We start from the raw sequence: 72,089 nt of genomic DNA on the forward strand, positions 1-72,089 counted from the left end.
TGGATCTTGTTTTGGGGCTTCAATTACATTATTGATAGGGGTATCAGCACTAGAGACCATAATCTTGATAAGACCCATCCCCTTTGATGACTGCAAACCAAGCAACGGTGTGACCATCTGGTCGACAATGACAAAATTCAGTTCATGCTTACTACCATTATGTTCCACTTTCAACCTTGCAAAACCAAGTGCCTTTCGCTTCGAGAGATCATGCATAACCAGTGTAATGTCCTTGGGGACAATTTTAGCTTTGCTGTGATCGTTTGTTGCCCTGATGTAATCCTGCAGTGGCAAAATATTTGCAGTGGAACCTGTATCAATTTGAAATGTCACTGATGCTGAATCATTGACAGTTAGTGAAACGAGAGCTTGATCTTGACCACTGATGCTATGAATGTAAAATTCTTCTTCGACCATGTGAACTTTCGCACCTTCTGAGTTGCCATGACACTTGACTGCAAAATGACCTTGTTTACCACACTTCTTACATTTCTGACCAGAGGCCGGGCACAATTTCCTTTCCAGTGCATGTTTACCACCACAAAACAAACACTCTTTCAGCTTGGGAGGTCCCTTGTTTGGCGACGGAAGCTTGGGAGGCGGCGTTTTCCGGCGCTTGTTTTTAAACGGAGGTTTGTGACTCACTCGATTAATATCTTCGTGTCCTGAAGATTCTTCTGAAATTTCGGTCGCTCGCTCGTGAGTAACTTGACTTGCCTTGATAGTTTCGATGGCTTTATCGAGATCGAGGTCTCGCTTTCCAAGAAGCTTTTCACGAACTCTATCATCCTTCACACCGAGAATTAAGCGGTCTCGAACCAGCGATTCTCGTAACGCGCCAAAACCACATGATTCTGAAAGCTTCATCAATGCAGTTATGTAATTATCAAGCGACTCACTGGACAATTGCTCACGTTTGAAGAAAACATATCTTTCATAGGTTTCGTTCCGTGCAGGGACACAACGCTCTTCGAACTTTTCAAGAACCTTATCAATCTTTAGAGCGTCCGAAGCATTAGCCCATTGGAAGGTGTCGTACATGTCCATTCCTTCTTTACCGATCACATTCAACAGCGAAGCCACTCGAACTTCTTCTTGTTTCTTGTGAATGCCAGCCGCTAGCTCGTAAAACTTCCATTCACGTCGAAACGATTTCCAATTTTCTCCTTGATGCAAACGGTCGGTAAGATTCAGCGGCGAGGGAATTTTCGCTGTAGTACTGACAGCAGCCATGATACTTGTAATGCCACGTGCAACGAACCAAAGCAAACTCGAACGCAAACTATAGACTTCACAACAGCCTACCAATCGCGGACGAAGCGCTGGACTTGAAGACTTCGAAGCTACGAAGTTATTCTGAACAGTTGGGTTAAAATCCCGCGTCTGACACCATGTTACGATCAACGTAAAGACGCCGAGTCCAAGCTAACACAACAACTTTTAATGGCTGACGAACAAGACCACGCGAGAGCGAGGCGCGGTTACATAACAATCTTAGTCACGTGCAAAACTTAATTATGCAAACTTATTCAATATCACAACATACAGGTTACGCCGATGATGTCCTTTCGCTTTGCTATCTGTGTTATTAAATTGGCAGTTCAAGTTGAAATTCCCTAATAATTTATCGCTTAATATAAACCTGAATGTTGTAGAGACTCATTGGCACAAGATTTGAATAAAGAGCTGTCATATTTCACCAATAAAGCTGCTAAATCCACTCGAGAAAAACATCTTCTTGCATGATCTTTCTTGCTGCGAACTTCGCTACTTAGTAACCTGGCATGATGCAAGCACGTGTAGTTATCAGTTACCAGTACCTCACCGAGGTAGCTTGGTTACCAAGCTCCCCAAGCAAGCACTTTGTTTTTATCGAGTCGATTCGAACGATTTTTGATGTTTCTTGGTGTTTTGCTTGTCTTCTAAAGCCGCTGCTATCTCTCAACAATTAGAAAGGTTCGCTTGAAATAAGTGTGTTTGATTTTATAAGCCTGTTTCAAAAATTATGGGCAAAATGCCTGCATTAACACGTGTTGTTACAAAATGTAAAACGCTCGAGTAAGTACGATAATAAACATAACATCGAAACTTGCTGTGATTTTTTCATCAAGTATCTCTACCTGAAAGGAAATTCTAAGAAACACAAGGTTAATTTTCCAAGAAAATTCTTACCCAGAAATGTAAAAAACTTAGGGCATAACTACAGAATACAGGGCCACTATTGAAGACGGAAAGCTCCCTTAGGGCATAACTACAGAATACAGGGCCACTATTGAAGACGGAAAAATCTGGTGGCTCGTTTGGCTCGGTAGTCACTGCCGAGCCAAACGAGCCACTAAATCTTTACACCGAATACTTCCACTGCCGAGCCAAACGAGCCAAACGAGCCACTAAATCTACACACAGGAGACTTTGACTGCCGAGCCAAACGAGCCAAACGAGCCACTAAATCTACACACCGAAGACTTAGCGCACAATGCAATAACGCACAATACAATAATTTCTCGTTCTTTCATCCACTGCCGAGCCAAAGGAGCCACAAAATATACACGATCTTTTCACCCACTGCCGAGCCAAACGAGCCACAAAATACACTGTCTTCAAAAGTGGCCCTGCATTCTGTAGTTGCTCCAAACTTAGTTTCTGGCCTCAAAAATAGGGGGTCGACTTAAACACAGGGTCGACTTATACACGGGTAAATACGGTAAGTGCATTCACTCCCAGCGGGGAAACTTTAAACCATTTTTTCCCTGCCTTTGGAACTTCTGTTTTGATAGCGAGGTAAAACGGCGAATCATCATCCATCATTTTCAGTGGTCTTTGTTGTTTATAGGCCAAATGGGTGGTGACAGGACAGGGCTCGGGATTATCGAGGTTTTCAAACATCTTTGGCCTGATTTCTCTGACATTTTTGGTGTTTTCGCCCATGCGAAGGTGGGCAGATCCACCTTCCATGGAAGAAATGGAGTACCTGTAATTGTTGTCAATTATGCAATTTGTGACCAGGATTTGTTTTCAAATGTATCAAATTTTGTCGTACTGTAAGTCAACCATGTTCAATATCGGATCATAGCTCGATAATCACCTCAAAAAATATTAACATAGCTATTGGTGAACCTGAATCCTCAATTGAGAATAATCCACTGCCGCGTCTTCCAATGCAGTTCTTTTGTTTAAAAGTGTCTTCCTCAGATAGATAAAAGCTATATTTGCAAAAACAAAAGTAATCTCGCATGCAAATGCAATTGCAACGACTTGCAAATTACTATATTGAGCCACCTTAATGCAGGTTCTTATAACTGGGGTTTTATGTGCAATTTTAAAAATGGATACATCATCTTGTTTGTTCTGCCCTTATCTTTAAAATGTGATACCATCTTCATTTTAACAGGGTACATTGTAGCTGGACAATCTTTCGGTTCTGCAAGGTTTATTCTCGGCTGATTTTCAGTTACAAGCTGTGGTCTTAGCGTATCTGAGGGTGAATTCCAGGTTACAAGGTAGCTCTATTTATTGGAATCGCTAAACTTAATTACTTTTCCGCTGGATTAAGTGCTATTCATACACAAAAAATAGGTGTTTACAGCTGTCCCATCTTTCGAGAGCAAAGGAAACTGAAATGATATAATGTTTTCTTTGCTCGTGAAAACTTAAAAATTTGTCAAGTAGAAAATATCTTAACAAGTGATTCCAAAACAGAAAAACAACTCGCTAGATCAAAAGCTAATAACTCAATCAAGTTTTTGATGGAAAAGATTCTTGTTTACTGTTGAGGAACTATGTGAAATTTAAACCAAAAGTAGTTTAGCTGCAAACTAGGAAACTTGAAGGTGTCAACTCTTGCAAGTGGACTTAGTTTTTAATTAATGAGTTCGGTGAAACTAATCAATATGCGAGTTCAAACAGCAAAAGTGTGAACGGTTCCTTGTTCTAATTAAGCGGTTTGTTTTGGCGAAACTTCCTTTTTCTCAATCTCACAGATGAAAACACCTTCTATGGAAAGAAACTAGTTATCCCAATAATAAGTAAGCTAATTCCTTATAATACTTATTTTCCTCATTTACAGTTCTTTCTAGATTTCTCTATTTCCGAGGTTCCAAGATTAACAATACATAACCATTTTATTAAGCTAAAGATAAAGTAAGGCCGATGCAAGGACTTTATTAACCAGCTAGATGGGTTTACTTATTATAGACAAGTTTTACTGGAAGTTAAAACTATGACAGAAGCAAGGAGGTTTCTAATAATTTATACGAATAAAACAGAAAACTCAGTCAAATTTAAACCTATAAACTGTTACTTTCACAACGTGTGCTATTGTTATCGTTTTGTTTTGATTTTACTCCAACAATTATTCATTAACTATTATGTTCATTATCAAGTTGACATTTTGCATGCTGTGATTGTTTGTACTTATCGCTGTTACATAACCTTTTGAAATCGATAACAATTGTACGCCGCTATCCACGCTGTCAGTTGCTACAGATATTCGCTAGCTATCCATCGGCTATCAGCTAACTAGAATTGCTATCAGTCTCAGGACCTAGATCAAAGTAAGTCAATTGTTATATTTTCTGTCTATCTATCTTGTTGAGTTTGCGTAGATTCTTTAGGATAAGATTTCGTAGTTGATTAATGTATTGTACTCCGTTAGTGATTAAGTTTTAGTTAGTGTTAGCTTACATAAGTTTTTTTGGCATTGTGCTTTCTAGTTCAAACCACAAGCACAATCACAATCACTAACGTCAGATTCGCTCCAACATGTGAAATCTTAGTTGATTCACCGTTATTGTGGAATAAACATTGATTACATTGATCGCAAAACAGTTTATTCTTGCTTGGTTTCTCTGGAATCCTATTGTGCGTTCGTATTCACGTTCCTATGTCTTCCTTATTTATCTACACATGGCTTCACTAACCATTGGAAAGTCACATAAATGACAAATAGAAGGTAGTTGTGCGTTCGCACCTAGCTGATCAATACAATCCTTGCCTTTCCTCAAATGAATAAATAATCTGGTCTTTGAGTAGTTTTGCGGAATCCACCTGAAGCGTATATGTGTATGGACACATGTTATATATATATATATATATATATATATATATATATATATATATATATATGTTCCACCTACAGTATTTAGTAAGCATAAAAATTTAAGTCCCAAAACTTCAGCGTAAAATCCGACCAGAGAAAATCGTGAAAAGGAAAACGTGAGATTTCAGATAACTTGCTTAGATGTTATGTTTACGAATACAATTTACTACAAATTGATAAGTGAAACCGAGGAAAAGACCCTTATTTACTTGATTAACTACAGTTATCTCCTGGAATTATGAGCCCTTTATCAACGGGATGACTCCATTGTTTCCCTTGTCAGACACTACACTAAAGTTCATAGGTGGAGGCAAAAGGAACCCGGTTACGAGTCATTTATTCTTGTCAATTCTCTAATTGGAGTATTTGTGTGTTTGGCTTAGAAAGCTACTTCTAATGTCATTATTGCGGTCCTTTCACCTTACACCTCGCTTAGCTTGAGCTAAAATATCGGAGAGATTAAATATTTACATTTTCGTGAAATATCCAAAACGAGAAAATCTTTCTTATGTGTTTTTTTGTTTTTAATTTTTTTGTTTGGTTTTGGTTTTTAATTATTTTTGCTCGTGGCTTTCACATCAATAGCAAAAAGAGCGAAAACGTACGCTACCAATAAAGCTAAATACACATGCCTATTATTCGGCGTGAGGTAAGTTGGTAAGAGATAAACGTTTATTTGTTTGTCTCATGATGGAGTCACAGTGGTGCAATAGTTTTGGTCATCATCAGGTGATGAGGTCGATTGTTTGTGTGTTGCTTTTTGTAGCATGTTTGTTCATTGTCATTACACATGTCATCGCGGCAGTCATTATTATTCTGATTATAAGGTATTGTTTTCTCATAAGTCCGCTTTATCGATCAGCAGTTGTGCTCTTTGACCGTAGGTTTCCATGCTTCAGGAATGTTGAATTCATTGTCACTATTGTTGTTTTCAAATTTAAGTCATGCAGGGATTGCCTCTTTGACCCTACTTTTATACCAGTGGGGATCAAGGTCACAATATCCCAAATATTTAACTTTCTTCCAAGTAGGAATTTGCCTTCCTCGTTGACATGCTCCGAAACTGCGGAAGTTTGTGTATGAGCAGGCAGTATGTCTCTGTTAAGTGTTCATACCATCAACCCAAACACCTCGCAACAAAGCCATCAGTTATATCCAAAAAAGAACCATTTATCGCCAGTATTTCCTTCAAAAGGATAGCCTCCTTCGAACTAACCGGTGCAGGAATTTAAATCTACCTGTACTACGGTTCTACCCTACATTAAATCTGTTTCATAGGCTCACAGGCACCGTTTAAAATCTGAAACAAAAAACTTAAAGAAGCCCTAGAAACAACTAATCAAGATGGTGTCATTTCTATAACATTCCATTTAAATGTGAAAAGGTATAAATCAGGAACACAGGATGATTGTCACAATAAAGGATAAAAGAAAACAAAGCGACGTACAGCTTGTCTGTACACAAAAATAACTTTCGCAGTTTTGGAACACGCCAACCAAAAGGGGCATCTTCCTGTTTGGAACAAAGTTGGCGTTTTTGAGCGAGATCGTCACTGGTACACATGCAGGTGTAAAGAGGATATCCAACATCTTCATAAGGACAAGAGAGATAGTGGAATCGAAATTGTTAAATCGAGCTGGAGCATCCATACCTACAACCAAAAAGCACAACAGCCGATCGATGACCAAAAGTACCTATGAGGGAACAAGAGCTTATATGTCTAACAATTGGGATGTGCCAATAGAGGCGACCTTATGTTATGTTAGCGACCAATATCTCAAATGAACACAATCGTTAGACAAATGAATAAACGGTCATCATCTCAGAGGGAGAAGACCCGGCTAATAAATATATTTCTTAACTCTATATAATAAGGCCATTTATAGTTCCTATGTTTCACTAAATAGGTTCAATGGTTAAATTAAATCGGCTTAAAATAGCTCGTTCTAAAAAAAGAGTTGTAGGGAAGCCTGTGTTTCTCCTGTCCTCCAGTCATTTTTTAGCTGAGCTCAATCAGGCAGAGCTGAGACCTGTCATAAGGAAAAGACTACTTTTGAATATACGACGTTGGGTTACAATGATAAGTTATAACTTGTTAATTTTAAGCAGAAACTTAAGTTCCGCTTTATGATTGGGCATGCCAGGCACAACTTTCTCAGTGACATGTATAGCTGTGTGAAAACCATGCGTGCTGTACACACCAGGCCTAGGGAGCATAAAGTCAGATGTGTCATGGGGACATGTAGCAAAGATAGAATTTGAATATGTACATGTTATTTGAATTTATGTTGTCTACTAAAGATATAAAATATTAAGAAAAAAGGAACATGTACACGAACAGGCAAATGTCAGGAGTGCATGTGTCCTAATTTCATGCTTGGAGAGCACCACGATTTCTGTGCAAAGGCACAATATAAATTAAATTTAGGCACAGACAAGGCACATGTAAGGCACAGTTTAGGCACGGTTTTGACACAGTTAAGGCGCAGTTTAGAAATGGTTTTGGTACATGTTCGGCATTGTGAACACAGAGAATTAATAAAATGAAGAAACGCCGAACAATTTTTAAGTGGATGTTAAATGGAAAATCGTGGGGTACAGATAGTGTGCTAAAACCGTTCCGGTAAGGAAATTTACCTTTCCTTCGGCGGCCAAGAAGACCTTGTATCATGGCGCTTCCAATGTGTGTTTTTGACTACAATTTACAGACTTGATCTCGTTTTAATGTAGCGTTTCAAGACTTCAGAAAGCAGACAGCAAAATGGTGATGTACAATATTGCTATGAGCTTGGATGGAATTTTAATTTTATAAGGATCGTTAAAGCCATCGAGGGGGAAATTGACTACAAAAGCCTTCGGGCTAAAATTAAACACTAACGCTTCAGCGGGAATAGCAATGTGAACATCCTGCATGCGTGCATGTGCATGGCTTCAAAGTGTGCGAAATTTTGACGCTTTTGAATACATTTGTTAGCTTTATCTTTAATGGAATTAATGTGAAACAAAGTGTCTTTCAATTTTCTTTTATTCGTGTCGCTTAAGTTTGGAATTTTAGGTCTTTGAAGCGAACAAATTTGAAATGCACATGTAGTGTAATGGTATCTTAGGGCCTGTTTATATGGAGGAGAGTTGTCCCTGGTAGGAGGGCTACCCTCTCCCCCGAGCTATCTTTTGCCGAGCGTTTATATGAAAAAGTTGTCCCTTTTGACCGAGCCAAAACTTGGCCCTCTCAGTTCAAAAGACTGGCGAGAGTTGTTTTGAAACATCTATTTTGCCTGCCTTTTTTAAATAAGGAACGCTGAAACATCGACCACGACCATTTTTTTGGACAAATTTACCGCTGAATACGATTTCAATGTATCTGCAATTTTGTTTTGGTCTACTGCAGCGTTTGCGCATGCTCTGTATGTGTCAACTTGTCCCTGGTAGGCGAGGCGAAAATAACCAAACTGTTTATATGGAAAAAAGTTGGCTCGCTCCCCAGGGTCACCCCACCTTCAAAGCGAGTGACCCTCCACCCAGGGTCACCCTGCCCCCCGAGCCAACTTTGCAATTTCTCATATAAACAGTTCGCAGCTATTTATAAAGAAACGTATGAAAAGCTATCTCGCCCGGGGTGGCTCGGTATGGAGGGTAACTCTCCTACCAGGGACAACTCTCCTCCATATAAACAGGCCCTTATACGCATCTTTTACGGGCGACTTACCGTCGCGTTTTAATTGTTTTATAACTTTTACTACAGTACTTCAGAAAATACAAACGAGTATTTTTATTAATAGTAATCATGATAGAAAGCATTTGTTAGTGTTAATTTTGTAGAACAAATTCTGTAGTTTTGCAAGTGGTATATTGTGCTATTCCATGTCGCCATGATTTGCAAAGAATTTTATCCCCTCGAATTACCGCTTTTCTGCTCCACGATAATACCACATTGCTCTTAAATAAATCTCAGTGACAGTTCTACAGAATTAAAACCCACCTTTTTCCAAAGTATTTTGTGATAGTTTTATATTTTGTACCAAGACGTAGAGTTTTTGCCAGTGTTTAAAATGATGCACTAGGGTAAACAAAATTTTGGGTACAGTTTTGGCAGAGTTTATGCACGGTTTGGGCGCATAATAGGCACAGTTTATTAGACACAGTTTTAGTACTGTTTCGGCACAATTTAGGCAAAAGATAGGCACAATTGATTCACAGTTTCTTGTGCATTGGTAAGCAAAAAAACTGAAATTCGTGCATTTGCACCAGGAAGAGCGTTTTTGTGATTTGGAAACGATGGTCTAAGATAAAAAATCTAGATTTATTTTAAAAATGGGTTGTAATAGCTCGGTAATGTTATAACTGCCGAAAAGCCAATTTTATGTACATTTGAAATATGGTGTTTTAAGGAGGCTCGATGTAGTTTTTTTAGCCGAAGGGTGGTTGTTTTGAAAATTAAAATTATCTAGGAAGCCAATGTTTGATTTTTGCCAAAATACACCATAATGATCAAATATGACCAAATTTTAATTTTTTGCCCGTCACTTTGTTACAAAGGTTACCATAGCAACCATTGACGCTTTCTTTTGTTCTCAAACAAGCTTGATTTTTTTCGAAATCTAGATTGACTCTTGGTATTCATTTTTTGATATGTTCAAGTATAGTAGATTTACTACCTGTGCTCAAAATTTTAGGAAAATCTGTAAGAGCGTTTTAGAGTAAATCAAGAATGAAGTTTTTGGCATTTTCTTATAATTTTTTACAATCGGCAGTCAATATATTTTAACAAATTAAAGCAAAAAGTCTTTCGCTTTTAGTTAATGGTCTTTGATGGTGTAAGTATTTATATTTCAGTGAGAGAAACTGTGCTCAAATAATACGAAACAATTTTAAGGCGCCTATTTTATATTAAAACGGTGTTTTTCTGAAAATTTCATTCTTGATTTACTTGAAAACGCTCTCACAGATTTTTCTAAAATTTCGTCAACAGTTAGTCAATCTACTAAACTTTAACATATCAAAAAATAAACACCAAGTGTCAATCTAGATTTCGAGAAAATCAAGCTTGTTTGAGAACAAAAGAAAACGTCAATCGTTGCTATGGTAACCGTTGTGACCAAGTGACGGGTAAAAAAATAAAACTTGGTCATATTTGATCATTATGGTGTATTTTGGCAAAAATCGAACATTGGCTTCCTAGGTAATTTTAATTTTAAAAACAACCACCCTTAGGCTAAAAAAACTACATTGAGCCTCCTTAAAACACAAAGATAAGTGGATAGAAAGGACAAGAGAGTTTAAGAATGCACGTTTTGCTAAAAACGAGCACATCATCTAGCGGGTCGCAAAAGTAATCAGGTGAAAAAAACAGCCCTCGGGGTTTTGTTAGGTACGCTTTTTCCAATATTCAGTATGTACATAAGTTTAAGTTTCTTTCTGGGAAGTTTGAATATTGTTTGCCTTATTACAATCGAGAAATCCTAAATGTGCCTATGTTAGACCCTAAATGAAGCACGATGTAAAAAAAGCCATTTTCGGGAGTGTTTTTTTTCCGCCATTTTTCTTCAAAATACACTTTAACCAGAAAATAAGTCTTTCAGAAGAAATTTCTTTGAAAGTTCTAAGTTGTGTTCAATTCTTAACAAACTCTGGCTTTCAAAAGCTTAACTACAGCATTTTATAGTCGAATTTACAGCTATGATCACCAGTAGCATGCGCCAGGCCTTAACTCCTGAATTTACAAGGCTTGATATGCCACCGGGCACCAAGAGGATTGACTAACTACTCACTGTACAAGTTAAGGAGGAGGGGAAGAAGGGTCATCTTGTAAAATAAGCTTAGGATATACTACTACTCGATGCAAAATACTTTCGATATGTCTAACGAGCATGAGGGGGTATGAGGGTGGTACAAATCTGATATCACGATAATTTAAGGTTTTGTTTTCACTTGGAACAAGAAAAAAGGAAACCGATTTAAACAGCTTAAGCTTGTCAATCATACAATCATGCATAGTGTGAACTTACAGTGACTAATGACTAATTTACGGTGACATCAGGCATTGTGAGAAGCGACTTTAACTCCGTTTGTGTCCCTTGATCAATTTTTTTGCTGCTGCAGTTTAGGCCTTGGCGATTGTCATCCTTTGCCTCCACTGTGTCACCACCAACATCATCATCAACATCACCTTCCTCGTTTTCCTCAAGGGTAATATCAATTGCACCACTGTCTTGAAAGGCAGCCTGAAGTGTAACCATTTCAAAGTCACCTGTTTGCAGCTGTGTTTTAAGGACGTTCGTTCCAGCGATACCACGAATTTCTCCCTGCAAATCGTTTAGAGGGAGGAGCAGAGCCAAGCAACAAGAAAAAGACCACTGTGGATTTTTGCGCCACTCCTTGAGGAAATCGTATAGGAACAAAGCGTACTCAGCTGAAAGCAAACCAAGAATGAAGCGATCTTAAAACGGAAGAACTGGTTTAAATATTGAATGGAAAAACATCTGCTCTTTATTTAGTCAATGAAAATAGTAAATGGATAATCTATCCCTGGAATGAATATTGTGTCAAAAAACTTTGAGCAGTTGCATGTACGTGGCCAATTAAAATTCAATTCAATGGCCAATCAATTAAAACCATGACTGTCTTGAATTATTATAAAATAGCTACAAGAACATTTCTCCTTTTAAGGTTCCAAAAGAACATCCCTTGTTTAAAATTAAGCGAATTTACCGCAAAACATCATTAGTTATTTCAGTGGACAAAACTTGACCAAATGTCTCTGTATGCTTTCAGTTGCAAATGCGAAGAGTGTTTCTGATAGGACATCTCTGGTCAGTTTGTGAGTCGCAGCAAACCGATTTTTATTTGAAAGGAGATGAAAGGACTTCTAGCAAAAGCAAAGTACATCAGGTTTACTGTCTGTCTTACAGCTGTTTATAAGCCAAAAATTTAATATATAGATTTAGCCAAGCCTATAAGCGGAGTTCCACACTTATTTTCTTGTTCTTCGAATTTTTTGAAAATACTCTCATTGAAAATTCTGTTACTATAGGAGATCGCACGATCTCTCGTACAATTCGTGATTAATAGGTCCTCCTGATGTTTTGCAAGTTCTCGGCGAGTGCAATTTGAGAACTTTCAAAACATGACGAGTAGCTATTCATCATGAATTGTACGGGAAGGTCGTGCGATTTTTTTAATTTATAGTATACTCAACAAAATTACACTTCGAAACAGTAAACTTTGATTTCTAAAAGTCTTCGGGCCGACATCGGAAAATCTTCCGAAGAGTTTGGTTCAACTCTTAAAGTCTTCGAATCAACTTCGGAAATAATCGGAAGTGTTCGGGTCAACTTCGGAAATCTTCGCAAGTTTTCGGGTCAACTTGGGAAGTCTTCGGAAGTGTTCGGGTCAACTTCGGAAGACTTCAAAACTCTTCGGAAGACTTTTGGTCACCTTCGGAAAGAAAACTAACTGGTACTCTTAGGGAGTACAATTTGGGATTAATTGCACTGCTCTTGTCTAATCAGAATCCAGTAATATTTTTGAGTGTACTATAATTGTCAAGAACGATCCATAGCCGAAATAAATCGTGAACTACAAATTACAAAATCCTGTCATTACCCTGGGCAAGAAAAGTATGATTTGAGCCCGCGATTCAATGGAAAACTATAACTTGGTCGGCGGCCAACTTCAAAAAAACACATGAACTCGATGAGTTGTACGTCTGACCCCGCGATATGGTCATGTGATACTGGTCAGCAGATACCTTGTTTTGACAGCTGTCAATTGACCATAACATAAATGACCAATATCAAAGATACAAGCGGACGTTAACCTCGACATTCCTTGGGATATGATATGATGACATTCTTCCCCTCCCGGTCGAGTGACTTGTGACTCCCCCTCCCCCCTCCCCTAGAGTCTGTAGGCACGGCGCGCGTATGCTCACTAGATAACCAAATTTTTTCGGCTTCGTGGGTTAACCGGATTTCCTTACCCATGGTGCTCCGCTGGCGCGCTGCGCACGCTGCAGCTCCGCTAAAAAAAGTGCCTTAAACACATTCGGCCACGCCACTTTTACTAAAAAAGTGGCCAGCTCATAAAAAGCTTAAAGACCAGCCAAGAATATGGAAGACTGGATATCCTGTTTCTACAACAATAGTCTGATGATACATAGAAAGAAAAAGATGGTAGCCTTAAAATTTCAAAAGAAACCCCACTTGATGGATAAACGAAATAAAGTTTGCCTGAGATTATCGCTCTGACCATAGTCTCCTACAGGAGATTGATGGCAGAACAGTCCAAAACAACCTGTTTGAGCAACAGTATAATTACGTTTAAAGGCGACAGCACCATCAAATAAAGTATTCAGATTGGCCATAGGCTCACCAGTCAGTACGACTGAACTGGTTATTGGGTAGGTATAAAAAACTTAAGATTGATGGAGTCCAGTCCTTTCAAAAGCACCCTAAGATGATTAACTCACACTCCACTAAAGAGACACCATTAACATGCACAGGTAACCCAACGATTGCTTATTAACGATTGGCTTTTAGCCTGGCGCCCTTGTTCTCCCTTTTCCACCTCCCTTCGCCTGGAAAATGTTGGCTGAAAAGAGCACCTTAGCTGTTCCCAGGGCGGTAGGAGAGAGGGCATCGAAACGAGCGGGTTTAAGCAGAAAAGCCTTGATGCACATGCCTGGGTACCAGTTACAGATTTTTGACGGTTTCCCTTTCCCTGACCAATATGGCGATGTAACAAATGATTTTCACGATAAATCATTAACAGAAGCATCTGAGGAATAGGAGGGTGAAGATGTGAGGTTTGAACATGTGGAGGAGAAGGGACTTGTTTTCTTAAAAGGTGTTGTCACAGAAAGCGGATAGTGACTGTAAAATTGTAATATCGAGGGTGCAATCATTGTATTAACTTTGAACGGCCCAGAAGCAAAATAATGCCGTTTCTATCTACCTATGAAGAACAAGCTCTTCACAGGTTTACACAGGTTGGAAACTTTCCAAAACCTGTGAACAGGGCACTTTTCACAAAGTTTTGTGAAAATTGTAACCTATTTACTCGATCATGCTAAAGTTCTGCCACGTAAAATTGGAAGTTTGCATTCTGACCCTTTTTGATTATGACCGATCATTTCAGAAATTCGTTTGCACAATATTGATACATATTTCTATTTTAAAATCACTTAATCCAGTAACTGAAATCCTTCGAAGTTGTTGACAAGCTTTATGCCAACGTCCATTTGCGATCTTTCAATCGCCGTTGTGAATCTGTCACTTCAGAGGATTAAAAAATGTAAAAGATCACAAAAGATCATTCTAAAAATTTGCGTACACAATTTAAACAAATAAAGGTGTCTTTATATAGGTATTTCAGGCATTTATAACCATTTTCTTTTGACTGGCACGCTAAGAAACGACTTCGCAGCATATTGCTCGACGGCCTGTCTTTGACACTACATTCATATTATTACAAGAGAAAAAACACAGACACGAAGAAGTTCTTATATAAACCATGGGCTAAACATGGTTTGTGTTTCCCTTAGAACAATACCAGATATTGAATTTGTTTATGCATTACAGCAATTTCATGATATAAAGAAAAAAATATGAACTTGTCTGCGGAACAACATGGAACAACTAGCATGCTAAACACAACTGGCTGAACATCTAAGCTCACTGTTTGATTGAACATATTTAAATATTAACTTTTTCTCTTACCAACAAGCTGACCTATCACCAGCGAATTTGCTGCAAATACCAATATCTCGAATAGGAGTGCGTCAGTTTCTGGGCCGATCGCGCCTGTTACATATTCTGTGGGAATCTTACTTGCTGCTCCAATAACCAAGTTGACAACAGTAACGGCAAGGGAAGTCGTCATCAGCCTGTTTTCCGTCACGTCTTGTAAAGGTTTTACCCAGGCGAAAACGAACCCATACATCCCAGCGATGACCAGTGCCAAGCCAATGTAGGACCTGCTCTCTTGTCCTACAAAAATTAGGCCACATGTCAGGATTACCTTACGAGTCATTTCAACAAGTTCCCAATACCACGACCGGGTTTTGTAATTTTCAAAGAGAAAACGTAACCCAGAAATCATTTCCTTGTTAGAACCGGAATCCTGCAGTGTGTCTGCATCTTGTGTGGCCAACCGTGCTCTTTGTTGTCTCCAAAGGGCCACGAAAGAGGCGGCAGGAAGGGCAAAAATATAGGCAGTTGAAATGTATGCCACGACAAGCATATGATTGTACTTTTGCCCTTGACATGGTACACTGTAATCCGCTTTCAGGTACTTGGAACACAAAACTTCTTTGTCATCTCGGCAGAGTTTCCTGCAAGTGGGTGGCAGAACAGAGGCTGTCTTGTAGCACGTGCTGAGGTACGTCACGTACAGGAAGAAAAACAAATTCCTATACACAAGCTCCTTGGATTGCGAGACTCGCCTTGACTTTTCATCTTGCTCAAGGTTGCGATTTCTTGAGATGAGCAGTTTATGAACTCCGTAAGCAATGACTGAAATGCAAACTATAGCAACATTCATTGTCATCACTGCAATAAGACTTCCGAAGGCATCCAAGTGTAATCCAGGGAAAAGGCACTGGAGCGGTGCTATGTGCAGCACATTCAACTGAAGAAATCCTGAATATTTAGCGATCGTTTCAAGAGAACCTGGCCATTTGATGTACGAGAACACTTCCAGCAAACCATAAGTGACCTGATAGAAGCCAATTATGATCTTAACCTTCGAAAAAAACTTATCCATCAGAAGGCGTTCTTCTTCCTTCTTATTCTTTCGTCTGCTTGACCACACCAAAAAGGCAATGATAATCAACATGATGGCCAAAATTATAGACAACTGGCCCACAATCCACTTCTTTGATGGGCATTGTGTGCAGAGTTTAAACTGTTTGTAGTATCCTGGACTGCAAACACTGCAAAGTGGACCTTTGTACCCATTCTCACAGATGGAATCTAGACCACCCTTACATGATGTTTCTGCTGGGCACATGTAAGGCGTAGGTATGGGATAAGGGTATTGTACATGGAAAGCATCTAAGGCTGGTGAAGATGTCAAGAGATTTTTAATATAATGTTCGTACCGATTTTTGTACGTCTTGTTTCGCCATTCCCACCAATGACCAGGTTTCAATGAAGCGTAGTCATCTTGGCATTTCAGTCCCCTTTGGCCACATTTGAAACATCTTTCGAACATGTGGGTTCTATATTGTCCCTCCAGGCATTTACAAGCACGGTTCCCAGCAAAGAAGTCAGTTTCTGTTCCTGTTGAAAATTTCAAAAAAGCCATAAATTTATTTGTTAGGAGCACTTTAACTAAACTGCTAATGGTATCCGGTCGTTTAGCCTACGAGTGGATTCGCTAATGACGAGTTCGCTAACGCATAAGATCGAGACGTCTACCTCTAAAGTCGATTTGTTAACGAACTATCAGTTGTTTTACTAACGTATTTTGAAGATTCGTATTTTAAAATATGGTGATAGAACATTACAATAGAAAATCAATCCGCATTTAAAAATACTCGTTTCATACGTTGATTTTGAGGATGCCATCAAGCTGGGACAAGTACGGCAACAAACGGAAGAACATTGACCAGCTCCTGAAGACGTGCAGCTGCCTTTACAACCCAGCTCGTGATACACTCTTTTTATATACAAGAATATAAAATACCAACATTTGGTGTTTGGTGTTCTCAAAGTCTTTTCTTCGAACTATGCATGTGCAAAGTTTTTGAGTGAGTAGATCCAATAAAAACAATTTTGGCTTGCTTTTGTCGAACAGTGGTTAATTTAGGTAAGTGTAAACTAAAATTAAAAATATTGGTTAAATAGGGTTTAAATGCTTTAGAACAGTCAACAAACATAACATAAACAGCTCCCTGTGAGGAAACATAAAAATGGAAGGACTTCGGGCTCTCAAGATTAACTTTTTGAAGTGATTCGGGTTTGTCTTTTGGCAATCATCTATAAATTAGAGAAATATACTTATTTACACTTGGTTTACCAAAGTGAGAAGGGCCGTACGGCTTTTTCCGGCCCTGCTAGAGCGAGGCGTACGGCCCTCATACGGGACGTTTTTCATATGGTTTTCCAAAGATATTGCGCGTGGGTCCGTACTGGTCATATAATAATTCCCCTTATTGACCAAAAATTAACTATCAGAAATTTTAATATGAAAATGCAGAGAAGCACCAAGATTTCTACCAACAATAATTGGTCTCACTTCAATTGTGCCCTAATTTATAAAACACTCATAAAATTACTGGATTCTGATTGGAAGAGAGCACTTCAATTAATCCCAAATTATACTACTTAGGAGTTCCAATAACTTTTCTCTCCGAATTTAACCTGAAGTTGTCCAATGATTTCCGAAGTTTTTTGAAGGCTTCTGCAGTTGACCCGGTGACATCTGAAGATTTCCAAAGTTGACTGAAAAACTTTTAATGAATTCTGACATTGATCCGAAGACTTAGTTAAATCGAAGTTTTACCAAGATAAACTGGGGAGTTAGAATACGTTCCAAATTGTAATTTTGTTGATTATACTATAAATTGAAAACTCTCACGACCTCGACTACAATATGTGATTAAAAGGTACGGTGATGCTTTGACAGTTCTCAAAATTGCACTTGCTTCAATCACACATTTAACTCAAGGGCGTGCGATGTTCTTTACTAATTATCCTTACCCAAAGGACAAGACTTGCAATCTCGATGTTGTTTTCCTGGTGTTTTGTCAAATGCAACAAAAGAACCGTTTGGACATCTCTTGCAGGTTTTGTCCACGTAGCCGACTGTATCAGAGTAAAAACCTCCTGAAAAAAAGACAACCCCAATTTAAACTACGCTTTAGTAGGATCAAAAGGACCAAGAGAACAGAACTCCCGTGAGAAAGATATGATGTCAACCGTTTTTAGAAAATTTAAAGAAAATCTAAAAAAAAGTTGCTTAACAAATATTAATGTTGCCTTAGTTTCTGAATTCTCTAAGGTAATGAGTTTTTTCCAGGATTTGTTTGCTACTTCAAGCTTGATCATCTTCCACGATTTATTTGCTGTTTAAAGCTTATTCATCTTACTTTGTAAAATTTATTTATTTCCTTTTTTGCTAGATATGAGTGCGTGGTTGTGTTGCGTTTTGTGTTTTTGTGTCCCGACCTAGTATATTTGTAATTTATTTCATGTAATTTGGCTTCCTAGACTTTTCAACTTATCAGCTATTTTAGGAGCCAACAGCCTTTTACTTTTGTTTAATTTCATAATATGTAAATTTCATTTTTTCTGTGAAAGGGTAAAATAAAGTCGTTTTTTGTTGTAACAAAAATGGGAAACATATTGTAAGTTAACTTTTAGTTCTTGGTTTTAGGCCATCGTAACTTGATTAAAAATGTGAAACAAACAGCGGTGATAAACATCATGAAAAATCGCAATCCTTGCAAAACTGACTTTCACTTCAAAGTAGAGAAGACTGTTCATTTAAGAACTACAACCTTCATCAAATGCCAACGTCAACAGTGAGAGGTTGTTGCTTTATTAACTGAAGTGTAAATATTGAGTTACTGCTGGAGAGTAATTTTCTAGTCTAGGTTCCAGACCACTTAAATAAAAATATATTAATAGTTGTCAAAAATTTGTAATGGCCATACTTTTAAAAATATATGTTGCTTAGCATACAAAACGTCAAATTAAGTAAAATGGGACAATTTAAACTAGAAAATTTATAAAAATGAAAACTAACTAGTAAACTAAGTAATTAACTATTTGACTAGCTAAACTATCTAACATTAACTGACTAACCAATAGTCTAATTATAAAATTTGTTAAAAAGGTATGTCTTTATACAATTCTTAAAATCTGATAGCAAGCCTTTAAGCAATAATATTATTGTAAATCATCTACATATAAAAGTATCTACCAACATGCAATTTTTTGTTTCTCTACATTAACTGCTTTTCAAGTGACCAAGTACTTTTCGCAGTAAGCAAAAACGCACTTCTGAGCATAGTCACATGAATCATGACATCATCGCCCTAAGGTTTGAACAAGAGGAATTTTTGCGAAAATAAACCATCTAAACAAACATGGTCACACAACGCATCTCCGTGGTTTGGCCAAAACCTGTTCGCATCAGCATAGCCTATTACCTATAGGACTCATCAGCATGACGTAAACAGGTGTAAGGGTATCATGTCAAAACACTGGGAGTGAACCCAAAGGTTGGTTTAAACCCCAGCGCTATACAATCCATATGGGAGCCTTGGCTGGAACTGTAGAACAGTCTCGGCAATGGTAATGTGATGTGGATCCACTAACTATAGGGACGCAGGATGACGACATAAACTGTGGAGATGGGTTGTGTGACCACTTGCATTCAGATGTCTTATTTTAGGTATTCTTTTGCTTAGTGTTCCTTTTTTACAGCGCAGGAACCCAAGTATCTTTCTTTGCTTCAAATTAGGAAAGTTATTTCACATTCAAACTTTGTCAGTTGCAAAGGTTTTTGCTCATAGGAAAACAAAAAATTGTTCATATTATTAGCAAAGATTTCTTTATAGTAAAATATTTGAGCCCAGGAGGAGCAGTGATCGTCCGGGTGAGAGTAGCTCTGAAAAGAACTGTTGTTGGTGACTGAAGTTATTGTTGGTGATTGAACTGTTATTGATTGATTGAACTGTTGTTGGTGACTGAAGTTATTGTTGGTGATTGAACTGTTGTTGGTGACTTTGTTTGTGGCATTACACATCTAACTCGATAATCAAAAGGAGATAGAAGTTACCTGGAGGGCATTTTTGACATCCTTTTTCCCCTTTAGTGGAGGGATCAATGAACGTTCCTAAGGGGCACGGTGTAAATTCGTCGCCACCGCCATCTTTTTGTCGGAAACCCGAAGCCAATAGAGCGGAAGTATAGGCTTTATTCCGATAATATTCTTCTTCTTCCACCTTGATAGCTTCTGATTCGGATTCGACAGGATTCCTAGAAGAAAGCAATTATGTTTCTCAAGAAAGGGAATAGAACAATTTCCCTCCATCAAGCAATCCTTAATAAAGGTGGTAAAACGATTATCTAGAAACACAATAAGGATCAGTTAGTTTTTAGGCGATCAAATTTTACCATCCATTTTCTGTAAATTTTACCAAGTCATGTATAAATAATGTTAAATAGCTAGTCTTTCTAAAGTAAATTTTCCACTTTGTTTTAAGCAGAAATAGTTACCGGTAATTGTAGGACTCCATTGTTGATATATATGTTAATTTGCATCCTAGAAATTATGATTGCTAATATTATTATTATTATTATTATTATTATTAGCCAAGAAATGAAATAACGGTGAAAATTAAAAAAATAAAGGGAAAAATTAGGATAAAGGTCAGCTATATTCTGCTGATGTAATAATTGCCCGTCATATGCCCAAATCTTAAAATTGAAAAGTATAACAATGTCTTTATTGTGGGTGCAGTAATAAAATGAACTGAATGGATCAATACCAGTTTACCCGTCCTAGAGCAAAAATGGGAATCCTGATTGGAATGACCTGCGTGAAGGCGGAATAACTGAATGAATTATTTGCAGGAGGAGGCATGTATTTCTTATTATTAGTTTTTACACCTGGATACTAACAGATATATTGTGAACTCCTGGTGTTTAAGTGATCTAACAGTTCGATTGGATATCAACCTGGGAAAAAATAAGAATGAAAAAAAATACAAGAATAGGTTTAGCATAACTTGTTAACCAAATATATATGCTAATGCCTCAGGTTTACTATCTTTCTTCTTTTAAATACCAACTATCAATCTCACAAGGACTGGGAACTACCGAATTTACGAATTTGATTGGCTAAAAATGCGCTCTAGATTTTCCTTTTTAGACCCGTATTTAGACCGGTTACAATTGCGGTGAGAAAATTACAAACAAATGTACTGAAACAGTGACTGGCTTCGGCTAAAAATACTAAACAGAAAAGCTAAGAACAAGCAAACTTTGGCAATTTAACTTAAGCTGGCATGCAGTCAAATACCAGCCAGAGATAAAATTGCAAAATATTTGCCAGGCCAGAAGTATTAAAGCAGTCAAGACCAATAAAAGCGACTTTTACTCCTGCAAGAATATTTTGTCAGTCAATGAAAAAGGCTACAGAAATTGAAAACATACCTGCCGATGATCTCGACCTTCTCTCATTGAAATGTTTCATTGCCGTTGGCAAGCAGAATGTCCGTGAATACAAACCATTTACATTAAGCAAATTAACAAATTGACGTCAGTTTTTATGCTCTTTCCTGTTACTGGTGATAAATTTTGCAATAACAGCATCAAAGTGTTGTAGATTCCCGAGCCACAAGGCGAGTGGATCTATAACAAACTTTGACAATGTTATGATGAAATTTACCATCAACTAAAGGGCAGACGCATTAAAAAACTGACGTCAATTTGCTTTTTACAATAACAAAAGGCCAAAATTTCAAATGGAGGAAAGATCTAGAAATGCATGAGTTAATGGACAATGCGATTGCCTCAGAATCGGAATTTCATCGCTGTAATTCGGAGAATCACAGGCTCGTAAATAAAAGTTTAGTAAGACTAGGCCAGAAATACAAGGAAAAACTTGCGTTTCTTAACTAAAATATTAATCCAGGGTAAACTGTTCACAAAATGATTCGCTAAAACACGGTTCAGCTTCTTAATTCCATCGACAGCACATATTCCTACTCACCACCCATTCCCAGGTCTGAATTCTTAATAAAGCATCCTCATATTTTGGCTCTTAGGCTGCAATGGTTTCTTCCGTTTCAACCCATAAATTTGAGATGATTTCCTCATTGAAGCCTTCTATTGAAGACTACAATTCTCGCCTCATCAAAAATGCAGTGCTGAAAAGTTTAACAAAACTTTTGCTGATTCCATCATTTCATGCGTCTGTACTCGTATTTATTTATTTATACATTTACTTATACCTGGTAAAAACATCAGGCTTATGAAATCTAATTAATAAAAATACAAATCTAAATACTATACTAAACCTGAACCTGTTTTCCACAAATACTCTGACAATAAAATTAGCCAATCAGCGTGTGAGAATTTGCTCAGTTCTTGTTAAATTTTAGTTTTCCTACAAAATTTGCAAAAACTACGTTTCTATTGCTCAATTAAAAATAATTATAGCCTTTCTGTCTACTTAGATTTACAAGAAGGAACCCTTTTAGGAAAACGTTAGCAAAACTAAGGATAAGCTGTCACAAACTTAGGATCGAAATACCTCAAATACCGTATTCACACGTGTATAGACCGCACTCGTTTATAAGCTACACCCCGACTTTTGACCGAATTTTCTTGGAAAAAAATAATTTCATGTTTTCTAAAAAGGGGGGTAAGGCCTGGCTTAGTTATCTCAGAGTGCTGAGTACCGCCAAGTTATTGTGATTTAGTAAATAATAAAGATGGTAAATTTCAAGCTCGGTGATAAATAGTGAAGAAATTATGCTTGGGACAAAGAAAATTCCCCGACGGAAATTGAACCCATGGCCTCCCAGATACCCGTTGGGCGCTCTAACCAACTGAGCTATGAGAGACTCGTTGTGAGCTGGGCCATTTACTAGGTTGATATGTGACACGCGTCCTGCATACTGCTAGGATCAGCAATGTCGAAATCATTAAATCTGTAGTAAATAATAAAGATGGTAAATTTCAAACTCGGTGAGAAATAGTGAAGAAATTATTCAACATGACATGAGCGTGGGACAAAGAAAAAATCTGAGTCCCCGACGGGAATCGAACCCATGGCCTCCCAGATACCGTTTGGGCGCTCTAACCAACTGAGCTACGAGAGACTCGTTGTGAGCTGGGCCATTTACTAGGTTGATATGTGACACGCATACATACATACATACATACTTTATTGACTTTCCCCCTAGAGGCTTTTCAAAGACAATGAAATAAATACAATAATAATTTAAAACTACTTAAAAACTCTAAAATGATATTCATACTTAAAATTAATTAACTAGGATTAAGAATCTATAAAATCTTTGACAAGTTTACGTTTAAGATAAAACTTAAAAGCAGATACATTCTCGAGAGTTTTTAGAGAGCTATCCATGGAGTTCCAGATACTGACTATTCTGTAGTAAAACGTCCTCTGACCACTGGCAGACTTGAAAAGAGGAATGTTCAGCATTTGTGAACTTCTTGTGGCACGTCCGCTTATTTCTCCTCGCTTACTAAACTGGGAAGACAGATACTCCGGCACGCGGGATGTTAGACATTTGAAGGCCATGATAGCGCTCCTGAAATATAACTGAGTCGCAACTGGTAGCCATTTAAGCTCTTTTAAAACTGGTGTGATGTGATCATATTTGTGCGTACTGGTCGCAGTTCGAGCGATCATATTCGATCATATTTGTGCGTACTGGTCGCAGTTCGATACTGCTAGGATCAACAATGTCGATAGCATTAAATGTCTAGTAAATAATAAAGATGGTAAATTTCAAGCTCGGTGATAAATAGTGAAGAAATTATAAATTACACGAGCGTGGGACAAAGAAAAAATCTGAGTCCCCGACGGGAATCGAACCCATGGCCTCCCAGATACCGGTTGGGCGCCCAACCTGTATTTGGGAGGCCATGGGTTCGATTCCCGTCGGGGACACAGATTTTTTCTTTGTCCCACGCTCGTGTCATGTTGAATAATTTCTTCAATATTGTGATTTGTTTAAACGACAAAATTCATCACAGTAATCTAACTTAGCTTGTAATCGATCGAACAAACATTGAAAGGTAAATACCGTATTTATTCGGCTATAAGCCGAGAGATATTTTCGCCAAATCTTACAGAGAACTAGTCAAAACTCAACGAAATAAGCCGAGCGTTCATCAACAAACAAAAATTTTCAAGCGTTTGTAATTTATTCTTGGTCGTACTTTTTATTAAAGTGTCGGCTCCTGAAACACAATTTGGATTAATTAAGCAACGTTATCCAGCATGTCTTAAACAATTTCCTCACAAAATCTACAATTTCTGCCTGAAACTGTTTCTGTTCCTTCACCATTTGAAGTTAAGTTAATTGCAGAATCACTGCTAAGTTACGTTACTCTTCAAGAGAAGAAGGAATCGATCTTTGTTTTTCATTGACTTGTTGTGGCGACACCAGAAAACTGGCCAATCAGAGGCAGTCGTTCCAACGGGCTTGGTAAACATTGTAACACGATCTGGAAGAAATCAGACGAATGTAATATTTTTGTTCAAAACCTAAAACTTCTAATACCACGACTTCTCTCCTAAAAGAAACCACTTCAGAAGAGTTTGTTTGGATTCAGAATACTCTGACAAATAACAGCACATTGTGTTTCCTTTTTGATGACATTTAAAGTTCACCCAGCTTGCTTGATCTGTATGTTCGCTAGCGACTTTGTAACGAACTGAAGATTCACTCCCGGAGATTCACTGAATCAGCCTGTATTCTCTGGCGATTTTGCAGTTGTTCTGAACAGTCTCTACCTCAGCAACAACTTTCACTTTGAATGTTTTGTTGCTTAAAACGAGTAGCCTCCAAAACTTGCTTGCAAACATTCGTTTAAACTGCGATTAACTAGAATATCAAAGCCACTTATCGGCCCAAGTCTTTACACGTGTGTTGTGCAAAGAATTGCGTGAACATTTTAGATGGGTTTCGAATTAAACATATGAAGATTGAAGTTATACCGTGTATAGGCCGCACCCCCATTTTGCAGAAAATTTATTTGGAAAAAAAGTGTGGTCTATACACGTGCGAATACGGTACAACAATATACATCGTTATGAAAGACTATGTAACTTCTGCAATTGAAACAAAATTGAAGATGAAACTCACTTTTTGTTAGATTGCCCAAGCTATTCTCTATACGAGACATATTATTTTCTATAATAGAACCTAAAATCCCATTCCTACCATTACTATCACATGAACCTTATTATCACATCTTATGAATTCCACTGACTTATTGAGTACTTAATAAACATTCAGTTAATTTCATTTGTCTTGGCATGTTTTGAATTGAGACACAACCTCGTAACAATGATCACCCCTTCGAATGGTTAAAAATGAGCATATATTGTAATTCTTTTTATTTTATTGTATGTGACAGCGGAGCTCCGCTCGTGCACGCGAGCACAGCATTCATAAGTAAGAGTAAGCAAAATTTGAAATCCACATCGAACCGAGAAATTTTGGGGGTTCCCAATCCCGTACATACGTACACACGAATTTGGCCTGGGGACGAGGTTGCCCGCCCGTGCTAAAGGAAAGTGAGGAAATTACAAACAGCAAATATAAAAGCTCCCAGGGCAAGACAAAATATAGACAACGGGTAAAATTACTCAGGGACACTACAGAGCAAAATATCTGAGAGGTTTATTATCCAACTGCTCTATTTTGTTCGTCTTTTTCATCTGTGAGTGTATCAAAACTTCCATGCACCAGAGAGACAGGGCTTTAGTGAAGCTCATTTTTACACCGGTTAACTACACTGAATAGAGATGATTTAGTGTGCGTTAAAATTTGTTTAAACTACTGTACACATGGCAAGAGATTAAAAATGACCACTGATCTTTTCCAGAAACGTTTTAAATTTGCGTACGTGAGCAACGTTTTAAATTTGCGTACGTGAGCAACCCACCGAGGTTAAAACAAATACTATTATTATTATTATTAACCCATTTGAGTGCACCGATGTTAAGACAAATACCAGCAAGAAAAGTGAGACGGGAATATTTGTCCACCAAATATATTGAAGTCTCTTTTGTGTAAAGCAAAAATAAGAGGTCTCGAAACTATTTTGTATTCTTAGAAAGCTAAGAATAAACTCTTAATTAATTTTGAGCCATGAGTTATTCTGCTTTGAGCTTATTATTTTTGTTGTACCGTAAGACATTCATTTTGACCATAAGCAATTTAAATTTGTCTTGCACCTATGGGCTGGCCAGCGTATACATTAAAAGCTTTGACCCCATATTTATCAGAATGGAAACATTGTAAACCCTAGAATGAAAATTAAATAAATAGGGAGCTCCCCTTTTAGGCTTGGCTAAAGGCTAAATCTATATATTGTTATTTTCTCTTTTACTAGTTCTTCTGATTAATTTAATAAATTAATTAAATTACATTAAAAAATGAAATTAAAAATTTTAAAAATTTAAAATTAAATTAATTAAATTTAGGTAGCTTCATGCAAATAAAGCTTGTTGTTGTTGTTTTGCCATATAATAAACACCTTATTAACCGATCTTAGTCGGTCTGTATGGGAGAATCTTGACCTCGGTCGTGAGTATAGACCACATGTATTCGGTCTCTTTCTCGGTTAAAAACAACTAATTAATCAAGGGCAAAAGACGTGCTGGGAGATAGTCGATTCCTGGTGTTTTCTGTAGGAGATTGATCCTTCCGTTAAGACTCAGGATTGATATTCTCCCACTACATGCCCAAATATACGAGAGACATTACAGTATAGAATTCATGCCAGCAGGGCTAATGAATGATTCAATTCTTAGTGTCTTCAGCTTTGTCCTTTGCAAATACCTGTTGAAAGAAGAGACATCCATGTGTCACGCAAAAAGCCATGCAAGTAGCATATTATTTCACAGACACTTGCTCCCTAGTTGTTCCTACTTCTGTTCAATGCTGACAGCAACGTTATACCATTTATTACAAATTTTTCGTTTTGAGAATATTTTGTGCGAACAAGAAAATATTTTTTACATCATGGAAGAAAAAGTCGTGATTCGACGAATTTCTCCCTAAGAAGTTCAGAAAATCATAGAAAATGCAAAAGAAAAGACACATGACATGTTTGATATAGGAGACTTTGTCTCCTCTAAACGCCGGAGCATCATGAATAACAATTCAGGGGACAAAAGAGACCGAGGAGAAGTGAATCAGGCTCACAGGCGGAAGATAATGGAAGTCGCAGTGGTTGCTGCAATATGGTCGACATTATAGCCGAGGTAAACCCGAAACCCCTGGCTCAGGCACGGATAGTAGAAATCGCCGAGATCAAAGAAAAGCAAAAGCAGCTGGAAAATACAAATGCTGAACTGAAAAATAGCTTAGCATTTGCTCGTAAGTAGTCGTGCACTTACCTAAACCCATTGTGACAGGTACTCATCAAATGGCGTCACAATAGGTTGCCATAGCAACCGAGTTTTGATGCACGTCCGGAAGTGAATAAACCGGAAGTAGAGTGTCAGATGTATTTATTATAACTGTTGACCATTGACTTTTGAGAGATTTGGGTGGTTTTCCCAAACGAATGGGAAAACTGATTGAAAAATTAGAAAAAAATCAAGAGAGTTCGCTGATAGCTCCCAGCGCTTCCTCGTTGATAGGGCTCCCTCCCACTCACTCACTCTAATTTTGTCCTCTATGAATTTCCAGAGGAACAGACTTCTCTTATTCCTTATCTTGGGCTGCTAAGCCAGCACCTTGCCAAGGTCCTCTGCGTTATGGGCGATAGCCTTTAATACCATGTGTTTCTCAGGGTGCCAGGGGAGCTTGCTCCTGATTTGTAAATATTCCTCTTCATATCTCACTTTCATTCTTTCCAAATCGGTGACAAGATTGTCGAAACTTCGTGTGATCGGCATGATGGTGCTCAAGACCAGTAAAAACTGCAAGTACTGAGTGCATACAGGACCCATGTTTGTTTCCATTCTCCAGGTATAAAACAGGGATACCCCTCTCACTTAAGTAGACCACAGTTGTTCCTTGTCTCCAACTTTACGAAGGATACCACTCTTGTCCTTATAGAGATCCTATTCTCCAACTTTACAAAGGATATCCCCGTTTCTCTTATATAGACCTCATTTCAATTTCCCGCACCACGATCTGGTTAATCATTTTTTTACGTCATCAAGGAAAGGGGGATACCCCACTATCCCCCCATTCTTAACTGCACAGAGATCTTCATGGTAACGAAAACGATCCCGTGGTTATGCAATTGTTTTTTTTTAAATGTCACGAACTCACTCGGTCACGCTAGAGAATCACCCAATAACAGATTCTAATCACAGTGCATTTATTATTTACAAAATTGTAGTCAGGTCATTATTTCATAAAGCGTAATCACATGATTGCTGGAAACTAAACTTGGGTCCACTTGTACTTTTCCAGAACCTTGTTGGTCGCAGGTCCCATCTCGTCCTATTTCTGTTTGTGTTTTATCGTGAAGTCTTTGATTAATCCGTTCCTTATTCTTTGCATAATATTGTCTCCATTTTTCTTTGATCCATTCCCTGTATTTTTCACGGTATTTTCTTCGGTAACCGCTGATGCAGGTCTTGTTCTGCTCAAGATATTCTCTCCGGTTCCAGTTGATTTCCTCGCACTTTGTGTCAAGACAGGCCTTGATAATCTCAGCATTCTCTGTAAGCCATTGTTTTTGCCAAGCTAGGATCCGTTCCTTGTTCATAATATCTTTTGTGGTAGGCTGTCCGAATTACTTTACGGTGTAGTGCGTCACGTTTAATACGGTGAGTCCATTTTAAACGCTCTAAGTAGGCCTTCCGTAGTCTTCTTCTGCTTAGAGGTAATAGGGAATTGAAAGCGGCAGTCTTGGCATAATCTTCGGTTTTACCCTTATTGAGAAACCGTTTGACTTGTTCTGTGTATGATTCTTTGAGATCTTCCCTCACTTTAGTACGTAACGGATCCCACAGATCCTAGTCTGTCATAGTCAGTCCTCCACTTCTCCTTCCTCTATTCTCCTCTTCCTCTATATTTTCTTCATAGCTTCCACCTTCTGGCTCTGTGTCAAAAATATCTGTTGCATGATCTGCCATTGTCTACTTCAACTGATCTGGAGTCATTTGAAGTGATTTCTTATATACAAAGCGTCCTCCACCTTTCTTTGAAACCAGCCTGGGTATCCTTCGTGCATCAACAAGTGACTAAATACCCTTCTCCTGTCATCACTGCCTGGGTGCAGTCCAAGGCCAAGTACCCAAAGGCTCGTCTCGCTAATTTTTGGTACACGGTCATCATGTCTTGCCAGTAGATGGGAAATGCTTGTAGCAGTAAATTCCGCATCGCTAGCTGGTCGCGAGGATTCTTGAAGGCTATGATGTAATGAGCATTCCTGGAAATACTCTTATATTTACCCGGTTGGAACACGTCTTAACAAAAAAACATGACGGTGATATTTTGATGATGAGAGTGTTTGGTGAACAAATCTAGTAGCCCTTTATCTTCACTTCCCTCTGTCGTGAGATCGTCCAACGCAAGGAATCCACCTTTGGGGAACCACTTTCGCAATTGGGAGGTTGTAGGAACACCTTCGTGAAAATGTACCCTAGCCTCTTGCATGTTTTCGGAATCCATCTTAACAGGCTCCGTAGCAATAATGAATGACCTCAGGGGGGTGTACTAAACAACTCTTTTGAGTGACCCAAAAGTAACGACAAGTCTTGCCACAGCCAGATGGACCAACGACTAAAATACTCAAGGGTGTCTTGAACTGAAACGCTTTACCCCTTTCTATTCCTCCTGGGCTCCCATTGGACGTTTCAGTAAGAGATGTAACCTTTGCTGCATTCTCTTGTGTCTTTTCAAATGGTCTTTGACATCTATATTTCTCGTACTGTCTGCACGAGTAAACAGTCTGACAATAATAACACCAAAGGGACATGACTAACTCCTTGCTTGTTCAAATAAAAGTTGATTAAATCAAAGAAAGCATTATTTTTATAATAAGCTGGTGGTTCTTGGCAGTTTTTGCTAGTTTTTGGCGGTAACTGGCAGTCTGCATTCTGCATTCTGCAAATGTCAGACACTGCGATCCAAGCGATCTTGTTCGTCCCAATCACCGCAAATGTTAGCGATCGTCTGTGTAATGTTCTCATATAATTGCCTTGACCACAAGAAAACTGTTTGAAGTGACAGAGACGATAGCAGCGATCGGGGTGATTATATGAGAACCGGCCTTTAATGTGAACGTGTAACTTCCTTTTTACTCTTTCCAATGTAATGTTTCTGTCTTTTGTATTGTAAGCAAGGAAAGTAGTTGCAGGTAGTGTAATGTATTTGTGTTATATTGTAAGTTAAGGTATTTTTTCTGTTGAACTGTAATTAACGTATTGCAGTTGCTATCAATTATTGTAACTAAAGCTATCAATTATACTGTAAATTTTGTTAAAAATCTTTTTGTAAAATAAGTATTGTAAGCAATGTGTATTGTCAGTAGTGTAAGTTTGTAAATATGTTTTTGTGTGTTGCAATCCAAAAAATGGTAAGCGTGTCAGGAAACATCTTTTTGCAAGGTTAAATAAATTCCTCTGAGCCACCTTAGATTTTCAAATATTTGCTTGCTCGGTGACCATCGCAGCTCATTTCTTTATCATGTTTCTTCATCTTAGAATGAGCAATAAGTAGATCAGAAGAGTTTACTTACACTAATAAATGACGATTGCCTGGCTTGAATGCTTCTGGTTCGATTGTCTCTAAAGGATTATCTGACAGCATTCTTAAACAACAACAGCAATTCACAGTTATTAAACAAGTATTGACTATAATAAACTAGTTTACAATGACAAAACTGCTAGACATAATTAGCACCGCTTATTTGATATACGGAGAAACAGGATTTTACAAAATCAGGAGCGGATTGAGAAATTTTTTATTGGAAGGGGATCAATTTTTAATTCAAAAAACACTTTTGAAATGTTTTGGCGGCAAATTACTTTCAATACAGTTTCAATCCACACCTCTCACCATCCTTCCCCGTCACAGGTGGTCTCAGGTGGTCCCTTACTGTGTACATGAATTCTATTTGTCAACAATGTGTATGGGGAAAGTCGTAATAGAAATGTTTAGCCAAAGCGCATTCAAACCTCTCGGGAAGAAATGATATATCGACGACATTTTCTCCCTCTAGGACTCCAACAGAGAGGTTTTATCTCAGTTCATTGATCAAATAAACGATTATCAAGACACCCAACTACCAAGTTCACGGCTGGAATTTCTGATACAGTAACTTCTTCACTGGACGCAAGCATTTGTAAAAGCGAAAGATTCATATACGAATCAAAAGACAAAAGCACCGATAACAAGCCCACTGAATCATTTCAATACACTCATTTCTCCTTGTGTCACCCACCAGGCCCTAGTTGTTCAACAGGTGGATAACACTATCCATGGGATAAATCGCTATCCAGTGGAAAAATGTTGACAAAACTTACTATGCTATATATCCGCTGGATAGTAATTATCAGGTGGATACAGCTTTTGAACAACCGGGGCCAGGAGTCCAAAAAGGCTTTATCAAAGAGGAGGAGTCTGCTTAGAACAAATTCCTCTAAAACAGCAATTTCGAGGAAAAAATCAAGCACTTCCAATCAAATTTATCACAATTATCGAGAGAGGAAGACCAGTCAAAAGAACTCTCGGGTAAGTAACTTTTAAAAACAAAAAGCAGGCCCACAAGCCAAAACCTCAAACAAACAAAGAAACCTTGCCTTTTGTAGCACAATACCACAAGGCAGTGCAAAACTTGAAACATACACTTATAAAAAACTGGCGTTAAGAAGAACAACAACCATTGCTCAAAAAGTACTCAGAAAACATACATACATACATACATACATGTATGTATGTATATCATAGAAAAGGGGAATATAACATCAAACTATGAATGACTAATACACGTGTGCAAGAGACGTTCAGGCTTGTCAACGTATTTTTATCACTTTCTATGCAAGAATTTCAGTGTCAAGTAAGTGTCAGATCTGATAGGGGAGGGAGGTCCAGAACCCCCAGACCCTCGCCCTGGATCTGCCACAAGATAGATTTATCTCTGTAACTTTTTCAGTAAGGTCTAACCGTTAAGATGGAACAAAGCGAAATTAATAAAACAAATTAAATGTAGTTTCATCACCAGTGCAATGGCTTTAATTTTTTATTTCTTTCTTTCTAAAAATTCGCTTGGCTCTACTGCACAAAGCACTCAGCAAGCATACAAACGTGTTGTAAATTATTAATTAAAGACTACTTTTGAATCTCGTCCCAGAGCCTGCAATTTGTTTGTTCAGCACCACGATTGAACACCCTGGCCGAACCGGACCACTTTTTCCTTACGATTGGCTGGTGAGTTAAATTTAAATCAAATGAGAAAGAAACATAACTCAAAAATCAGCTCGTCTCAGCATAGGCGTTTCAAGCTCATGTATGTTGTTGTGATCTCATTTTTGGTTTGCTTGAAGGTAATGTGACGTGATTTCAAAACCTTGCTGCTTTTCTGATTTTATTGTGACCTGTATTATGGGGAGGATCGATGGTGCAGCGAAACACCGTACAGGTGTAAATCTATAAACGGAGCATATCCAAAGAAACTAGGGTGTAATAGCTCAGCATGCGCACTCCAGATAAGGTAAACACCAGCATGTAAGAACCTGCTGGCAGAAATTTGCCATTTTAATACCCCAAAATATAAGAACCTGTTTAGCCAAGCAAATTTCAGCAGGTTCTTATATGTGGGTTATAGAAAATTTTTATGAACATTTTTTACAGAACATCCCAAACTGTATTTACAAATAAAGAAAAGACAGATTCACATAGACTGTAATTGTCTTCTTTGGACCTTGCATGAGGCTTGAAGCAATACAGTTATGAATAAATGCTGCATAATGAAGGACCAAACCCTTTTTTTTTTCTCGTACAATCAAAAACTATGGCTCCTCCTTAGAAATTAAGAACCTTATAAAGAACCTACTTAGCCTAAATTACCAATAACTACCCCCAAATACAAGAACCTATTTTGCCAAACTTAGAAAATTGTAGGTTCTTACACGCGGGTGTTTACTGTAAGGAAAAAAGATCTTGACGGTCTTGAGGGAATCTATCCCTCACTTAAGATACATTTTGCAATGCGCAATCAAGTTAACTATTGTTCAATTGAAATGGTGATGTATGACATTACGCGAAATTTATAAAGTTAATGTTGGTTTAATCGTACACTAAAGTAGATTACCTGCTTGATACTCACATTATCTGGGCTGTATTTCTGACCCAAACATCAAATTGCTCTTTATCATTATACAGATTATAGAAGGCTCGATATGGAATGTTTTTTAAACGGTTACCACTTAACAACCTTGAAGTGAAACAAAGAAAAAAATGAAAGAAATAAGCCGGGACTGCGGTGTTATTGGACAAGCATCAGGTAAGGTCACTGAATAGAAGACTGAGGGTGAGAATGAGAGTGTGGTCTCAAAATGGTTTTAAGTTTTTTATGAAGACTCCAGCATTGATTCTATCTGGCTGCTGTTTAGGGCCCTTGGGCACTTAAAAGGTTTGATGCTGAACCATGCTGCTGAAAGGTTGGTTACGCCGCAAAATGTAATACTAACACAAAATGTAACAACAATCGCCGCAAAATGTAATAAAAATGTTAACACAAAATGTAATAACGTTTTAACGCAAAATGTAATAAATTTTCTAACGTAAAATGTAAAATGTAATAACTTTAGATAACATGTTCTGCAGAATTTTGTAATAACATTTGCAGCATTTTGTAATTATGACTGTCACATTGTGTAATAAGGTGCAGCAATTTGTAATAAGGGCTGCAGTATTTTGAAATATTTGCATAGGTAATCATACGGTTTCGAGTTCAATTTGGAATTAATTTGCATGAGTGAGTTTTTCAAAAACCTGAAATTGCACAAGCCGAAAAACCGTATGATTACTTATTAATAATATAAACATGAAAAAGTTGAGCCCGCGATACAATGGTAAAAAGTAAGTTGGTCAGCTTCAAAAAACACATGACCTTGATAAGGTGAACACCTGAGCCCGCAATATGGTCATGTAATACTGATCAGTGGATGCCTTGTTTTGACAGCTGTCAATTGACCATGTTAACGTTAGAAAATTTCCTGTTGTCTTTCAGCCAAACGTGATCCAGAATATTGTTGTGTAATTTGCACTGGTGTTACACTTTTTGCCTAGTGTTACACTTTTTGCACTGGTGTTACAGCTGAACTGCACTGCTCTTAGCCAATCAGAATCAGGTAATTTTTTCAAGTATATTACATTATTAGTAAGTTTATGCAAATTGTAATAACGTCTGACGCAAATTGTAATGAGTTGTTTCGAATGATGTTATGTGGTTTCCAACACCGCTAATTAGTGTTCATCAAATAAATATTTAGATATTTGTAAAGTAGGCTATGCATTCTTTTGCCTTTTCCTGATATACAGGCAGCCAAAAAGGCTTGTGGACGTTGGGACCCAGCGTGCAGTAGCCCACAGCTGTGTTAAAACTACTGTCTCCGTCAGAAATTTTGGGGGTCCTTCATATCTGCGTAATTGAAAAGATCCCCCTGGGTCAGTGACGGGGATCTTTTAACATGAAGAATGCATCTGGGGAGTCTAACAACTCTCTTGCCAGGCCTTGGTCACTCTAAGGTCTATGAAGACGACAAGAAGTAACAAAGTCTTGTACTTATCATCACCGACCATGTAAATAAACAAATCTCGCTTTTTATTTTTTTCTCAGCGCGTGAGCGGGCATGTTACACAGCCCAAGTGCTATGTAGTGATTCAAAGTCAAATTTAACGTCAAAAACTCAGAACTTTTAATACATGATACGATCCAGGTTTCAAGATTACACTCTAACAATCCAGGTTCAGTTCAGGCATACCAACTATAGTTCAGGTTTTCTACAAATACAAATATGAACTAGTAAACATAGGAAACTAATCGAAGAACATGTAGGTACATTTTGCAAATAATATGACTCTTACCGACTGTTTCGTTAGGTCCAAAATGCTCAACAAGGTAAAGAAATAGAAACGACATGGCGAATCCAAGCGAGAACAACGCACATAGTTGGTCACGTGATGCAAATTCGTGACGTAATATTGGTCCGCACAACGTGCACGCAATGGTAGCTACACCGGTCCCTAAATGAACATTCTAGAAATAGTTTCATTTACACCATACTTATAAGCTAACGTTGCGAACTTAAACATCCTTATTTTAGGTAAATACACAGTTCTTTGTTCGTCAATAAAACACAACTTTAAATGTCATTAAGTGGTGCCCACTCGTTGTTGTCCACTCGTGATTGACAGGATGAGTATACAAAGTTTGATCCATGTTAACTGCAACATTACAATGTCCAGCATACATGTCAAATGCATCATACTTGAAGGAAATGTTCCTGACAGTACAAATTGCTTAAGGACTTGACATTTCAAGGCGACACAACTTGGTGATTGGTCGGGTAAGAACAGTTCTCGTCACTTTGATTTCTCTTTCTCGTCGACGCTTTGCACGAGTCACAACAGTGCAACTTGTTAGCACCTTTGCAGAACGCACATATCCATCTTCACTCTCAAACACTTCCACAACTCGGGCTAATGGCCACTGACCTCTTGGGTAATTCTCATCTGCCAGAAGAACGAGTTCACCAACCTTAAGGTTCTCTCTCGGTTCATTCTACTTCTTTCGTTCTTGGAGGGTAGGAAGATATTCCTTAATCCACGGTTTCCAGAATACACTTGCTAAGTACTGCGCTTGTCTCCACTGTCGTCTACAATGCAAATCCTCCTTCTCAAAGATTCCAGGGGGCAAACCGGCACATGGTCGCAGCTGCAACAGATGATTTGATGTAAGGGGTTCTTCATCCATTGGGTCATCACTATTTCGTGTTAACGGCCTACTGTTTAGAATGTTAGTTGCTTCTGTTAGAACAGTCGACAACACTTCATCGCATACCACCTGTTCTTTCAAAAGAGCCTTCAGGATTTGGCGTACAGACCTTATCATTCTCTCCCATGATCCCCCCATGTGACTTGCTGCAGGAGGGTTAAAGATCCATTCGATACCTCTTTGCGCACAAAACCCACTGACTGTTTGCTGATTCCACTCGTTAACAGCATCCTTAAGCTCCTTATCTGCTTTGGTAAAATTTGTGCCATAGTCACTGCGAATCTCTTTCGGGTATCCTCGGAGGTTAATGAATCTCCTCAGTGCATTGATCATGGAATCTGTATTCAGGCTATGTGCAACTTCCAAGTGTCTAGCACGGACAGTTAAGCATGTGAATAGGCAACCCCAACGTTTAACTCGTTTAACATCCCAGACAAACTTGTCAGCTTCTATATTCCACTTCAATCCAAGGGCACATGCAGTTGGCAAGTCTTCTATGTCTAGGTTAACTGCAGAACTTGCTCTCTCACACTCAGGAATCTCAACCAGTACATCTCTGTCATTGCTAAGCCACTTGGTTAACCTAAACCCTTCTTTCTTCAGTAGCTCTCGTAACTGTGTTGACAACTTTATTGCGGTTTCAGGAGAAGAAGTCAACGTACATGTTTCTCATCACAGTCTGAATTGTTTCAGGGTCAAACTCTTCCAGGTATGTCGACGCTGTCTTCTGTAGGCAGAAGTTGGCACAACTAGGCGAGGAGGTTGCACCAAACAGGTGTTTCACCATGTTGTGTTCTTCTGGTTCTTTCTCCAGGTCCCCATCAGGCCACCAAAGAAACCTCAACACATTGTTATCTTCGGGGTCAACATAGACTGGGTGGAACATAGCTTCTATATTGGCTGCAATAGCTATTGGCTCTTGCCGAAATCTAATCAACGCTCCAACAAGCGGATTTGTCAAATCAGGGCCTTGCAATAATTGCTGATTCAAGGAGGTTCCACGATATTTCGCACCACAGTCAAATACAACTCTAACCTTCCCTGGCTTCAACGGGTGTGTCACAGGGTGATGTGGAAGGTACCAGACTTGTTTCTCTTTCAAATTCAGCTCTTCTGTTGGAACTTTCTGGGCATGACCTTTTATTATGTACTCTTGCATTGTGGTACGGTACTTCAGGAGTAGATCTTCATCCTTAAGGAGTCGCTTCTTTACAAGTTGTAACCTCTGTTCCGCCACAGGTCTATTGTTTGGTAGTTCTGGGCATCCTTGTCGCCATGGCAATGCAACTTGGAAATGCACTCCAACTCTTTGTAGGGATTCCTCCATTTTGTTCAAGGCTAACTTGTCTTCAACTGATGGTGAGACTGTTGTCCCAATCACAGAGTCTCCAAAATCTGTCTTCCAAAGCCGTTTAAGTTGCTGGTGCAGGGTATCATTGTCAATGTCACAGTCAATTAATTCTTCCTTTTCTTCCTTTAACGGAAGGAGATTTACAACAGCTCGCTGCTCTAGCCTCTCGATGGGTTCCCTGTGTTCAAAATTGCCAACACTCTCTGACCACATTGCAGTTTCGAATTTCACCCCAGTTTTGTCAATTGCCTAAGTCGAAGGATTCTCATGCAAACAACATCCGCCCAAATCCATGTCATCCGCAGATGTCTCTCGGACAAAGTTCACCGAACAATGTTCATCTTCTTTGCGTTCACCCATCGGAACTATCACTGTCCACCTCAGGCTGTAACGGATAGCTATTGGCTCGTCGATTGAACCAGCTTTAAACTCTAATGGGAGGAAGAGACTAGGCTTTTCTTTAAGACCAATCAACAACAAAACGTCTCTATTTCCAACTTCGGGAATGTCAATGCCTCGTAGGTGAGGCCAGCAAGCAAGATCTTCTTTCTTTGGAATACAACTTGGAGAGATAGGCATCTGTGCGACTGTCTTTACACTCGGTAACTCCACCACAACTGACTCATCCATAGACATTACAGTCAAGTCTACCACACGACTCTCCATCTGAGTTGAACCAGTCATTCCAGTCAGCGTAAAGTTAAGCCTTTCTCCTTCCAGCTCAAGTTTGTTAGCTAATCGTTCATGACACAATGTCACCTCTGATCCATTATCAAGAAGGGTATATGTCTGAATAATCTCGTTGCCCTTCCCTCGAACCTTAACAGGGATAATTCCCAGACACACTCTTGTTTCTCCAGCCCCAGTAGCTGCCACAGCAATTCCATTTCCATCACCGGCCCCAGTAACGTCACCTGACCTAGCAGTCCCTTGACTTGGTTGCAAATGTTGCTCTGCAATAGCAGCGGTTGCAAAGTTACTGTTTTGACTAGCAGTGTTTCTGTTCATACTGTTAAGGTCTCTTCGAATTCCAGCATCGGGGCGATGCATCAGGGTATGGTGACTACCTCCACAACCAGGCCTTTGACACTTGAAATTTACTTTCGGACACTCCTTGGCGATATGTCCCTTAACTAGACACTTATTACACAGTCCACCACTTTGCACAATTTTCCACTTCTCTTCATAGGTGAGGCATTTGAATTCACCACACTTCCAAATGTCATGCTGCTTTGTGCAAACTTGACAAGGCGCGGGGGAATCCACAAATTTCGATCCTCTAGCATTCTCGTTTTGACCATCGCGAGTTGGTCCAGTTCCAGTGGCAAATGCTGACAGGCTTGGGAAGTTTCCACTTTGATTCATTTTGTTTCTTTTAGGAGGTGTCTCCTTCAAAGTTCCAGTAACCATATCTCGGCCAAACTCGTTGTCCACCAATTTAGCTCTTTTTTTGACAAATGCTACAAAGTCTTGAAACTTAGGTCTGCGGTCGGCTGCAATAATCCTCCCAGCACACTCGGTCCATCTCCCTCTTAGAAACATTGGCAACTTCTTTGCGAGCTCTCGCAAAGTGTTCATGTGATTAAGATCAGACACATATTCAGCACCCATGCCGCTCAAAGTTTGATCTGCTGTGTCCAAATGTCTGCTGAGCTCCATCAACGAAGGTCCATCCACACTCTTCATACAAGGCAGACTCAACAACTCCTTAACATGAGCCTCCGCAATCACATACGGTTTTCCAAAGTTCTCCCGTAAGGTTTGTTTTGCTACTCGGTAACCATCGTTACGCAGATTTGAACAACTTTCGATAGCTTCCTTTGCCTTTCCTGTGCAGTGTTGTATGAGAAGTTGTAATCTCCTGGACTCATCAGGATTATCCCTTTCCAAATAGGTTTCAAAATTGTGCATAAAGGTGACGTACTTCAATGGATCACCATCAAACCGATGATACTCAACCTTAGGTGAGGAAACTACCTGTCTCAGAGCCTTTACCATCTCTTGACCACTATCGAACTGCTCATTTGCTGGTTCTACTTTCATGACTTGCGGCACATATGGTCGAGGCATCTGCCAAGAAGAGGACCAAGTTTCACTAACACGTTGTCCAACGGATGTCTGCCTGGGTTCAATTTTTGGCAAGGAACTCCTACTTGACACAAGGTTGGGAGATGTACGCTGTGGGTTTCGTACAATGGGTGCTGGCCCGGTCGACACATTTCCAGCCAAAGTATTTGTTAATGACATAGTCAACGCCGGAATAGAATCAGTTGGCTCCACAGATCCAGGACCAATTAAATCAACCTGCTCAGTCCTACGGGGTATGGCTGGTCTCTGATTCGACAGGGTTGAAGTAACTATGGTTGCATTGTCTAAATGATCATTCACACTGACCTTTGAGCTATCTGGAATTTTACTCCTTTGTGAAGGCTCTAAATAACCCAGGAAGGATTTCTCGTGTGATTGTTCCATGCTTTCCTCTTCATAAATCTGAAGAGAGACTGCCGCCCTTTCAGACTCCATTTCTGCTTCTATTAGCTCCTTCTTCCTTCGAATTTCTTGCATTTCCTGTTCAAACTGCCGTCAAATCCCTAACTGTCTTAGATCAAATTGCACCAGGGCCAATTTCTCCCTTTTTCTAGACACTAGACAATCTTGAACTCGACGTGGAAACCCCACTTCGTCTGCTCCTTTGCGTTCCGCGAGAAAACTCACTATAGTTATCTCCTCGTTCGGGTTCTCTGTCCTTGTACCATAATCGCACGGTGAAGTCGAGATTAAGCTTTCGTTGCAGCTGTTCATCGTATGTCTTCTGTGTCTGTTCCAAAACAAGGGTGTCCATAAAAGGATCCAATAATTTCAGATAACTTTCGTGAGCGTCCACGAATTTACGCCAAGATTCATCAAATCTCGCACATTCCTTCGACACATCTTCAAGACTTGCATCGCTTTCGGTAAGGTGAACAATTTCATTATAAACCTTCGTCAAATTTCCAATATGGGCGGCGCGTGATTTTTGAAGAGCGAGTTTCTTTTCGTTTAAGACGCCTTCTCTGTCTTGCATAACACTAGCTTAACTATCCCTTGTGCTTCTCATTTCTTCCATTTCAATTTCGTCACTCGTACCATTAGCTGCGGTATCGAAGAATCCATTCGCTTCCAGTGGCGATTCAGGTTGTTCGTCTGACATATTCCGTAAACACAACAAATCGTTTCGCCGTTCGCATTCCACACAATCCACCAAATTTCCAATTCCAATAATTTCCAAGGCGAAGTAGTCGAAAACTGTTACACAGCCCAAGTGCTATGCAGTGATTCAAAGTCAAATTTAACGTCAAAAACTCAGAACTTTTGATACGATCCAGGTTTCAAGATTACACTCTAACAATCCAGGTTCAGTTCAGGCATACCAACTATAGTTCAGGTTTTCTACAAATACAAATATGAACTAGTAAACATAGGAAACGAATCGAAGTACATGTAGGTACATTTTGCAAATAATGACTCTTACCGACTGTTTCGTTAGGTCCAAAATGCTCAACAAGGTAAAGAAATAAAAACAACATGGCGAATCCAAGCGAGAACAACGCACATGGTTGGTCACATGATGCAAATTCGTGACGTAATATAGGTCCGCACAACGTGCACGCAATGGTAGCTACAGGGCAAGATGAACCGAATCCTGCAATCTGATTGGTTCCGGGAGTGGGCGGAATTTTCTGACCTTGCCCGCGGTCAACGGAACGCGTGGGATGCAGTATTAGTGATGAGCTTACCGCACAAGATTATTTTGCAGTGATGATAGTTTTGCTCTCCAAAATTGAGGAGCTGTTAACCAACCGTTGCAAATGTAAGAAGACATCAAACTAGTGGAATTAAAGGTCTCGAACTTCTTCAAAAGGCGAGTATTTATTTCCTTTATTGACAAAGTAGGGTTGTAGTTAACCGTTCGTAGTTTGTCATTGTTTGTGCATTTCGCAATGATTTTCACGCCACTTGTCTTAGGTAAACTACACTGGTTTTCACACTCCATTTACGAGTTAAACTGCTTTGTTTATCTGTCACTTTTTGGCAAACCAGAACACTACTTTCTGTCATTCAAGAAAATGAGACTCTTTGATTGGAAATGGTCAAATTAATTATCGCAATATTGTGCCGTACGTAGACAACCAAACGAAGCATTTCATTCAGTTTCACTTTCGTACGGTTGATCAGAATAAAATTCTGCTGGGAATCAACCCAGAGATTATTAATTTGTTAAACAAAAGTGTGTATAGCTCTAGAAACTGCTTTACAGATAAATGGGCTTTACAACCGGCGAGCAGAGTTTCTTTCAAGGTTTTCAAAACATTTGTTGAGAATTTTTATCTGAAAGCCAAAATCGATTTATAAAGCTTTTAGTTTTGTGCTACATTTTGTGCTATATTCATCACAATTGTTTTTCTTGACCTTCTGCAGTGTAAATTAAATATGCTGAACCTTTTTGGAGCACTTTTCAATTTTAGTGAGGCTATTTTATTCTGATTTAAATAGCAAACGGCATTCCTCACTCTTGCTAACCAATCTATCGACTCAACATTGAAATTGAGTGCGCGCATATAAAAACAGAAAGTTTGCGACACGATATTTCTAGGTTTCTTTACCACGCAAAATAAGTAGGAAAAAATAAAAACGTTATTTGCCAGCCAAGGTAGGTCCATATAGGGAAAAACTGTACCCTCGGCCTTTGGCCTCGGGCCGTACTCAAGACCTCAGGTGCAGTTTTTCCCCATGCGGACCTCCCGGCCGGCAAATAACATGTATTTCTTCTGCGTATCTCTACCTTCAACAACCGGGGGAATACAGCAAGACAGAAACAATAACAGATGAATACTGGAAAACATTCTGAGTCCTGCTCATCGGCCTCGTCAGTAAAATGAATAAATAGCGCCTTCTGGGAAACCCCGCAAAACTTCTCCTTGGAGAGAAGGGGAATTTTCCTATTGGCTGAGATGGCCACAGGGGAATAACCCGTACATTTTGGTTGGCTGTAAATGCTGCATGGGCATTATCAATCGCTTTGAGAAAATGATCTGTCTGTCATCAAAATTCGTCTGCCTGTTGAACTCTTTTAAACTGATAGCTATCTAATGACAAAATCGGCATTAAACGAATAACTCAAAACGATTGAACACTCAAAACCTAAAAGGAATTAGAATCCAGCTAGCTGAAAACGATATCACAAACAGCGGCAAAAAAGTCATTCCCACACCAAGACCGCACAAGTTCCCGGTGAGTACACAAAAGTGAAATTGTCATATAAACAAAAGCGTAAAATGTCACGCTGAAAGGCTAACTCTGGAGCAGAAAAGTGAAACTAGCGTTCCTGATATTTATTAATTGTCACACTGAGTAGTAAAAAACTGTTTGGACTGTTTATTTAAAATTAAAAAATGGTTTTAGATTTCTGTATTGATGTTACTATGATGAAGTCTTATTTTTATAGCCCCTTTGGCCCTGCATGTGTATCGGTGAGGGTCATGATCGATAAACTTGACTTCATTCCATAAAGGTAGATGTCCAGTTTCATTGGCGTGCTGGGAAACTGCGGAGGTTTGTGTATGAGTAAGCCTTATGTCTCTGTCGTGTTCGTTTATCCTGTCTTGCATCGCTCTCCCTGTTTCTCCTATATATACTTTGCCGCATTCACATGAAATCTTTTGGAATACACCGTCTTGTTTGCCTGGTTCTAGGGTGTCTTTCGGCCACACTACGTGAGACCGAAGAGTTGTGTCTGATTTGAACTCATTAGGGGGAATTAACATTATCACTCACACCAGCACTAAATATAGATTCTTTAGAGTCTTAGAATTGTGCGAACATTGAATAAGAGATTATGGAGTAAATTTGAAGAAAGTTCTCTATGGAATGTCAACAGATCACGTGATAATACTCACAGGTATTGAAGAAAAGTGGTAAAGGTCTCGTTTGAAATGGAGTTTATCTTGTTATACTGCAAAAGCCTAGCAGTAAAAAATATTGTTTTAAATTGTAATTGAGTAATCTGTCAGTCGTTTGTGAATCCCAGTAAGCATGCGCTAAAGCACTTCTTAGCCATTCGACCCTACATTGAAATGTGTACAACCCAGGGAGTACTTGGGTCAATCTTTGTTGGGTATGTGCCGCTGGCCTCTCAGAGACCCCTACCCCATGATAGTCATATTCCATGGCCAATTATAGACCCCATCTTAGTCACTTTTGGGTAATTGTAATTTTTTTACGACCCAACTTAGTCACTTTCTGTTTTTGCGTCTACCATATAAATCCTTTCAACTGAGTCATTTTAAAATGAATTGACACATTTAATAAACGGAATAAAGAACACTTTACTTTACAACTACACTATATGTTTCAACATTTGGACGCCATTAGTCCGTGAACAAGGAGCGGTCTTTATTGACCAAATACGGAAATACAACTACAACTGGAATGCGTGACTAACTACACGACACGATGTCAAGCTAGACTACTTATTGTAACATCTCCCCTCTTTTGAAAACTGAACAAAGGCTAACATAACAAAATGAAAACTAACTTTGTAAAGTAAATAACAATAAAAACTTATACAAAACCATGGCAGCTCTACAGTATAAGAAATCAATGTTTATTTGTGTGCAGAGTTCTTAACATGAAAGAACTAGTTATAGTTTCAGTTCCTTTGTTTTCTGAACTAGACTAAGTGACATAGTCTTTGAATCTTAAGGGCAACTGACTACTCTGGTTCTAGTCTTCAGGACAGCAGGAGGTGTCTTTGCAACGGTCTGTTTGCCTTCAGGAACTACTGACTGCGTACTATTGCTCAAGGGCTGACTTTCCTCCACTGGAACTGGTTTGTGAGAAACTAAGTTAGAGGTTTCTTAGCTGGTTTAAGGAACTCTCGATTTCGACGAACGACTTGGCCGTTTCCTTCAGGTTTGACCAGATAGGATCTGCCTGAAGATTTCTCCAGGCAGGTGCCTCGTTTCCAGGTTTCGTTCTTCTGTAATGGTGCAACTCGCACTTCTTGTCCTACTTCTAACTCTGGTAAAATACGGGTGGAACGGTCATGATACCACTTGGCTTTTTGCCATTTTAACTTTAACTTCTCGGTGACACTCTCAGGAACTTTCGGATAAAAGAGGCTTGTAGCTGTGGGCAGTCTGGTTCCGGTACGACGACACATTAATCGCTGCGCTGGGCTTGCTTCAAGTGACTCAGTTGGTATGTTTCTTTGATCTAACATCGCAAGCCAAGGATCTTTGTTGTGTCCTTAAGCGCTTTCTTCAGTAAGGACTTAGCCACTTTCACTACTGACTCCACTTTACCATTGGACCTGTGGTGCGGGGAGGATGACACGTGTACAAACTCCCAATCACGTGAGAATTGTCAGTTACGAGTGTGTCTGCTATGCCATATTTGAGAAACTCGATCACTGAACTGGAAGTGGTCTCTTGCAGCTGCTTGACCTCAATGAAGTCTGAATAGAAGTCAACAAGGACAATGTACTCTTTGCCATGAATTTTGAACTGATCGGCAGCAACTCTGCTCCAAGGGCGATCTGGAATCTGATGACTTTGCGTAGGTTGCTTCTGGTTCTTGGCCTGAAATTCGTTACAGATGGAACATTGCTTGATCAGGTCCCGTACCTCTGCGTTCATGTTAGGCCAAAAGACTGTGTCTCGAGCTTTGCGGAGACAAGCTTCAACTCCCAAATGGCTGGAATGTATTCTTGATTTGACTTCGGGTCTCATGACACGGGGTATGACCACTCTTGAACCTTTAAACAGATCCCATTGTGTACTGTTAACTCTTCCCGATATGACCAGTATTCTCTGATGTTGACAGGTACTTGCCCTTTTTGCATTGGCCAACCAGTCAGAACTGTGGTCTTTAAGATTTGCAATGCTTCGTCCTGTCCAGTACACCGCTGTAACTGCTCCAATCTCTCTGGAGTTACCTTTAGGGCTTGCATAGGGTTAAGGCTCTCTAAATCCAAGGGAAACACTTGGAAGGACTCTTCTGCCATGGTAACTTCATGCTGTGCTGCTCTTGACAAGGTCAGCCAAGAACATCTGAGAACCAGGTTTGTAACTGACTGACAAATTGTATCGCTGAAGTCTGAGTAACATTCTCTGAAGACGGCAAGGTGCTGATAACAGCGACTTCTTGAATATGGACTCGAGAGGCTTGTGATCTGTCTCCACTGAAATGTTCTCTCTACGCACCAGATATTGGTTAAATCTTTCACAGGCAAAGACGATTGCCAGGCATTTTTTCTCTATGGTCGCATATCTCTGCTCTGTCGGAGAGAGGGTTCTTGACGCGAAGGCCACAGGTTGTCCGTTTTGGGTAAGTACAGCTCCCAAACCCTTGTTGCTGGCATCTGTCTGAATGGTGACTTCTTCTTCTACGTCATAGAACTTCAGCACTGGATGCTGGATAACTAACTTCTGGATAGCGACAAAAGCTTCATCGTGTTGTCTTGCCCATGTGAACTGAGCTTGGTTGGCAGTGAGTTCTCTTAATGGTGCAGACACATCTGAAAGCTTGGGTAAGAACTTGGAGAGGTAATTCACAAAGCCAAGCAAGGTGAGCACTTTAGACTTGGATGTCGGTTTGGGCATGTTCTTAATAGCGGTGACCTTGTCTGGATCTGGCTTCAGCCCGTCCTTCGAGATCACATGGCCCATGAATTTCACTTCAGCTTGTCGAAGCTTGACTTTAGACTTGTTTAGCTTTAGGTTCACTTGTCTTGCTCTTTCAAGGAGGCGGATGACATTCTGATCATGATCACGTTGCGCCTCTGAGTCGTTTTCCCCATAGCCAACTACCAGGATATCATCTCTGATGACTTTCACACTATGCAGGTCAGCAAGGCACTCTTGCAGGTTACTTTCAAAAACTTCTGGTGCAAAACTTATTCCAAAAGGCATTCGTAAGTATCGGTATCTCCCCAGGGGTGTCCAGAAAGTAGTCAATTTACTACTGTCCTCATCGAGACTGACTTGATAAAATCCATCCTTTGCATCGAATGAACTGAAGATTCTGGCTTTGCTAAGTTCAGGTAAAAGTTCTTCAAGAGTTGGCATTTGGAACTTTGGACGCTGAATAGCACGGTTTAAGTCCTTTGGGTCTAAGCAAATCCGAATCTTCTGTGGCTTGGCTACTACCACCATGCTACTTATCCATTGTGAGGGCTCCACTGCTTTTGTAATGATTCCTTTCTCTTCTAATTCCAGAATCTTCTTCTCTACATCTTTCCGTAAGGCTGCTGGTACACGACGAGGTGAATGTTGGACTGGTGTAACACTCTGATCAACCACTATCTTGGCATCGCTAATGTGTCCTAGCCGATTAAAAACATCATGAAATTTGCTCATCAGTTCTTCCTTTGACAGAGGCTCTGACACAACACTGTCATTTAGCTGGTGAACACTATCCATAACACTGGCATTTAACTGGATGAGCTGCAACTTCTCACAAGTTTCTGCTGGCAGCAAGGGTTTGCACTTGTCTTGAATAACTTGAAACTTCAGAACATGTTTCGTACCATTGTGCTTGATGTGCAGGTCGCATTCTCCAGCTGGCTTCATTGTTAAACCACCAAACAGCTTCAACTTGACTGTGGAGTTTTTCATAGGTGGGTCTCCTAACTGTGTAATGGCTGAAAGATCATCTAAGCAGAGTACATTGCAGGTAGCACCGGTGTCGAGTTGACATGCCAAAGATGTTGAGAACTCTTCCTCAGCAGAATTGAAGAATGTGATATCTGCAAACCACTGTCTTGACTTTGTTTGAACCAAGGATACTGTTTCAACTCTCAGGCAGCTCTCATCTGAACTTGACTCATTGCTGTCTTCCACCTGGTGTACTTTTCTGGAAGAAATGCACACAGACGCGAAATGACCCTTCTTTTGACATTTGCTGCATGTTTGTCCGAACGCGGGACACTCCGTTCTTCTTACATGACGTTGTTTACGACCACAATATCTGCATTTGGTTTCAGAACTTTCACGTTTCGTCTTCATTCTTCTTCGCTTTGGACGATTTTTCTTCTTCCTTCTTACGATGAGGTTTTTTGGCTTTTTCTTCCTGTCATTGAACTTCTTAACTTCTTCTGTCTGCTTGTCTTCAGCGCCTTGAATGTTCTTCATTTGCCGCGAGGCGACTTCATTCGTTGTGCACATTTGAATCGCTTTTTGTAAATCCAGCTTATTTTTTCTCAGCAACCTGACTTTATCTCCTTTGTCCTTTAAGCCGATGACTAGTCTGTCTCGTATAAACTCATCTGTCAGTTCGCCGTATTCGCAAGAAGCGGCCAACTTTCTCAATCTTGTGAAGTAACTTTGTACGCATTCTACGTTTTGCTGCACGCACGTATTAAAGACGTACCGTTCGTACACCACATTTCTGCTGGGCTTGAAGTAATTCTCCAGCGCTTCAAGACATTTGACGACTTTCATTTTGTCTTCCTCTGTAAGGTTTAGGTTGAGAAATATTTGAAGACATTCCCTGTCCATAGCAGATCTCAAGGTATCAAGGCGGACCGATTCTTCTCGCCTGTCGAGGCCAGTTGCTATCTCGTAATCACTCCACTGCTGTTTGAAGAAATTCCAGTTTCCGACGACATCTCCATGACATTGCATTGCATGTGGCTGCAGGAAATTGTGCAGATAAACTTGAGGAACAGCTACTTGAAGAACAGCTTGTGATGGCGCTGGAACTTGCGAACTCGACTCCACGTGGTCGGTGGCTGGCATCTTCGTAAACTCTCGATGTACGTATCACTGTGAAAATTAAATACGGTCGACAGAAGAGAATAGCATCACTTTCCGTTGACAGCGTTTGTGCCAGTTAGAGCGAACGTGTTAATCGTAAAATACACTTTTGTTCTGACACCATGTTGCAACATTTGGACGCCATTAGTCCCTGAACAAGGAGCGGTCTTTATTGACCAAATATGGAAATACAACTACAACTGGAATGCGTGACTAACTACACGACACGATGTCACGCTAAACTATTTATTGTAACACTATAAACATTCTAGTACATTTGCTTACCATAAACATTTACAAACATACCGTCATAAATAGTTAAAATGCAAACAATTTTCTTTCACGATAACATTACACTAGCACTGACATTACAATCGCATTTTTGATGCGGATAATGTTTAAGTTGTGATTTTAAGGCCGGAAATTTCATGGGAGCCGTTTGTCAAAAATTAAACAACAGCAATAAATACGGTAACATTCTTTTTTTGGCGAATCTTTCCGTTTAAAAATCACAACTTGCCAGAATTTTCTTACTGTCAAAATCTCGGAAAAGTGTGACCCCATTCTAGGCACCCTATAAAAATGCTTGAAAAAACGAACCCATTATAGTCAGTCCAGTCGTGAAAATGCGACCCCATCCAGTCGCACATGTCCATTAGCCCATTTATAGGAAGTGCCCCCGGGGTGTACAAGTACCTTGGATATGTATACATGTTTTTGTCTGTACAGCCAAGGGATGTCTTAATATGTCAGTGGACAAGTCAAATAAACTCTCCATTGACGGTTACTGTTTAACATAATTGACATCCCAAAGGCTCTGGTGCCATTAATTACTCTTATTTCCTGACAGTTTTGAACGTAAGTAACAGTTCAAGTAGCCATCAGTTTTTCTTACGTCATGTACCACAAGAAAACTGTCACGGCTTTGTGTATTACCGGTATTTTTTAAGATTCGCCAAATACCCGCTATGAAGCATAATGTTAACGAAGAAATTTACTTGTACGGACCTGACTGATAATGCGTTAGAATTAAAAGTTACAAAAAATGAGATTAACTTTGAAAACTGTTCAGCCCAACAGTATTTCAAAAACCCATATCAGCAGATCACCAGAAACGAGTGTCTTTGTCCCACCGCCATCCCCTGGCATCTCCTTAATTTGTATCTTTTACACTGCTTTTTAAGCTTCTGTCCGCGTTTGACGCATCTTCGCGCACCTCACACACTTTAGGTTAATAATTAATTCTCAGGACAGCTAAATATAGCAAATCAATAAACGCGGCCACTTCCGTGGCCAACATTTACCCAACACTTGTGATGCGTATTCTTGTAGTTCACTGGCTCACCACTTAAGAAAATGCCGATAAAAAATATAAACACTATTTATATATCCTCGGTGCCTGTCCATTGGCTTCATTTCATACTATTCTCGGTCGCTATGACAAATGATGAAAAATTTATTTTCATCGGGGGTGAGAGTCATATATCTTGTAAAAATGTCTTTTTTAGCTGGTTCAAGTGGAGATTTAAAATGTGTCCATTTGCTAGGTTGTCTAAAAAACCATGCATTTATCAAACTATATCCTAAGATACTTACAAAGCTCTCAACTTTATACTACAACAACCTTCTGGCAAGTATTGAATTTCGTTGTAAGAAACATCTCTGAAGATAAAAAAGAAGTGACAATAAGATAGAAAGAAGAAGAGGACCGTTACAATAATCCAGGGAAAAAAAGAAAACCTTCTAGCTCCAGAATTAAAGGTAAACGATGTTCTCTATTGCCTATAATTCAGAGCATTTAAATATACGTTCCATGAAGGAGAACGCTTTGTGATTCGGAGGCCAGACGAAACACTTCCAGATCTTTTTTACTCTGCGCAAGCAAAGATGAACACCACATGGTTTGTAGTGTGAGAAGTTGGCTTTTCGTTGCTAGGTGGATAATTATACGTTTCCTTTGTGAGATTGTGCTTATCTTCTACTCAGTTTAAGGTGGCTCGACCCAGTATTTTTCTAGCAATACTTAATAATACCGCATCGGCTGCGGAGGACAGAACAGCCTGGAGGCAGAGAGCTTACGGCCCAATTCTCCACTTGGAGAATGGATAAATGATGATGATGACTTAGCAACTTTGAACCCCTCAAAACTGAAGAGCTTACGGTCAATGACATATTCATTAATATCACATGGATTACACATAGACTGAACTGCAATGTGATATAATTTATTTGGAGTTCAGAATGAATATCATCACGTGACAGTGACGTCACACAGGTTTTAGCTCAGAATTGAATTTTAGCCCGTAACGAATTTTCTCTCGAGATCCTACACGCTACGTATAGCTTGGGTGTTTGCCTTCAACTCTGCGGAGTTTCATCAAAATCTACAAGAGAAATTTTGAAATATCTTGGAATTTCTATTGAGATGGTATAATTTATGCGTAAAATAACGACACGACTTCCGTGTTTGATTTTACTTCTGAGTCGCGTTTGGGAGTGAAAAAGTTTTTTCATTGCTAATTCAACTCAACTGTCATGTGATCATTATTCTTTAAAACTGTAAAATAAAATGAACGGTGCGTGAGGCAGACTAAATTTTAAACCTGGTTGATGTCGTCTGAGATTGAAAGTATTCTTTTTTAATTCGTTAAAGCTAAAGAGGGATTAAAACATTGGAACATCTTGTGAATGAATTTGATAATATTCTTTAGTACCCGTTCACTTAAGCTTTCACATCAGCTCTATGATACTGTCACTAACTATTTTCGGTGTAGTACAAAGCGATGTTAATACAAACAAATTTGATCGTGTCAGATTTTCTTTCAGATGCCCTGTGGGCTGGGCAATTTTTTTGAATTTATGCATAGAAAAGTCTTCGTACTTACAGTAACCCTAGATCAGAATAGTTTTTAAAAATTCCCCATGTCACAGACTTCAATCGGATATCGGACAACACCCTAGAAAAAATACTTTCGATAATTGTATTGTTTTCACGTTACGGCGTTAATATCACTATCTTAGTAGTAAACAATGGACATTGTTTTAAATCGAGTCATCTATGGAAAGCAATCTTAAGTTTTCAATTAAATTAAATTACAAAATTTAGAGAGGAAGCTACATAAGCTCTGGCTGGTTTTTATGCATGTCCTGTACCCTAGTCGAGCTAAAATAAGTTAAAATACCTTTTGAGTTTTATATAACACTAACACTGCAACGCTCTCAGCATTTTTCTCTTTAGTTTGTTACGGTTTGTGACCATTGCTAACTTTCAATCATAGCTGCTTTAATTTCTCTGAGAATTGTCAACTGATGCGTTTAAAAATACTTTTTTTTTATCTAATTTCATAGTTTACCGAGAAATATTGCATTTCATTGTTCTAGGATTGCAATTGTCTTTAGTCTTTTCTAGTGACATTTTCAAGCTTTCTGTCAAAATGAGGTTAGGAATATATTAGGGAAGTAGTTTTTGGCACCCAGTTTCAACAAGTGTCCTGAGACATTGTCATTAAAGATGTAAATATTGTTCATTGTGGTGTAAGATAGGAATGAACGTTTATTCGTTTGTCTCACGATAGAAACACTTTGAGACGTTGATCGCAACGTTTTGACTGCAATACTGCTAGTCTTCATCAGGCGATGAGGTCGATTGTTTTTGCGTCGCTATTTATGCACGTTGGTTCGCTGTGATTGGTGCATTTCGATCCTCGATATTATTCCGACTAACAGATGATGTTCCCTAACCGTTCCGCTTTGTTGTTGAACAGCTGTTATGTTTTTTGATCGTAGGTATCCATGCTTCAGGAATTTCAATTCCGCTGTCTCTATTGATATTATTAGGATGAAGTCTTATTTCGATAGCCTCTTTTACTCTGCGTGTGTATCGGTGAGGGTCACGATCGATGAACTTGACTTGATTCCATGAAGGAAAATGCCCCGTTTCGTTTGCATGCTTGGAAACTGCAGAGGTTTGTGTATGCACAAATCCTGTCTTGCATCGCTCTCCCTGTTTCCCCGATATATACTTTGCCGCATTTACATGGAATTTTGTAAACGACACCGAAGCTTTAAACCCTAATGAGTCCATGTCTTGTCCCTTTAGCGTGCGGAGAAGTTTGACACAGTACACTGACTTCATTTGAGCGAAAATCACACACCCCCTTGGTATTGTACAATAGGATCGATGCAGTACTGTACTTTTGTAGAAAGCCCACTAACGCACATTGTAAATTCGTTAATTTGCGGTCGTAAAAATCACTGATACAGCTGTTGAAAAATTTTCAAAAGCTATACAACATCGTCTTATGGTGCGAAGAAAATTAATGCTTAAACATTTGACATCGAAAGTTTCAAGTTTTGGTCAGTTTATGTAACGAAAAAATAGTTGTTGCGAATTTCCGGCAAGATAAACTAGTCAAAATAACAATAATAAAAACTTGTCAAAATAACGCATCTTCCCTACCCCCTCCCTTTGGTCCTTTGGTGCAATGTTAACATCTGAGTATTCAAATCGTTTTCATCACAATCAACATTGTTTGGGAGACGGGCGCAACATTATAGCAACATTTTAAATCTTTCTGTCAAAACTAGGTTCCAGCTATATTACTAAAGTTGTTTGGCACCCAGTTTCAACAAGTGTCCTAAGACTTTTTTGTAGTTAAGACTGATCAGTTCGCACATGTACGCATTTCGGATCTCATTTTAATTGCATGCTACCATTACTTGTTGTCCTTTACAGCTCTTATAACGGAATGAAAATCAAAATTTAGAACAATTTGAAAACATAACATTTGCTTACAACTTCGGCTTCATTTGATAACAGGGAAAAGCTTACTACTTACAGATTTGTCAGGAAAGTAGTTCCACTTAAAATGTTCAAAGAAAATCCTTCAATAGGGTTATCGGACAAGTCACTTCAACATAAATGACAATTGTCTTACGTCATTTTAAGTATGGCGGTGCTATACTTAAAAACTTGAAAGTGATTACTTCAATGTGACATTTTTAAAAAAGCAATAAAAATGATATAAAAGTAGTAAAAATAGATTTGATGGTATTTTCTAATTAACTCTGGGTGTTTCCTCAGTACGTATAGTTTTGCTGTAGAATTCAAATTAATTTCAATAATTTCAATTTTCTCCTTCACCCGTTGCCTTCTTTAAAACTGTCTCTCTTCCCTTTTTAGTGACACTTCTCTGAACACGGTAATAAACATCAGGAATTGTTACCATTACAAATACAAATCTAAATACTATCTAATTACTAGTTAATTAACCTACAGTTCTGGGACAAAAACCTTACCGTCCTGCTTTACATGAATGCCGTGTGAAACATTTTTATAAATTCGAATTTTATCGCCGGACTACATCGGCTACATTTAATAAAATATAGAGCTATTAAAATCAACTGTTTGACCCAGTTTGGATTCTGAAAATTTACTGGGTGACCATGTTTGTTGCATCGAGTCATGCTGGTCGTCAAGCCAATTATCATTTGACTGGGTCTTTGTCAACAGATAACCGTTTTAATTGTAAAATTGAAGATAAAACTGTTCAATTTTGCATATTGATGAACAGCCTCTAAAAAGGGAGCGGAAAAAGGAAAGACAGCTGAAATGCTGAAGGATAATTATATCAAGTTCATTTCAAAACTAATATCCGTGAAGATTAAGCGGTTGCCAGTAAAAACTGCTATTTCACTCTTTGAATAAATATAAAACTTTGCGGGTTGTAACCGCTAAAAGGCAATTTCCTTGCTCTGACTTTTCTACCCTACCCGGATTTAATATGATTAATGTTGCAGGTTAAGGAGATGACTGCTAACTTACAGATACCCCAGCTGAGTATTGTGATCAAAAACTCCAGTAGGCAATTCTTTTAACTGGTTATTGTGCATCCATCTATAGGCAAGTAACAGCGTCGAACAGGTCAAATGGTGGTCTTTCCCCCATAAAATTATTTTCTTTCATTTATTCCGTCGGTTTCGGGCTTTTCGTACGTTTTTTTGAATTCTTCCGTGCTCGCCACAATTGTACCCAAAGCGAAAGTTCAACTTTCCTGATCGTGCAGCCAATTATTATTTGACTGGGTCATTGTTAACATATAACAGTTTTAACTGTAAAATGGAAGATAAAACTGTTCAATTTTAAATCTGAAGGGTAATTACTAATAAAAAAAATTCATCTGAAATCAAGTATCCATCCTGATGAAGATTTAGCGGTTGCTAGTAAAAACTGCTATTTCACTCAATAAATATAAAACTTTGCGGGTTGTAACCACTAAAAGACAATTTTCTTGTTTTGACTTTTCTACTCTTCCCATATTGAATATGATTAATGATGTCCCTTGTAGTTAAAGCGATGAATGCTAACTTACAGGTACTTCAGCCGAGTATTGTAATCAAAAACTCCCTTAGGCAATTCTTTTAACTGGTTGTTGTTCATCCATCTATAGACAAATAATCGCAAAACGCCAACTTAATGTTGAATGTAAACAACGTTGGCTAGAAAGCTTACGTTCTTAATGGCTACCAGTTAACCCTAATGAACTCCAGATAGTTTGTGGTCTTAACGTTTTTCCTCTATTTCTGTTACTGAAAAGGATAAATGTCCTTCAATCAATAAAAGAAGAAGAATGCTAGCTCGCTTGATTCATATTTCTAATCCATAGGTCTGTTCAGAAGCTGCTAGAGCCGATTGTGAAAGTCCGCCGAGGCTGGTCAGCTACGTTTCAATAAATTACATTTTTAACGTACGTTGAGAAGGAAATTATTTTCAAATTAACCTTTTAAAACAGCGATGATGTGTTCTCAGTGTCGTCTTTTATGTGTTATGGTATATTCTTATTAACTCTAAACGTTTCTTCAGTATGTATTGCTCTGCCGTGTAATTTTATATTAAATTATACTAGAGCTTCCAATTTACATTTACTGTTATACGCGTCACTTTCTTTGACTCTGTCTCACTTCCATTTAAACGCAACCGTATTATAGGAAAATAACGCTTTTGTTAATAAAGATATTTGATATTAACGCGACTTAAATTAACGCGAAACGAAGGAAAGGATCTTGTTCCAGCCAAACAACAGAAGAAAAACACACGAAAAGAAAATTATTTTCAAAAAGGGAGTTTGAATGTTTAATAATACAAACAGCGTTTGTTTTCCATTCATAACAATCATTCAGTTTGTTCAGCAGCGTATCGTAAAAAGGAAACTGTGACCCGTGTACTGACCTGTGACTTATTTGTATCCAAAACGCTAAAGACCGAAGCAATTTGAGGTTAACTTTTAACTTAATTTGTACCTTTTCCAGTTGAGTAGCACAACGTCAGCAGTATTAAATCCTCACTGCATACTCATTACCTCGTCGCATAAGGTTAAGTTATGGGAAGAGTTCGCGACTGCTGAGGCAATAGGCATGCAACAAGGATAAAACGTTCGCAAAAGTTGGCCGTCGTCCTGGAGTATGATTCAAACGACCACATTTCAGGCAGGGCGACGAAATATATACTCTAAGACTGCAAAGCATCAACACCGCAACATGCGTGCGCAGAAACGGGGGAATCTGAACGCATAATGAAAACTTCTGCTATGAGCTAATTAATTATGCAGCGAGAATAGTATTAAATCCTTACTGCATACTCATTACCTCATCGCATAAGGTTAAGTTATGGGAAGAGTTTGCTCCTGCCCTCATCAAAACTTCCAACGTCCCAAAGAATCGCCGCAACAAAAGACAAGTCAGGTGCACTACTCTTTATTTTCTCCCATTACTCAGATGCCTCCTAACAAACAAACGCTACCCTTTCCCATGACTATCATTGCTCTAAGCTAGCCGATACACCAGCCCTACAGTGTACATGAAAAACACGACTAACCCATAACTAGAAGATACACTGGAAGTTGCTAGGGTGAGAAATCGGAGTCTGATTAAGACATTCGGTACTCGAGAGGAGCCGCCTGGTGATAGAGGAGGAACCAGCTGCAGTGGACATTTTAGTGTAACGGTTAACCATAACACCGTTCTTCCATCCTACGTAGAGAGAAATCTCATCTGGAGAGCAACCCATCATATTAAGGGTATTTGAAAGGCCAAGCTTAAAGCTGTGGGGAGTCTCCCCACAATCTATCTTTGCCTGAGTGAGGTGTTTGCGCAGACGGTAATTAACCGCAGAACAAAGAAAAGGCTTTGAGCTTACAACTTTACGGCGGTCAGTAGTTCTAAACAAATACCCGCCAGCTAATTCAATGTTAAGGGACTGAAAAACAGATAAATAGTATTCAATCCAAGAAACAGGACAGAACTCATTCTCCTTAAAAGGTTCTAAGACGAAAGGACAAGATCTATCACCCCGAAAAGTTTTGGTAAGTGTGAACGTAAGTAAAAACCCCTTTCGGTCTTTAAGCCTAAACACTTGATTCGCCAAAAAGCGGCCGAGATCCAAAGCGCGATCCCCGGTAAAGAAATCAACAACGAAAAAGGTGGCGCCCCTTACTAAGATATACTTAGTAACAACAGAATGGTGAGCGCTGGCCTCTATAGAACGCCTAAGAAAACTTATTAGCTTAGAAAACTTAACAAAAAAAAGGAACCGCCTGCGAAGGCACTATCGCTTTACCCACCTGCTCCTCCCGAACAAATTTAAGGTATTCCTTAACCCAAGTCAATGCGCTACAGGATTGGAGTCGTGCAAACGGCCAAGATTATTAAAATGGCCCTCAACGTTCCTTGCAAGGAGTCTACCGACCCTGCAGCCGAACGGGCCCGACAATGACAATTAACTTTAGAACACGATCGATTATGTCCCTGACTTGTCCTTGCTAATCAAAAACTTAACAATATAATCCGAAGTGCATGAAGAAACGTCTTTTATGGGAGATAAAGTAGCTTCTGTCTCTGGAAAGGCTTGGCTTTGAGCACATCTGTAAACTCTTGGAAACGTTTAGCAATCTCTGCATGGTCTACAGTCTTGGTAGGCATAACAAATTTTTTAAGGCATGTCCGCAAAACCACAAGCCTGACAAAAGTTGGCATCAACGTCATTAGGGTATAGACAAGCGGGACATCGTCGGGCGGCTTTCCAAGGTCTTGGAACCTAGGGATCAAAGGCACTGTAAGGCAAAAAATATCTTACTAGCAGACACACCGAAACGGCCAGAGGTCTCACTGCAGAGGAAGGGGGAGCCATTCCTTGGAGTTCTGGGAGGGGAAAAGTAGGACCGAACTGGATCCCTTCTTGCCCAAAAGAAATTGATCGACTAAGAAGGCCTGGATGGTCGCCCACCAGTATGGCCTTTGTCGAATATCCGGAACAATGAGCGTGAATGCGCCATGAAACTCTTGGTCGACAACGTAGCAGAGAAGAGGTCCAAGAAGAACAAAAGGTGGAAACATGTAAATGTTGTGTCCAGCCGATGGTGGATTAGCGAAAACATTGATTCCAGCGGATCTAGGGGTGGCCCAGGGCGTGTAATAAGGCAGAGTATTGCCGTTGATATCCTTTTGACGGTTACTGTCCAAGGACATTAGATCGAAAGAATGAGGACTGAACAAACGTTCTAAAGATAGCCAAGCCTCAATAGAAAGCATACAGTCCAAATCCGAACATTTCTGCAAAGGCTCGTAGCCGGATTATGCCTCGAAGGCACGTAAAAAGTTTGAATGCTGAAGTTCTGGTCTCGACTATAACGATTAATTTTTTTGACAACCTCGTTGATTGCGGAATTCTCACAACTGTCGTCATCCAATGCGGACTTGAGGACTTTGTTATCAAAACGGACATCAACGCGAGAATTTGAAAACTTGTCCTTAAAGGAAACAAGCGCATTTAACAAAGCCCTTGTTCCAAAAGATTGACAGCTGTAGAAGGATCAGAGGGCCAGTTATCTCTGGAGACCAATTTCCGTCCATCCCGAAAGAAGACCACACCCCAAGCACGTGTCGGGGCGTCAGAAAAGAGAGAAACCGTTACGTGGAGCTCGGAGCACCAAGGGAAACAGTCCATCCAATCATCGAGGAAGCGCCAGTATAAAACCTCTGTACGAAGGTTGCCCTCAATATGAACAAAAGGCTTGGAGGTGCGGCAGAGCTAGGAGATGGCCTTGAAAGTTTCACGGACGTAGAGTTCGCAACCAGGAATGGCCAAACGAAACGAGATAACTTTTCCCGCAAATCTCTGAAGGGTTTAAATCTCCTCCCTGAGTATCTTGAAGTTGAGCTTCTTATCAGGCGGAAGAAGGAAAGCTTGGCGAAAGGAATCGCAAAGAAAGCCGAGAAAACGAATCACAACAGAAGAGACGCACTGCGATTTAGCGATAGCTTTGAAACAACCTGCCTCTATGAGAAGATAGCATAAAATGTAGGCGGTGGCCTCAGCGAGAACTCTGCCAGGTGGTAGAGTGGAACTTGCTGGCGCCCGACAGAGTTGACCAACGTGACGATCGTCCATGCACTGAGACACAGGAACCCCAAACGAATGTGCTGCACTCGTAACGGCAAGACCGAGATTGTGATATATATAAGCACTCGCCTTCCATCCAAACGGGAGAGTCCAAAACACAAAATATACGACATTCCATTCCAAACCAAAGAAGGCTCGCGATGGAGGATGGAGGAGAACATGCTGATAGCTACTTTTGTCATCAAAAGACGTTTGAAAATGACCGGGAAGAACATACCTGGGCTAGTCTGGCAGATGGTCAAGCTTAAAGGCGAGGTCTTTAACCCTTTGACTCCTGCGCCGGCCTAAACCGGCCGCAAAGGATCGGGGCATTTGTCCCGCTTGTGACGTCATCACCTTTCACCCAGAAAGGCGACATCTATGCTCGAATTGTGAAGCAGAAGAAGACCTTTCCAACGATACCTAAACCAGCGCGATTAGATTAATGGAACTTGAAATATGCACCAAAAAGCTTCAAAACTTTAGCGAAAAACTCAGAGGAAAATTGCCTCTTTCCACCCTTTGCTTGTCCATGGTAAGTAGTTCTTGCCTCCTTTACGCTTTCGCGGAAATTCTTCTACTAAAAAGAAGCCTGCTAGAAGGCCAAACACTGCAGCAAAAAGAAAGGAAGAAAAAGAAAAGGAAAAGACAAAAAAAATAACAAAAAACGAAAAGCCTAAAGTGGTAGGATGTCCAAACTTTGATTTGTGCGCATGCACGAGCTAAAAAGTTGTCAAACTTGATTCTGGTGAGAAATAAGCATGCATTTTGTGTTTTGAGGGCCGATTTCAGTGATTTGGAGCTCTTTTAGCTTATAATAGACCTTTAAGGGTCAAAAACACAAAAAAATGCGTTTTTTTGGAAAATCTCCAGGAGTCAAAGGGTTAATCCACAGATTTAAAAATCGTTCATCGTGTCATAAAAAAAGGCTTGGAAGGTTCCACAGTGAGGGGAACGACCAATAGGGGGGAGTTACTTCACCAACCCTGCCCCAAACCGCGAGTACCTCAGCAACTGTTCCCACACTGACAGGTGGTTGTGGATTTCGCCTGTCTGAAATACTGAGGACTGAGGAATCGAAGCTGGTTTAACGAAGCTTGGCTGGGACAGGCCGCGACCATACTTTGTGAAGGGAGGGGCCAACGAAAGGGGAGGGCCCCTGGCTAATATCACATAGAGGAATATCACCCTTAGATGAATTTGTGGCAAGCGCAACAACTCTGGCATGAAATAAAGAAGTACCCTAAAAGGGGAACAAAGGAAAAAATCGTGTGCGAAGACCAAAAGAGGAAATTGAGTCTGAAATTGAGACACACAGCAGGTCCCCCCAAGGTCAACGAAGAAAGCGGATGCGGGAGAAGGAGAAAACAGAATGAAACAGGCAAGGCCAGGGAAAATAACAATTTATTCGAAAAAATACAACACAACTTGTGACAAAGGCCAGGACTAGAAACTAAAAACGTCCGGCTTGTCCCCGACCATTCTGACGCCTAACTGGATTATTATGGCATGAACGGGCAACATGCCCCCACTTAAAGCATCGCAAACACTGAATATTCTGCTGAGGCGGGTAAGGAGACGATCTGCGCGCGACGGGTCCATAGCCAGAGGACGGAGGATCTTTGCCAACGCCCTTCAAAATGGCTTGCCTGGCAACGCGAACAAGGTCCCCCAATAAACCGAGGAAAAGGCGCTGCAGCTGAAGGTGGTCCATTCATCCGTTCTGGCCCTGGTCTCATCAAGAGCAGCCGCATACTCGTCCGCTTTCTTGTGGCTTTCATTTCTTGCCAGGCCAACCAGAGACTGTAGCAAATCAAGGGCCTTATATTTGTCGAACAAATGCCGACTCTGAACTTTCTAAAGTCCTCAGCTGCTCTAGTCTCCCTCGCAGCTGTTTTTAGTGTCGTCATGCAACACTCCTCCCCACAAACGGCTGCTCGCATTCGAACAACATTCCTTTCCGCCATTTCAACCAATCACCATTCGTTTTATATTTCTCGTGAACCGTGCCTGCCAAAGAAATCTAACCAATCGCTTTACGTGTTTTATCTTAGAGTTCTCAGTTCAAAATGTCGAAGAGGCTTTGTTGTTAGCAATACATTTTAAATTTCGAGCTTAAAATGCAAATGCGTTGAGAACCATTTCGATTTTCCAGCGATTATTCTGATGTGTTTATGTCAGGATGTGAATGTGATCTGCTATTCAGCGACCAGCGAGTTGTCAGTTTGCAAAGTGTGCTATTGACGGCTTATAAGACCTTTTAAGGTCTTGCCTCTGATCATCTTCAAGAGCTTAAAACTGAATTGAAGGGAATCCTTAAGAATCAGTAAATTCCAAGAACGAAACGCTTATTAATAGTCGAGAAAGACAATGGAGAAACCACGGCAGCTTCATGCCATGGGAAAGCTTCGAAATGTTTACAATCCGATCAATACCACTTGACAATGACTTGATACAGGAGAGACTTAACCAAACCCCGTAGGAAGGTTGACAAAAACATCCTTCTTTTCCTCGACTACATTTCTAATTACTGTTTTTGCTGTGAACTCGCAATGTTATTTAATCCGCTGTGAAAGCTTTTAGAAATGGATAAAATATTTTATTACACGTAGGCTGCTTCAATTCGAACGTTTGATCTGAATGTGCCGGAAAACTTCAAATACTGGAAAACATTTCGCTCTGTTTCAATAAAGACGTCCAGAACCGCAATCTTTCGGGAAGAAGAGACAAGACTACGAAAATAATAATTATATTTGTCGCTCCCGAACGCATACTTCGCCGTTCATGACTTGTTGGATGATCATGAACTGGCGATAAGTATTTTTAAAGTTTATCCCAACACAAATTTAATGTAGTCAACCTAACTTTTTTACGCGGCAAAGACATTTAAAGCTTTTTTATGAGACGTATGGTCTTCGCTTTTAAGTCTTCTGCATTTGTAAACAGGATGAAACTTAACGGTTTACAGATCTTTTCAGAAAAAATAATTTATCCGAAGCAGACACGCCAGACAATGTAGCGCCGCATGTTGGCCCGTTGCTAAATAAGCTAAAAGATGAAAGTTTGTGCCTTTCATTTGTATGTTGTTTTATTGCAGCGGTCTGTGAAGCGAAGCCTTTTTTCATAACTTAACCGCAGAAGGGTTTAATTGGCACCAGTTATAGAGAGTTGTGGCTGCGAAATAGAACTAATTTCACTGTTATTTATCATCAGAACTTGTTGCGTGCGTGCGAAATACATAGTATCGAATGTCATTTGAAACGCAGACATGCAGCATGATTTCAACGCCGTAAAATTACAGGAGTACTCTGTGTATTTGATTAGTTTCTGCTCCAAATTGAAATCGAAATAACATTGTCTTTGTAATCATGCAAGTGAGTTAAAAATACGCTGTAGAGAATTTTAAAAGCTGACACAACAGTCCCGTGAATGATTCTAATTGCTCGGTGATTTCGTTGAATATCGAATGCATTGTCAATTTTTTTCGAATGTTTCAAAACGCGTTGACAATGTTTTGAAAAAATATTTTGAAATGAATTGCAATTCGAGTCTGGTTCCGTCGAGAAAAAAATTGCCAACGTTTTCTAAACGCATCGAAATGATGTTCTTTGCAACTATCGAGTTCGCGGGAAAAGCATGTTGATTACAATCTCCTGTGCTGTGATTGGTCACATAAGAAACAAAGGGAAAGGAATGTTGTTCGAATGTGAGCAGCCGTTTGTGGGGAGGAGCGTTGCGTGACAACACTAAAAACGGCTGCGAGGGAGACTACAGCTGCTCTAACGACTTGATCTTATCCTTAAGCACCTTAATACGAGCAGCGACTTATGACAAAATAAAAAACCCATATAAATATGACTCAAAACTCTAGTTTATTCTTTATGAACAATATCCCGCAACACATAATACCTTCCGCAATAGTATACAACAATAGAAGTGCACGCAAGAACAGTCACGCAACAACCCGTTGCCCGTACTAGTAGTAAACACAAAACAGTCACGCAACAACACGTTGCTCCACCAGAGGTATACGCAAATACCTATGGAACAACACGTTGTTAACCAATGGTACACGCAAAAACAGTCACGCAACAACTCGTTGCCTTCTCCAGTGGTAAACGCAAAACTATCACGCGACAACACGTCGCCTTCACCGGTGGTACACGTAAAACAGTCACGCAACAACACGTTGCTCTCACCAGTGGTACACGCGAAAAACAGTCACGAAACAATACGTTGCCATCACCAGTGGAAAACGCAAAACAGTTACGCAACAACACGTTGCCTTCACCGGTGGTACATGCAAAAACAGTCACGCAACAGGACATTGCCTCCACCGGAGGTATACGCAAATCATTACACAACGATACGTTGTCTAGACCAGTGGTTTAAGCAAAAAACAGTCACGCAACAAAGCATGTTGCCTTGACCGGCGATATTCACAAAAACAGTGCCGAAACAACAGGTTGCCTTCACCAGTGGAATAAAACAACAGCCATGCAACAACACGTTGCCTTCACTGGTGGAATACCACAGTAACGTCCACAAAGTTGCCTAAACCGACTGTTTGCCGCAAGAATCGCCACACAACAACAAATCTCCTAAACAGGTTTACCTTTTAAAAACAACTGAAGTGACAATTAACCCCAGCGTGTCAAGCCGACCAACAAGTGTGAATAAAAAATGCATAAATTCACCCGCACAGGGAGACGAAAAACCACCCGAAAAATGCTAGCCAAAATAAAAACAAGAAAGCCTTAATTGCAGGGGCTAAAATTAAACTGAGGGCCACAGAGACACGCAAAAAACACCAGTAGACAAAGGCCTTAAAACAAATACAGAGCATGAAGACAATAGCTCCAAAAACAAAAAAGAGTATACAGGTTTACCGAAGCAAACCCAAAGCTAAAAAACCGAGAAAGAAAATAAACGAACCGGAGACAAGCGCAGGCACTCACGCTACAGGCAGCGGGAAAAACCTGGCTAAGGACCAACAACATTGCTAAGAAAAAATTACCTCTTCGACGGTTTCAACAGCCGAGGCCGGATCGGCCACTAAAACTGGTGCTGGCGGCAGAGCGACAACTGGTTCGACAGCTGGCGGTTCTTCAACTGCTGGCGGGAGCTCAACAGCAGCGTGCTCCACGGCCAGAGCAGCGACGGGAGCGGGTGGATGAGGAAGACGATGTTCTGCCATTTATGCTGGTGGCGGTTGACTCCGAAAGGAGCTAAAGCAAAAGTTGGCCGTCGTCCCGGAGTACGATTAAAATGGCCACGTTCCAGGCGGGGCGACAAAATATATCCTCTAAGACCGCAAAGCATCAACGCCGCCACAAGCGTGCGCGGAAACGGGGAAATCTAAACGCATAATGAAAACTTCTGCTATGAGCTTATTAATTATGCAGCGAGAATAGCCACTATTCTCTAGCATTTTCAAATTGCCTATACAGGGATTTTGATGCGTCGTTGGCATTCCACAATCAAAGGATGGGTCACGCAAACGAAACTTCAAGAATCCAATTCTTCAGTGGCTGGTAAACTTCAATAATTTTGGCTATCCGTGCATTCATTTGTCGTCTGTACTGTTCCTTAAACAATTGAATCCTGATAACTCGAACCTTCAAAAAATCGAAAAAGGTTCGAGATATCGGGAGTTCGAGTTATCGAGGGTAAAATTAGTAAAAAAATGACCTGAAGAGGAATCGGAAAAGGTTCGAGTTACTGAGGGTTCGAGTTATCTGAATCTAACAGTAAGTATTTTTATATTCAGGATGGTTGGCGTGCCTTGCACAAGTCCAAAACTTGGTGGTTATGATGCCTTCGATAAATCGTAAGTAATTTGCATATTAAAGAAAATAACGGTAAGTACATTAACTTTAACGAGTTTTTCCACGGTAAGTTCGCACGGGCCACAAAATTTGTCGCTGTTTACTGAAGTGTATCTTTAATGTGTTGGACGTAGGGGTATTAGAACTTTTGACCTGGTGCCACTTTTGAAAAATAATTTTCTAAAAACCCTTCGCTATTGTCGGGTTTAGCGCTGTACATTAAGTAACTATTTTCCTTTACTTTAGCAGGGAGATTAGTCCAAGTAACGCTGCGGGAAGGAATTCTGAGGCGCTTTCCGAAACGGCTTGTTTAGGCCCGATTTTGACTTCGCCAGTTGACCAACCGAGTCAAAAAAGGATCGCAAAAAAGGATCCTGAAACAAACCTTGGCAACCTTAACTTATAATATAAAAATCAACCCAAACTATTTTTTGAGCGAAATTCACTGGTCGTTTTTAAGCCACTTAAAGTAGAATAAGATTACCGATGCTTTTAGCTCTGATTACGAAGAAGAAGTCCACGTTTTATTATCGAAAAAACAACAGAAAACAAGACGCCTAACTTACAGCGACTTTAGTTTGGTATTGTTATAAAATACCAAAGTAGGCAAGTCCTTCAAATGATTAACTTCCAATTTCCTGCCGAAAAATAATCGCAAAGCCTTAATTTAAGGTGAATTTTAAATGATGGTAGCAGGAAAGCTCACTTGGTTAAGGTGGAGAGCTGGGAAGGCTTGACTGGTCCGTGGACTGGACTTGTTGATTTTCTTTACAAAGGAGTTGAGTTTGTTTACATTGGTCCGGCGAACCATTAAGACGGATTCCGCTGAAAGTTCGAGCAATGAGTGCGAAAATTAAGTACCAAAAATCTACTCATAGTACGGCAACATTTTATATACTATTTAAAAGATCTTATCGAAATTCATTTGTCTAAGTGACCCCGTAATTAAATTCTAAAGCATTCTCGAGAAAATTGAAGTCAAACCTCGTAAAAATGTTTAAAACGTGCGCCATTTTGTTTTGAGATGGCGTGAAACGTCCGTTTTAACTGAAATATTGACAATTTCAAATCCATTTTTCTCTCGCGGGGTCAGCTTGAGAGCTAAATTTTTGACAGGTGTTTTGTTAGCCGTACTTAAACTGTTACCATGCTAAGAGTTCTTTTTGGTAACTTTTTTTTGCCTGTATTGCTCGAATGTTGGGCGGAAACCATCTTAATCAGTTCAGAGATATTATGAGATTACTCTTGTAAAGAGTATAAGAAAGTCTTTACATTATAAAACAAATTTTTCCGTGTGATAAATGAAATAATATCTCTTTTCAATTTAGTTCAAAATGACCTGAGAGATCGCGAAAAGTTGCAAACAAAAAAACACAAGAAAAGTTTGTTGTTGGCGGCACTGCATAAGAAGAACTGTGTATCTTGCAAGTTATAGCAAGGTAAAGCGCATGTATTATATCCCTGGAGTTATTTGACTCGAATGTGTTTTTAAATAAGCTAGGGACTGGGGCAGGTTTCACCCGCGAGGTTTGAGTCGAGTCTCGTGGTTGACACTTAAAAACGTGTACAAGAAAGGAATCGAAGAGAACGGAAAGGAGTCTAGTGTGGACATTGATCTATCTCAGTATTACGGAATCTACCTACCTACCTAACTGTCTGTCTGTCTGTCTGTCTGTCTGTCTGTCTATCTATCTATCTATCGGAACACGGAATTATCTCTTAGAACAACATTGTCATATCTCGGAATCTATCAAAGGGTCAAAATAAAGAGTGTGAATCGATACTACAAAGAAGGTGCTATCATGCGTCAAGAACTGATACAAGAAAGACTACTAGCATCAATTCCATATACCAAAGCTCACTCACATGCGATCTTAACTATTTTGTGGTTGCTAATAAAAACTACACTTTCACCTTTTTTAAAAATGTGGATCTTTCCGGGCTGTATCCATAAAACGAAAATTTACTTGTCCCGGCTTTCCTACCTGTCCTGGACTTAACAGGAATAACGGATAAAGGCGATTCCTAACTTACAGCATGACCAGGCGAGTGTTTTGATCAAAAATTCCAGCAGGCAAATCCTTCAACTGGTTATTGTTCAAAAACCTACCAACAGATAATCACAAAACGTTATCTTAATATAAAATTCAAACAATAATGGCGTCTATCGCTCCTACGTCAATTTTCTCATTAACCCGTTGCCTTCTTTAACACTGTCTCTCTCCCTTTTTAGTGACACTTCTTTTAAAACACCAGGAATTCTTACTATTAAAAATACGAATCTAAATAACATCTAATGACTAATTAGTTAAACCTACAGTCCTGGGAAAAACCCTACAGTCATAGTTTCCATAAATGCCGTGTAGAACATTTTTAAAAAAAATCGAATTTTATCGCCCGAGTACAGCGAGAGAGAATAATAACTTTGGATACTACTCAGATGCTAATAAAATGTTGGTTGCATTGAGTCACGCCCATGCTGGGCTGATCGTGGACCCAATTATCATTTTAACTGAGTCTGTGTTGACATATAACAGTTTTAAAAAAATTGAAAAAAATATAAAACTCTGTTCAATTTTGTATAGTGATGAACAGTCTTTAAAAAGAGAGGGGAAAAAGGAAAAGGGAGCTAAAATGGTTAAGGAAAATTGTTTAAAATTCATCTCAAATCTAATGTCCATGGAAATTTAGCAGTTGATAATAAAAACTGCTATTTCACTCTGAAAAAATATGGAACTTTTCGGGCAGTAATAATAAAACGAAAATTTTCTTGCTCTGACGTTTCTTGTCTTTCCGGATTGAATAGTATTAACAATGCTCTGTAAATAAAGAAGATTACCGCTTACTTACAGGGAATCCAGCTGAGTATTGTGTTCAAAAACTCCCGTACGCAATTCTTTTAACTGGTTATTCCTTATCGATCTATGAGAAAAAAAATCACACAACGTTAGTAAATGTTGAATTTAAACAACGTCCGCGTTAATGGCTGCCACTTAACCCTTATGAATACCAAATAGTTTGTGGCCCAAGTTTTTTCTCTCTTGCCGCACTGAATAGGATTAATATCCTTCAATTGATAAAGAAGAAGAATACTAGCTTGATTCATATTTCCAATCCATAGGTCTGTTCAGTGACTGCTAGAGCCGATTATGAAAGTCCGTAAAGGCTGGTCGGCTGGATAAAACGTTCTCAGTGTCGTATTTTATGGGTTATTGTATATTCTTGTTTACTTTAAGCGTTTTTCCATTACCTATTGTTTTGCCATGTAATTCCAAATTAGTTATATAAGAGCTACAAATTTCAATTTTCTCCTATACCAGTCACCCTTTTTGAATCTGTCTCACTTCCATTAAAACGCAACTAGAACATTTTTGATTAAAATGAATTCTTTCGCGCACGCGTGTACCGCAGCTTTATTTTTGAGAAAGAAAAGTTTAACTATCGCGTGGTTGCCATTAAAATCAACTAGTTAATTCAATTTGGTTTCTGAAACTTTAATTAAAGACCATGTAGGATGTATCGACTGACACGTACTGTTGTAATTGCCTTATCATGGAACAAATTTAACTTAGACTCTATTGATGTGTAATAATTTTTGTTGTAAAACTGAGGAGTCTGAAGTTTGAAGTCCTGCTACTTGTGGTTTTAAAATGAAACTAATTAAAAGTCCGTTAGATTGATATAGAAAAGAGATAAAAGAAAACGTTTAAAACGAAAATTTAATCAAACAATGGTCCAGTGAGTGCGAAAAAAACATGTGGGAAAATTTGTAAAAAAAACCGAGAAATTAATCTTTACCATTGCCTAAATTGTTTTTTGATCGAAAAAGTTCAGAAAGCAATTTCTTAGCAATTTATAGTCAACGTTTCTATTCTTCAGAGGGATTTAATAAGATTAATAATGCTGTGTTGATAAAGGAGAAGGGTCCTTATTTACAGGGTGTACAGACAAGTTTTGTGATCGAAAGAACAACAAAGAACAAGACGCCTAACTTACAGCGAGCGTAGGTAGGTATTGTTATGGAATACTTCAGCAGGCAAGTCCTTCAATTGGTTACTGTCCAAGCTCCTACCGAAATATAGTCGCAAAACCTTAGTTAATGGTGAATTTCAAACGACGTTGGCATGAGACCTCACTTGTTTCAGGTGAACAACCGAAAAAGCTAGACTGCACCGTGGACTGGACTTTGCAATTTTTATTTTCTTTACAAAGGAGTAGAGTTTGCTGACATTGACCCGGCGGACTACGACTTAGCTCAGAGATATGTAAGGCATTCCTCTTTTAGTAGTCAAAGAAGTTACATTAGAACACTAACTTTTCCATGTGATAAATGAAATGACATCTCTAGCTAGTTTAGTTAAAAATGGCTCTCTCGGAGATCACGAAAACTAGCGAAAAGCTCAAGAGAAGTTTCTTATTGACGGCAGAGCACTGTGTAAGAAGGGCTGGGGATCTTGCAAGTGAACATCAGCGAGCTTTGAGCTCCGCGCTTTGAGCTGCTAAAAAATAAAAATTAAAAATTAAAATAAAAGTGAAACGATGTAAAGCGCATGTATTATATCCCGGGACTTATTCGACTAGAAGGAGGGATCATGCATCAAGAACTGATACCAGTAAGACCGCTAACATCGATTTTATAAGCCAAAGCCCACTTACATGCAATCCCAATTATTTTGCAGTTGCTAAAAAATCTACACTTTCACTTTCTTGAAAAATGCGTACCTCTCCGGGCTATATCCATAAAACGAAAATTTACTTGCTCTGGCTTTCCTACCTTTCCAAGACTTAATAGGAATAACGGATAAAGGCGAGTCCTAACTTACAGTCTGTCCAGGCGAGTATTTTGATCAAAAACTCCAGCAGGCAAATCCTTCAACTGGTTATTGTTCAACTGCCTACCGACAGATAATCACAAAACGTTATCTTAATATAAAATTCAAACAATAATGGCGTCTATCGCTCCTACGTCAATTTTCTCATTAACCCGTTGCCTTCTTTAACACTGTCTCTCTCCCTTTTTAGTGACACTTCTTTTAAAACACCAGGAATTCTTACTATTAAAAATACAAATCTAAATAACATCTAATTACTAGTTAGTTAAACCTACAGTCCTGGGAAAAACCCTACAGTCATAGTTTCCATAAATTCCGTGTAAAACATTTTTAAAAAAATCGAATTTTATCGCCCGAGTACAGCGAGAGAGAATAATAACTTTGGATACTACTCAGATGCTAATAAAATCAACTTTTTGACCCAGTTGGGGTTACGAAAATTCACTGGGTGACCATGTTAGTCGCATCGAGTCGGTTTGTGTTGACATATAACAGTTTTAAATCTAAAATTGATTATAAAACTCTGTTCAATTTTGCATAGTGATGAACAGTCTCTAAAAAGGGAGGGGGAAAAGGAAAAGGGAGCTAAAATGTATCATATAGACTCTTGGTTTTAGGCCATCGTAACTTGATTAAAAATATAATACAAACAGCGGTGATAAACATGATAAAAAACCGCATTTTTACTAAACTTGACGTTTCGTATGCTAAGCTGCATACATTTTTAAAAGTATGACCGTTAAAACTTTGGCAACTATTTAACGGTCATATAGACTCTTGGTTTTAGGCCATCGTAACTTGATTAAAAATATAATACAAACAGCGGTGATAAACATGACAAAAAATCGCATTTTACTAAACTTGACGTTTCGTATGCTAAGCTACATACATTTTCAAAAGTATGACGGTTAAATAGTTGCCAAAAAGTTTTAACCGTCATACTTTTAAAAATGCATGCAGCTTAGCATACGAAACGTCAAGTTTAGTAAAATGCCATTTTTTATCATGTTTATCACCGCTGTTTGTATTATATTTTTAATGGAGCTAAAATGGTTAAGGAAAATTGTTTAAAATTCATCTCAAATCTAATGTCCATGGAAATTTAGCAGTTGATAATAAAAACTGCTATTTCACTCTGAAAAAATATGGAACTTTTCGGGCAGTAATAATAAAACGAAAATTTTCTTGCTCTGACGTTTCTTGTCTTTCCGGATTGAATAGTATTAACAATGCTCTGTAAATAAAGAAGATTACCGCTTACTTACAGGGAATACAGCTGAGTATTGTGTTCAAAAACTCCCGTACGCAATTCTTTTAACTGGTTATTCCATATCGTTCTATGAGAAAAAAATCACACAACGTTAGTAAATGTTGAATTTAAACAACGTCCGCGTTAATGGCTGCCACTTAACCCTTATGAATACCAAATAGTTTGTGGCCCAAGTTTTTTCTCTCTTGCCGCACTGAATAGGATTAATATCCTTCAATTGATAAAGAAGAAGAATACTAGCTTGATTCATATTTCCAATCCATAGGTCTGTTCAGTGACTGCTAGAGCCGATTATGAAAGTCCGTAAAGGCTGGTCGGCTGGATAAAACGTTCTCAGTGTCGTATTTTATGGGTTATTGTATATTCTTTTTTACTCTAAGCGTTTTCCCATTACCTATTGTTCTGCCATGTAATTCCAAATTAGTTATATAAGAGCTACAAATTTCAATTTTCTCCTATACCCTCACCCTTTTTGAATCTGTCTCACTTCCATTAAAACGCAACTAGAACATTTTTGATTAAAATGAATTCTTTCGCGCACGCCTGTACGGCAGCTTTATTTTTGAAAAAGAAAAGTTTAATTATCGCGTGGTTGTCATTAAAATCAACTAGTTAATTCAATTTGGTTTCTGAAACTTTAATAAATGACCATGTAGGTTGTATCGACTGACACGTACTGTTGTAATTGCCTTATCATGGAACAAATTTAACTTAGACTCTGTTGATGTGTAATAATTTTCGTTGTAAAACTGAGGAGCCTGAGGTTTGTAGTCCTGCTATTTGTGGTTTTAAAATGAAACCAATTAAAAGTCCGTTAGATTGATATAAAAATAGATAAAAGAAAACATTTAAAACGAAAATTTAATCAAACACTAGTCCAGTGTGTGCGAAAAAAAAAAAAACATGTGGGAAAATTTGTAAAAAAACAACAACGAGAAATTAATCTTTACCATTGCCTAAATTGTTTTTTGATCGAAAAAGTTCAGAAAGCAATTTCTTAGCAATTTATAGTCAACGTTTCTATTCTTCAGAGGGATTTAATAAGATTAATAATGCTGTGTTGATAAAGGAGAAGGGTCCTTATTTACAGGGTGTACAGACAAGTTTTGTGATCGAAAGAACAACAAAGAACAAGACGCCTAACTTACAGCAAGCTTAGGTAGGTATTGTTATGGAATACTTCAGCAGGCAAGTCCTTCAATTGGTTATCGTCCAAGATCCTACCGAAATATAGTCGCAAAACCTTAGTTAATGGTGAATTTCAAACGACGTTGGCATGAGACCTCACTTGTTTCAGGTGAACAACCGAAAAAGCTAGACTGCACCGTGGACTGGACTTTGCAATTTTTATTTTCTTTACAAAGGAGTAGAGTTTGCTGACATTGACCCGGCGGACTACGACTTAGCTCAGAGATATGTAAGGCATTCCTCTTTTAGTAGTCAAAGAAGTTACATTAGAACACTAACTTTTCCATGTGATAAATGAAATGACATCTCTAGCTAGTTTAGTTAAAAATGGCTCTCTCGGAGATCACGAAAACTAGCGAAAAGCTCAAGAGAAGTTTCTTATTGACGGCAGAGCACTGTGTAAGAAGGGCTGGGGATCTTGCAAGTGAACATCGGCGAGCTTTGAGCTCCGCGCTTTGAGCTGCTAAAAAATAAAAATTAAAAATTAAAATAAAAGTGAAACGATGTAAAGCGCATGTATTATATCCCGGGACTTATTCGACTAGAAGGAGGGATCATGCATCAAGAACTGATACCAGTAAGACCGCTAACATCGATTTTAT

At 39.2% G+C, this 72,089-nt stretch overlaps 1 protein-coding gene and 1 pseudogene across 1 annotated transcript; both read right to left on the bottom strand.

Annotated features, from left to right (window-relative positions):
• Window positions 1–6,866: 6,866 nt before the first annotated feature.
• On the bottom strand, window positions 6,867–52,838 carry LOC144652251 (uncharacterized). The gene is made up of 10 exons (XM_078512276.1): window positions 52,773–52,838; window positions 33,115–33,222; window positions 30,526–30,597; window positions 26,586–26,660; window positions 20,731–20,787; window positions 19,886–20,085; window positions 17,800–17,925; window positions 14,815–16,377; window positions 11,104–11,507; window positions 6,867–7,128 (listed from the first exon to the last, which is right to left on the bottom strand). Exons 3-9 carry the CDS (start codon window positions 30,594–30,596, stop codon window positions 11,116–11,118), a joined length of 2,484 nt encoding a protein of 827 aa, XP_078368402.1. The 5' UTR covers window position 30,597; window positions 33,115–33,222; window positions 52,773–52,838; the 3' UTR covers window positions 6,867–7,128; window positions 11,104–11,115.
• LOC144652171 (uncharacterized) lies at window positions 28,942–29,456 on the bottom strand (annotated as a pseudogene).
• Window positions 52,839–72,089: the final 19,251 nt, after the last annotated feature.

Source organism: Oculina patagonica, chromosome 4 (assembly GCF_052425735.1).
Source record: "Oculina patagonica isolate OP01 chromosome 4, crgOcupat, whole genome shotgun sequence".
NCBI lineage: Eukaryota > Metazoa > Cnidaria > Anthozoa > Scleractinia > Oculinidae > Oculina > Oculina patagonica.

Coding starts and splice junctions, on each gene's coding strand:
- LOC144652251 (XM_078512276.1), bottom strand. CDS start 30,596: ATGCTGTCAGATAATCCTTTAGAGACAATCGAACCAGAAGCATTCAAG. Junction 26,661..30,525: donor GGCAATCGTCATTTATTAGT/GTAAGTAAACTC, acceptor TTCTTTCAACAG/GTATTTGCAAAGGACAAAGC. Junction 11,508..14,814: donor GGTGATAGGTCAGCTTGTTG/GTAAGAGAAAAA, acceptor GTTTGCTTTCAG/CTGAGTACGCTTTGTTCCTA.